The sequence below is a fragment of the Paramormyrops kingsleyae genome, chromosome 12, assembly GCF_048594095.1.
Source record: "Paramormyrops kingsleyae isolate MSU_618 chromosome 12, PKINGS_0.4, whole genome shotgun sequence".
Taxonomy (NCBI): domain Eukaryota; kingdom Metazoa; phylum Chordata; class Actinopteri; order Osteoglossiformes; family Mormyridae; genus Paramormyrops; species Paramormyrops kingsleyae.
The window spans coordinates 22,057,132-22,129,220 of record NC_132808.1 but is presented as its reverse complement, the minus strand read 5'-3'; the positions used below and the strand labels follow the sequence as shown (position 1 = coordinate 22,129,220).

Here is a 72,089-nt window from a genome sequence, read left to right as displayed (position 1 = left end):
ATTGTTAAGCTGTTAAGGTATGTTAGGATATTAAGGTATATTAAGGTAAGGCTTATATGCTGCTTATGAATGTTCTATGAATGCATTATAAAGGCATTATGAAGGTGCAGTTAATGTAAAGCATAACCCAGTCTTCTAACTCTATTCATTAGCTATTTATTTATTTTGTTAAACATTTGGGGGGGGGGGGGGGTGGCTCAGAAACAAACGGACTCCGCCTCCTGTCTATTATCCTGATGCTGTAAGGTTTCTATTCCGGTCCCGTCATCCATGTGACATTTTGCCAGTTCAGTAGCCAGACGCTCGCCGTTCCCCTGCGGTGTCGGCCCTTTGGTGTGGTCCGTCTCCTCCCTCGTCCACCCTGCGGTGCACGCGGTGGCACGGGACAGCGTGGGGCAGTGCGCGGCGTGAGCTGTCTCCGCTTCCTCCTGAGTGGGAGGGTTCAAGCTGACTATGACTTAGCTGGAAATCTGGACACTGCCTTGACTTTTTCTTTTCTCCAGTATCTGCAGGAGAAAAGAAAATTAAACTCTGCTTATTAATTTTTGCTTTTGTTTGGAAGCTCGTTACTCTTGGGAGACAGCTTGCAGCCTAAGTGCACCCATACCTGTGCACTCATATTTGGCCACGGAAGCCAGCAGCCTATTATAATCCGCCTTTCATTTCAAGAAAAATTCCACACAAAAATAACAGTCTTTTCGATTGGCCCACATGTATCCAATGGAAACTGTAATATATGCACCTCTTAGGAGTACAAGAAACGTGATGGGAAGGAAATGAATGACTATACTCTGTATACAAATCAGCCGCAAGACCCGAAATGATTAAATTGTTACTTTCTTCAGATTTTCCTGCTACATTGTGAATAGCAGATGTTACTTTAGAATTCCTCACCATTAATCATCATGCTTAAAGACTTACCATTAATCTTTAACAAAGAAAAACTCCTGGCTGACGTCCATATTCTGCTAAGATCATTTTCATTATTTACCTCGTGTACCATTAGTCCGCCCGCTAGCTTTCCCGGTCCTCCCGCGAAGACCCCGCCGGCCCACGCCTGTCATCAGGCCTGTCATCAGGCCTGCAGCTGCCGGGACGCGTCTTTGGCGGGCCGCGAGCTCAACTTGAGCCCCGTTGATGAGTCCGTGTGATTAAACCCAGAGCTCGCACAGAAGATGAGAAGATGTTCCCTCCGATGTGCTCATTAGCCCGTGAAAAGCTTGTCGTGCTTGCAGCTGTGCTGATGTGGCCCCTATTCAGCCTGATTTCTTTTATGCCACATGGCAGGTCTTTCAGGGCAACTCGCTGTCAATCCTACGTTAAAATTCCATCTTTAAATGGTTCTTTAATTACGTTTTTTTTTGAGGGGGACTGGCTGGTGGCATTTTGTCATTCCCGCAACAATTACCAATCCTAATTTTATTACCAAATGATGACTAGATGATTAAATATATATTTTTATATACTCCTGGCTTGTTCCCCACCTTGTGCCCGTAGCTTCCAGGACAGGCTCCGGACCCCCCGCGACCCAGAAGGATAACATTGTTTCAAAGTGCTTTATGTTATCCCTGTCCAAATCCCCACGCCCATCAGTCATGCATGACCTGAAATCTCTTATTCTTCAGAATTTTCTTCTAAAAGTCTTTTTAGATATATATGTGAAAGTGAAGCACTGCAGAATGACTGTGAGGGGGGAGAGACCACTGTCAATCAGCTGCATTGGGTCATACTTGGGTTAAGCCAGTGTTTCTCAACCCAGTCCACGGGGAACCCCAGTGTTTTTGCTCCCTCCCAGCTCCCTGCCATCCAGTCCAAGCAGCTGGAAGGAAGCAAAAATGTGGACTGTCTGGGGCTCCCTGTGGACCGGGTTGAGAAACCCTGGGTTAAGCCATGTAGATGTGCTGTCAATAAGGCTCGGCTAGCCAATACATCCTCAGGGAATTTTATCATGCATAAAACAGAAATACATCTACCGCTTGCTTTCAGCTGCCCACGATCCCTCCTTCACATAACCAAATGCAAATTTTGGCATTTAAGAAAAACACAGTCCATACAGCTAACCTGCCTAATTATACTTTTAAATCTCATTTCTTTGTAGTATATTCAGAATAAAATGATATCATTTTAAAATGGGTGAAAGCTAATTTTTTTTTACCATTTCTGACCTGTGCATCAACTGATCAGTCAAGTATTAAAACTAAATGCTTTCCGCTCATTGGAGGTGGCAGCTGGCTGTTTCCATAGTCACACAGCTGTGCCGTATGCAGGGACTCTGGGCTTCACCCTTTTCACTGCCGGAAAGTGACACAAATGGGAACTACGTCCTTCTGTCCTTCACGTTCCACTGGCTCCATCTCTGCCAAAATGTTCCCCGCAATGTAATATAAACCTGTTATTTTGACATTATGGGGACCATTTTTCATGTAACCACAAAGATCTGTGAATGCAATAAAAAAAAACTAAAGATGCCAAAAGTCTTGTATTTCGTTTAGTTACTTATGGTTAAGGTTAGGGCTGGGTAGGGGTTAAGGTCGTCATGTTGGAATTAGAGTTTTCCCTATAGAAATGAATGGAGAGTCCCCACAAAGATCCCGGAATCAGATGGGCCTCACACAGCAGATCATATCTTGCCCCTAAATGTGAGCTATAAAATTTCAGCAACTGCAGACCATTTGTGGAAGGCACAGCAGTGCTTTCATCAAAAAAGCCTGCAAATGAAACTTATTTTTTGTAACAAAATTGACTAATTAGAATCTAATAAAAAAGTGATTAGCTTTACTGTCGCTCACACGAATGGCAGCTGAGTTTTAAGGTATCTTTTAAATGAGGCAGCTTTGAAGTTGGGTAAGTAAAATTAATTGGTGCTCTGTTGCATCCAAAGGAAATGAGTCTTTGGATCAGTGGAGCACAAATAACTAGTTTCACGGTCGCTGATCACTCTGCTTAACTCAATTATTATTATTATTTTTAAATCTGCCTTGTGAAACAAACTTGTCTTGATTAAAAAAAAATATATATATATATGTACGTTTTTAGGTAACGCTCTGGATCACATAAATACCCTGAAACAGGTATACAGTTGTCCTGTCCAGGGAGGTCAGATTTGTGTGGATGGATTTTTATTTACATTGTGACACTAGATAAGTACAATTTGATGTTTTCTACTTGCCTGCCAGGACCTTTGGACTCAGGGGGTCTCGGCAGGGCGATGCCCCAATTCGCAACAAATAAAAACCTTGTGAAGGAGTTTCTAACCTTTCCCATCTCACCACGATTGACTTTGCCTGCAAGCTGCTGCGATGGCACGATTTCATCTCACTTGAGAACTCTCTGTAGGGTTAGAATAACGTAGACATGGAATAGTGGACAACAAATGGCAAACTTCAAAAGTTTTTATGATGGAATTTCGAGTAGGCACTATAGTAAAATAAAAAATACTACCTTCAGCCGCATTGCGTGGCTGAATAACATCCGCATGATATTTCAATGACATGGCAAACATGTTAAGTCAAATCAACCAAACTATACAAACTTTGCATCCATCTTCATGTGTTGGAGTCCATGAATACACTATGAAAACCAGGCCGCAGTATCACAAATATTAATGAGTCATTATTTTGGCAGAGGTGGATAGTTCAGGTTCAGAAAGTACAAATCCAGACCAAGATTTTGTTTCAACCAGCCAGCTGAGTATAAAGAGTCACATTCACATATAATATATAAATAGGAAAAAGAATGCATATGATCCTGGTTAAAGGAAAGATTCATAGCTGTTTGAACAGAAAACTGCTCAGTTCTTTTCTGTCTTTTCTATCACGTTTTTTTCTCCAGTGACTGTTATTAGTTTGAAGTGAAATTCAGTTTCAGGCCCTGAGGCCGTACACATTCTGCATAATTTTGAATGATCCTGCCTCCCCATTCATAAATCATTAATATAAAAGTCTTGCTTCTAACATTGCCAGAAAGCTGTCTAAGGAGGCCTTGTCCTCTTATGATCCAGTGGTTACTGTCCCGATACAGATTGCACCTGCCCTCCTTCTTACATTTCCAGTACAAGGCTCTGTCAGAAATCCACTGCATAGGACCTCAAAAGCTCAAGGAAAACACTCCAGTGAAAACGCAGCACCAATTCAGTGATTACCAGTCCCTTTTCTGTATTGTACTTATCTAACAGGGGATTTTATCCCAAGGGAAAGATACTCAGCAAGGGGGTCATATAGACCCTGAGGCAATTAGGTGTTAAGGACTTTGATTAGGGGCCCCAACAGTGAAATCACTCTGCCCACCTTGCGATTTGAACCAGCAACCTTCTGATCATACCGCCAGCATCCTAACCCACTGAGCTAAAACCACCCCACAATGATATTTTCCCTTCCAATTATATTCTCTTTAAAACCAAAATGCTTAAGAAATGTAACGCCAAGACATATCAAACAGCTTCAGCTACTAATTTGGAACTTTGGGCTGTTGTAAAGAACTAACTGATTTTGACTTCTCTCTGCTCATCCTGTTCCCTGTTCTGTAGCACAGTCTAGAAAGCCCTTTGATTCCAGCTGATTAGAGGAATCTGTAATTTTGAAAAAAGGGGACGTCTTCTCCTCTCATGCTGAGTTTCAGAGCCTTTTTCTGGCTATAAAATGTATGATTCTCGAAGAAACAAAGTTAGCCCATGATCAAACTTGTTTCCATGGAACCAAAGGAGACTGGAAATCAGAGATGCTCTAATCCACACTGCCCCATCAAATCTAATAACAGCCCTCCATTCTGTGAACAGAGGATGCAAGTTAATACAACGGTGTGTCCTGTTCTATTCAGGTCTGTAGCTTTACATAACCGACAAATGCTTTCTCTTATTATTTTCTCTCCATTTTCCGAGTCTATATTATTAAAGCAAAAAAAAAAATTTGCTCCAGCATTAAAACATTTGCCTCACCACCGCATCCAATTACAGATTCCCTGTTTATCATTGCCTTGGCAACCGACACAAAAAAAAAACGAAAAACTTGCTTTTGCCTGACAGCCAATTTTCTTTCCTTTTTTTGCAGTTTAGTGACATTAATATTTTTTACATTAACTGTATTTATGTAATTACAATGTGCGATACAGTTACCAAATTGCTTATTCGAAGTGTGTGAAATGATATACAGCATATTTTACAAAGTGCTGGGTCTAAGAAGGATATTTTAGGTATTTTCAGCCGCTGTTGAACCTCTCCTGTATATGCATACGCTCGTATGCGAGACCAGGGGCGGGAGAGTCACTTCTGAAATCTATTCTGGATCAATTACTAAATACCAGTCAAAAAATGTAATCAGTAACCTAATCCAACAGTCGCAATATTTAAGTATTGTAACCTGATTATTTTTTGTTACTTTTCGATTGTCTAAATGCCAAATGTTCACCAAAATACAAAAGAAAAGTAATATACTGTAATAGTATTGCGTAGTATTCTGTAGGACAATAGAACAATATTAATAGACTACTAGATCAGTGTTTCTCTCCCAGATGGTCTACAATTTTGCTCCCCCCCAACATTATATTATTATTATTATTATTATTATTATGTACTGTATTGTTATATTTAAGATGTTTTACTGTATTTGTATGTTTCCTAAGTGTTTTATATGCATAGAAACATAAAATATATACTATACACTAAGACATTTGACTAACTGGTGTTAAATAAGATCTGTAGGTACTTGTTCAACTTAAAGACAGACTTAGGAAACAGATCTCGTTCATAGCTTAGAGACTGCCTGTAGGGGTGAGATTTCCACGCAGTGAAAGCATTCTTTGCAGTGCCTGCTGTGATGAATAGTTCCTCTGAGAATGTCTTGTGACAGGTGTTGTGTGTACATGTACTGTCACTACAGTAAATCGTTCTTCATTTCCAAACTTATTATAAGTATAATCCCGGTAATGATCCCCCATTTTTAAAAAATGGATCATTAATCTGATTGCATCTTTTTCCAGTAACAAATAACAAAATACAGTTTTATTTTGTATTCTTAATACTTGACACGGTTCCATGTGTTCTGTTACACCCCAAGCCTGTGGGAGATTCCTGGTGCCTGGAGAAAAGTTTCTATAAGGAAGTCCGGAAATCTTAGTCGAACACCCTAGCAGTATGCTGCAGGGCAGGCAAGGCTGACATCTAAATCCATAGTCAAAACACAGGCAGTATACTGCACATGGAGAACATGACCAGTGCAATATGAATTATTTAGAATTAAGTGACCATTGTTGACACACCACAGCACACAATAATGAAATGTCTCCTTTGCATTTAACCCATATGTGACATCATGACATAGCAGGGGGCAGTTAATTCAGCGCCCTGGGAGCAGTGCTTTCCTCAGGGAACTTCAGGGGCACCATGCTGGTCAGGGATTCAAACCTGCAACCTTTCAATTCCAAGGGCACTTCCCTAACCATTATGCCATCAAAGGGGTGGCTGGAATCAGGGACCAAAAATACAGACAAAGGAGAGTTGTGGAGTTAGGGCAAAATGGGTGTAACTTAAGGGAGGCTTGGATGGGTGCATGTGTGAGTGAAGATACTGGAAGCATAAGAGAAAAGGTCTAGAAGCCTTAGTGACAGACGCCATGGGAGGATTCATGCAGATTTCTGGCCAAAAACTGGAACCACTATCAGCAGAGGCCTACATAGGAGTGGTGAGTCTGGTTCTGTGGGATTTCTATGCACGTTCAGTGTGTAAATATGAGTATAATAATGAGCTGCATGGTAGGTGGCACCGTTGCCTCACACTTCCAGCATTTGGGGTGTGAATCCTGTCCCTGCTCCGTGTGTGTGTGGGGGGTCTGCATGCTCGCACCAGCTACTCCAGTCTCTACCTGCAGTCTGCAAACAGGAGGTTGGGTGAACTGGCACCCTGAAATTGCACATTGTTTGTGTGCCCTGTGATGGACTGGCACCAGCCAGGGTGTTTCCCTACCTCAAGGTCCCCCCCCCGCGCGTATTGAAGACCTGGGTCAAGGTAATAACTGGGGCTTAATTCCTTACCCAAAAAATACTTTACTAGTGAGGTCGGGTAAAGTTAACATGTTGGTCAATACATAATTTAATGTGCCTGAATAATGTAATATAAGTTATTAGTAAGATGCTGAATTTGCCTTAACTATGAAGTCATGCAAAAACGAGGATCCCGGATAAGCACTAAACATCAAAGGAAACCCGCCGCAGGGAAAAAAATGAAGGTCAGACAACTGTTAGATAAATAAATTTCACATTTAATCCATCGCTGAAAGAGTCACAGACCCCAAACACTGCATACGTCTGTCTCATCATATGAAGAGGACTGACCTTTCTAAGCGCTCTTAAATTTGCATGTCATTTGCATACTATTTTGCATGCCTCAAATGTATATAATGGTATATGTATTAGGATTAAGCCTGACTTACTGCTGTGTGGCAGGCAGCAGGGCTATTAAGGCCAACGCAAAGAATGTCACCAATAATTAGGCAGAATATGGTATTTATCGTTGAGTAACCGCGAGTAAATGTAAACACGCATTTTCCATTCCCCAGTGTGATGGATTTACATGTGTTCTGCTCTCAATAAATACTGCAGTTGTTGCTAACAATACTTCATCATGCTATGCCATCCTGTCACACCTCACGACACAAACATTTCTACCACTTGCGCCTGTGAATGTAAAAATTCCTCCTGCAAGAGTACAAATTCTCTGTACAAATAACTGCATGATCACAGCGGAATCACGTAGAAACGCTCTTGGGTTTATGAAGACGAGAGTGTCTGATATGTGACACTTTTAAGCTGCTGGTCCACAGGGCTTCAGAGTCCTATTTTTATATGAGATGTATCGCGGAGAAGTGTCACTTTCCCCGTTCGGATCCTGCTTGAAAGACGGAGTTTTTCTCCGACTATAGCATTTTCTCTCTCTCTGTGACGTGCGAATCTTATCTGTCACGTATCGCTGTGTACGGGAGCGAGATCCGGTGGGACAAACGGGGTTGAAGCCTGGTACTGTATGTGAGACGGGAGCAGCCGGCGGCTTCGTGAAACCTGACCACCATGCCTGAGCGTGGAGAGAGGTCTTCCGTTCAATCGCTTCCCATTAAAGGACACAATTTAAATCTAATTATGCCGTATGGACAAAGGAATATAATCCTACAATCCATCTACGATCTTATTCAATTATAAAATTTTCTTCCTTTTTCGAACAAGTTCTAATTTTGTTTTCTATTTGCATTTTACATTTCACAGAATACATTACACACAGACCTGTACTCATATCTTTGCGTGTCTGTCCGTCCATTTCTATGGGGCGGAACAAGAATGACAACCTTAAGCCCTTCCCAGCCCTAACATTAACCATAAGTAACCAAACAAAATACAGTCACAGATTTTTATAAAATTGAGTTTCCCCTTGTGGGGACAGAAGAAATGGTCCCCACAAGGTAAAAATAACAGCTTTTCATCACATTGTGAACACATGCACACACACACACACACACACACACACACACGCACATGTAGGGTAAACATATCCTTATGGGGACCGCTCATTCATTTCAATGGGAAAAATGCTAATGCTAACTATGACAACCTTAACCCTTACCCAGCCCTAACCATAACCATAAGTAACCTAACAAAATACAAGAGTTTTTGCATTTTTAGTTTTTTCATAGCAGTTAACGATTTTTATGAAATAGAGTTTTCCCTTATGGGGACCAGGAAACCGGTCCCCATAAGGGAAAAAAAAATGGATATTTATCACGTTATGGGGACATTATGTCCCCATAAGGATAGGTAAACCTGCTCACACACACACACACGCGCGCACACACACACTCATTTCCCAGCAGTCCTGTCATGCCAGCTTCTCACACAGATTGTTCCTGACGCATTTCAAAAAACGTGCTGATATCCCCCCTCAGCACCCCCACCCCCCACTGCTCGCCACAAAAGGCTCAGCTTTCCCCCAACGCCCCCTGCATATCGTGACCACGGATGCGAAGCAGCTTCCGGCCTTGAGGGTCTCGAACACTCCTGTGGTCATGAGCTTCCCGGTCTCCTTTACTAGGGAAACAGGCGACCTTTCTAGCGTCGACCTGCAGGGGGCGCCCCCTCACTCGCGAGAGCAACTCGAGCTGGACACACAGAGCTGGGGCCACCTGGAGTCCTGTGCCTCTTGCTCTGTCGGCTGTGAGATTCACATTGTCACGTGTCACGCTGGGTGCCTCTCTTCATAAGAAGAGATGGTCACTTATGATTTATGATTTATGTTTATGACCAGCAGTGGGAGTCTCCTATACCGCACGACACACATGGCATGCATGCGTGCCAGGGACGCCCACGCGAGACGGAAGGCCGCAGCTCGTCCGCAGCTGCGCCTGTCGAAATCTCCGAAGTGAGCTGAAGTTACCGCGGTGACAGAACAGGACATCTGTGGCTTGTTACTGTGACTTGGAGATGAGCTGCAACGCGAATGTCTTACACTGTGTAAGGAATAGCTAGACATTACGATAAGCCATGTCACATACAAATATACAGTATAAAAGTAACATTCTTTCTGTCCGAAAATGGAGTCTTTCTTACACAGAACTACAGGTAAAAACAAACTGCAAAAACAATGAGAAGTTTGCATAACACAGTGGTAAGTAAATTATATTTAATATAAAAATATATCATCGTCATAATACTAAATTAACTTGTTGGGGAGGGAACAGATCCAAGGTGGCATTTTGTCAGGGAGCCCAAAATTCCTTGCCATGCCCCTAAATACGCAAGTGTTTTGTGTCTGACATATGAGCGGAGGGACAGATTCCCCCGCTGGCTTAAGGCGACAGATGATGGGCACCAGGAAAGTTTCCATTTACTGTAGATCCAGCTCAGAGTGGCTGCTGGTCAAACTTTTATCGTCCGCAGAGGTAGAGGCCTTGACTCACAGGCAAAGGAATGCGTGTACGTTACGTTTTTATAAAATAAGAAATGGTTCTAGTGCATTAACTATCTCACATTATGTAATATCTTATTTTTTTTATCTAAATATACCCACCCATGTTCTGTATCATGCATGTTTGCCCAATATGAGGTCACAGAGAGCCTGAAGTCGTTCCAGGAAGCACCAGGACAAGTCTCTTTGGCCAATCAGAATCAATTATTATTAACTACTTGGGAGAACTGAAAACAAGGCCTGGATTTGGAATGGAGGGCCATATTTGAAGAGTCCTGATATATGTACACATATACATTTATTTTGCAGATGCTTTTATACAAATCGATAGACATTTTTTGAGAGAGCAGTTTCAGCCAATCCCTGGAGCAGTTGGGCGTTAAGGGGTGTTGCCCCAGTGACATCACCATGCCAATCTTCCAATCACAGGAGCAGAGTCCTAACCTGCTGATCCACACACTGTCCCCCACATGGCAGTGGCTCACTGCACCACTGTTGCCTCACACTGGCAGTGCTGTCGATTAATAGCGTATAAACTGCACATTTACCATTGATTTTATATGTGTTTGTTCAGCATTTGTTGACCATATTCAGGCAGTTTTACCTGTAGGTTTTATTGGCTATTAGCTGACAGCAAATATCTGCAGTGTGAGATAGCAGGTATGCCAGTGACCACTGCACATCTCCTTCTCTACCATGGTCTTTCTTTGAGAGAGACCCATGAACATAGGTACAAACCAGCCTGATATGCTGAAGATTGTGATTCTGTTTATGATTCTGATTAAATGGGTGCCCAACACCAGCTGTATCATGAGATAATGGATATTAAGACTGAGAACCCCTGTAATGTTAATTAAATCTTGGTTTAATATTTAATTATAATCAAGATGATTATGCAAATGTTAGATGTTCCAAACTGAGCTACGGTTTATTATTGGTACTTTGAACTCACAAAATGGAAAATAAATGCAATTAAGTTCTAAAGTCAAGAGGCAGGTGTGCAGTGATTTCAAAGCTGACAAACTATAAACATTAATCTCTGGAGAACCATAAAGATTAATACCCAGAGATATATAGTATGAAGGACAAACTCTTTTGCAAGGATAATGTCCCAGTTCAATTGGTGTATTTTGGCTGTGATCAAAGCGGACCTGAAACCTTGCTTGAGTGCCAGGCTGCCGTTTGCAGTGTCATGTTTCAGTTCTGAAACATTCAGGAATCCTAAGTTGTTGTTGCTTTTGCTGAAACAGGTAGCAATGTGGTTACAGTCAAGGGTTAAGAGCTTGAAAGTTGCTGGTTCGATTCCCAAAGGAGCCCCTGCTGTAATGTATTGGCTGATCCAAAACAACAATTCTGCTCTATTATAAGGGGGGAAAAAATTACACTTTGGGTGCCACCATGTCAGCTAAAATGAGTCTTCTTAAAATTTTCTTTAATGTTATTGTTTGGACGCCATGATGTCATTCAAAGCAAACAACAGTCAATTATCAATTAAATCCAAACTACAAGAATTAATCATCCATCCATCCATCCATCTTCCAATCATTTATCCCAGTGACTGGGGACCTGGACCTCGATCCCAGGCAGACTGGTGCACAAGGCTGAGATAGAGTATGAATGGTGTTATAATAATATAACATAATAACCCCAGAGTAGGCAGAAGTAACTTGCTGAAGTGATCATTTTCTGTAGGTCTTCTATCTGGTTCCTCTGTCTGCCTGGAAGCGAATTCTTCAGGCTTACAAGACCGGAATCAATCAAAGCAGGCGGCAGCATGATGGACGGAGCCCCAAGTGCTTCACTCTGATCTCATCTGCGTCACCGAGAAGCAGACTGCAAACAGGCGTGCTGGTGCACAAGAGGCAAGATCCAGCCAGACCCCCAGCCCACCAAAAAAAGGGAGAATTCAATTAAAAAGCAGGAGATGAAGTAGCAAGCGACACTGGAGAGACAGCATGGGCCGTGCTCTCATTTTAGACCCAGTGGTCGTGTTTGTTAGCTCAATCACCCAGAGAAATGAAGTCGCTTGCCTGTTACCTTTCGTGCTGTTGTAACTAGTCTGCTAAGAGCAGGCTGGGAATTGTGTCTGTTTGGCTGAACAGCCACGTGTCGCTTTTCTTCAAGGACAGCCGTGTGATTATGGTCTTTGCTTATCTGTGCCCTAGAGTGTCCTTCTGAATTAAAGATTCCGATTCAGCAGACTCAGCGTTCCTCCATTAGCATCTCTATATCAGCACCGTGGTGTTGTGATATCGGCCGTAGCTCTGTGGTGAAGCCATGTAAATATACATCAGGCCCCCTCCTGTGTGTGCGTGGGTCTCCTCTCTGTGACTAAGATTCCTCTCAAATCCGGAGGCTTGTTGTTCAGGTGAATCTCTCACTCTAAATTGCTGCCGGTGAGCGGATATGTGTTTCTCTGAGTGACACGTGCTCTAGGCTGTAAGGTCTCTGTCTCGTGGGGCACTTCCTGGATCACCCTGGGCTGTCGCTGAGTAAGCCGTTCCCAGAAACGGGTGGAAAAAGGTTTGGTTCCACATGATGCCTCTTTAACTGGATGCCAGTGATGCGTGTCAGATGAGGCTCATGTTGTTTCCGAAATGGTTCATCTTCTCTCATCGCCACTGAACCGTAAATGCTGCCATTTTATGTGAAAACCTATGATTAGTAACAGAACTCGAAGACTTTCCACCTACAACTATATGAGATGTTTCTTGAAGATCACCGTAGGTTCCCAAAGCCCTATTGGGGTCAAACTGGGGCAATCCACCAGCTGGATGACAGATGGGGAACCAGCAAAGGCCATGAGGTTCCAGCTACCTGGAGTTCAAGGTCATGTGCCCATCAAACATAAGGCTGATTTCACGAACTTCCATTTTCACATGCAGCTGCGAACCACATCACCAGCTGAAAATCTTGTAGAATCACTGGGATCAGCAAAAAGGTGACTGTAACATGGAATGCAGTTCCTACCTTCCTGGAAGTAGCAGGGGAGCAGATTATGACACAGAGCACCACTAAGTCCATGAATTCATTAACCCTCCTTCACAGATGCTGCGAGGACAACCATCCTCTAGAGGGCAGCACCACTCATCTTTAATATTTTTTATGGGAACTGGCCCATAAAAAATATGCAGCCAGGGAATCATGTAGCATGTGTCAGATTTGGTCCAGAGCCCAGTCTACAATTTTTTCGCGTAGTCATTCCTTGTGGCCACGCCCACCGCCAAATGAGCTCCAGCACCTGCAGTCAATGCATTTAAACTCCTTCTAGTTAATGCCTAAATTCACAATCTTCTCAGTCTTTGAGATAATGTATTGTTGTGAAAACATACTTTACCACTGAAATTGAATTTAATTGCGGTCTAGTTCTACTGGTACAGTCTTGCTGGTCTGTTTTCTTTATTTGGCTCTACCCCCTCCCCCAATTCTGTGTCTGTTATCTTGGGTCTTGGGTTTGGTTTTGCGGTATGGATTTACTCTTTTGCTTTAGATTTCTGACTTCTTTGGTTTTGTGGTTTAGCTCTGTGCCTTGGATCCTGTTAGCCCGACTGCTGACCTTGTTTGTAGTCTTTCGACATTGTTGTTTGTGGTAAACTCTGCATTTGAGTCCTGCTTAACCGCCTCAGCTAAATGCCTCGCAGTCAGTGGCCCAACTCCTTTTGGCACTGTGCATACCTGTCAAGTTTTGGATTTGAAAATAAGGGAAATTTTCCGGCACCCACCGCGAGCCGCCCCACCACCCCAACCAAGCTCCAGTATCCCTTACATTTTAAGACAGGTGTACAAGAAATCTAAAATAACCACTTGTCATTTACATTTTATTTTCATTACACATTTTCCTTTAATTTCTCATGTTCACTCATGTGGCTCTCTGGCATTCACTAATGACTTATTATACAGATTTGTTGCAGACTTTGTATCCTTGTTGAAGTCGTCACAGAAGGTGAAAGTGACGTTGTTTTTCGCACACAGCATTGTCATTTTAACCTCCGCATTTATGACCTGGTTAATGTTGTAAATGACCTGCAGGCTACTGCAGGTGGCAGTTCTCGCGAGGCTACTGACAGTTCAGTTTGGAGAGGCAGAGGAATTTTTTAATGATATTATACTACGGGAGATTTACGGGAAAATACTAATACGGGAGGACGGCGGGAAGGAGGGGTAAAATACGGTAGTTTCCCGGCCAAAACGGGAGACTTGAGAGCTATGGCACTGTGTGTTCATGCCAGCTGAAGAAAAAAGGTCTGACAGGTAGTACTGTATACCTGGCAACGTGAGCATATGCGGTTTGGGCTGTGTCGTTTCATCAGCATTAATAAAGTTTGATATTTATGAGTTTGTGACGCCTAGCGTATAGCCTGACAGTTGTGCTTTCTCCGTCCTGCCATTATCTATCTTTGTTCTACACTCGGTTCCTGCTCTGCTGTTGGGTCTCCAAGTCCTTCAGTCAGCTTCCTACTGGTGGCTCGCTAGTCCTGAAGATAAGTTCATGCAGGGGTACCTACTTACTGTTATAACACTTCAGGAAACACTGATGAGGCTCCGAAGCACATTTTTACTCAACTTTAAACAGGAACTTCCCCTTTAAATAAACACTTTGCCTTTAAATGAACACTTCCCTTTTAAACAAACACTTCCCCTTTAAATGAATACATCCCTTTTAAACGAACACTCACCCTTTAAATGAACACTTCCCCTTTAAATAAACACATCCCCTTTAAATTTACACTTCCCCTTTAAATAAACACATATCTTTTAAACGAACGCTCACCCTTTAAACAAACACTTCCCCTTCCACTGGAAAAGCCTGGTGCACTTCATGAGGCAGCTGTGCAATTTGTCTGTTTTTAATTTTTTTCCCCCACTTGCTACAGGTCACAACTTCCTTTTAGTGTGTGTGGTAGAAATAGGGAGGATGCATTAAGGCCCAGATTGTGTGCAAGTTCAGTAGGAGGCCATTACTGCACCAGCACTCTGTGGTGCATTAAGACCCATTTCCTGTTATCTGCTCTGGGAATTGTGTTTAAATGATTCAGCTGGGCTTCTGCCACCTCTTCGATTCGGACTCTGGTTTCATGAGACTGTAAAGGCCTCCATGTTTTTGGTGTCTTTTATTCTCTTCGCCTGCCAATCACAGGGTACTTCTCGCCAATGTGACGCCACCGTGACAAAGCAGGCCCGTGCAGGCATGCCCCTTCCAACTCTGCACTCACAAATGCAATCAGGCTTAACTATATACATCTAGACCAGCCCATTGTCTCCCATAATGCTCAGTTTCCATTTGCATTTGCTTTCCACTTAGCGTCATCCGTGTGGTGGAGGCGGAGCTTGTTTTGACCATACCGGATCACCTCTGAATTAGCTACGCACTAATACTCTAAAATACTCTGGGGGTCTGCTGGTCACTACCGACTCAATGATTTAGACAGAGCAGCTGACTTTCCGTATCGTTCCTTCTTTGAGCAGTGAAAACACATTTTAATCTTGCGGCTTCTTTCTCTGCTGAACATTTCAGTGAGATAATTCTTGGTTACCGACAGTTTTCCTCACAGCTCGACTATTACCATGGCTAACAGTGGACAATGTGCCGCTAATTATTGAATTTTGTTAGGCCGTCTGACCTTAGTGGCACAAACAAAGCACATAAGAGTGTATTTGGCTAACCCTCAAATATGCAGATAATAGCTCACGGGAGGTTTACTTACACAAAAATGTTCTGAGGGCAGAAGGAAAAATGATTGGTTCAGAGAGATACCCAATCAGATTGTAAACAGGGTGGGTTAAAGCAATTAGAAGAGGCAGGACCAACCAATTAGATGTCTTGGTCCCACCTCCTCTACAATCTGATTGGTTGTCTCTCTGAACCAATCATTTTCCCTCCTGCCCTCAGAACATTTTTGTGCAAGTAAAACTCCCATGAACCAAATTATAGCTCCGTAAAATGTATTTTGCTGCCTTTTTTCCCTAAAAGATCCCAATCTTTCATTTTTCATGAAGGGAATTTTCCTTGCATTAAAAAAAATCTCCAGATACACCTTCGGTACAGATTATAAACTTTTTCTATAATAATTTTTTTCTATATTAACTATTGTTTTTCTAACGAAAAGCTAAGTTACGTCCTGTTTTATAAGGAAACTGTGATGTGAATCATATAATTTCTAGGGAAGGGTATATAATTCTTTCCTATGACAGCACATTAACATCTAAATATAGAAATGGCCACAGTTACTATATAGGTCAATGATGTCTCCTATTTCAAGCAGCAGGCACCGTAGTAATTCAGAACTTGTAACTGGCAGCTGTACAGTATATACGATTGAATATGGGAGTTATGTACAGTATAAGAATATAGGAGCTACGACATAGATCTTCTTTGACTGTAGATAAGAGACAAGAGGGTTGGCATGGTGGTACGGTGATTAGCACTATTGCCTCATACTTCTGGGATGTTGGATTGACACTCTGCCGTGGCTCTGTGTGTGGAGTTTGCATGTCCTCCCCATGTTGTCGTTGGGTTTTCTCCTGGTACTCCGGTTTCCCCCTCGTGGTCCAAAACCATGCTGAGATTAACTGGAGTTACCAAATGGCACAGGCATGGATGCTGTGTGCCCTGCGATGGGTCGGCAACCTCCTTTTTTTCAGCCTTGTGCCCGTAGCCACTAGAATCGGCACTGGGCCCCTGCCACCCTGAATAGGCCAAGTGGGTGTAGAAAATGGATTAATGGGACAAGATGCAGGTTAAATAAGGATTCAGCTCAGAAAACATAATGTGTCCGGTGCTCCTCTGTGAAGTAATAAAACATTCAAGTGTAATGGGCTCATTAGCTGCATGGTGCTGAGTTTGCGTCGTTTATGTTGCATGGGGTGCTTTACAATGGGAGGTCCCTTAGCTTACGGGGAGTCTAGCTGACAGACAATGCCGGCTTTTACAAGCAATACAAGAAGCTTTTGCCTCATTTCAGACCTCCCCAGGACAAATCCTAAAGCGGAGCCTCTTTCTGCTTGTTGCTGCGGTAGCCACCCCAGAATACTCCTATGTATTTCTCTCTGAGAGGCGTACCTGAACCTTGGCCTTTGCAGATGGGCTGAGCCTAAATAAAGAGGCCTGGCCGGGTTTCACCACGAACACTCACGTCGCTGTCACATCCACCTCTTCTGAGCTCTTCTGGTGTGTCCTCTTCGAGTCGCCCCGGAACCGTCATCACACGGCCACACCTCGCGTTGACGCCATCCGGGCCTACATCACATCCTCACAGCTTGATCTTCACAGTGCATATTTACAATTACTGTTGGGCATGGGGCGGGGGGGGGGGGACCTGAAGGCCGGAGTCTTTCATCAGCCACTAGGATTCTTCAATGGTAAAGGACTCCCAGGGGAAAGAGATGCTCCTCTCGATGCAGACAGATTAAAGCTTAATTTTTTTCATAAGCTCCAGGCCTAGTAGCCATAGAGTGGTGATTTACTTACCACGCCGTCGTCTTCAACTGCAAATTCAGCTGTCAGGTTCAGGGCATTTCCTTGAGTTATCAAATTTCTATACATCGCTGGCAGTCGAGCTGTGCAGCTCAGTGGAGTTTAATTCTAAGAATCACAGTTAGGAGAAATAACTGTTGGAAAATGTATATGTCGCCTTTCTCCGCTGTGCCTTGTTCGATGCTCATAAATATAATCATTTAAGACTTTAAATATGCATGTTGCTGTTACCAGTAGGTGCTTAAGGTGTTATGGCTGTGTTTACTTTTTAATTGCCCTGCTGTTACTGGTGTTGTGATTCGGAAAATGGGACCTTGTCACCCATTTGAGGTATATATTTTAGGCTCAGAGATTAAATCAGGTTTACTCAGTATTTTCAATAAATTGACGGTCCTCTCAGTGGGGGTGTTAGGCGAAGATGGCCGCGACCTTTGTGCCGACATCAGAGGGATCCTGTCATTGTGCGGTCCGCATGATCGGACCTGAGCCACTCAACGGGACTCACACTAATTGAGGTCATGTGACAATCTCTCCTAAGGGCTTTTAAAAACCCATCCATCTTTCTCTTTAATGTTCAGAAGTGGAGGAGCTCTCCCGGGGAGGTGACAGAAATGAGACAGCCTACCTTTTCTGGGTCATTAGTCCTCACTGGACATGCGGGGGACTCCACCCCCGGTCCAACTTAAACACTGTGCCCTGGACTTTTCCTCCACCCAGGGGCGATTCTAGGATTTCGAAAGGCAGGGGGGATAAAAGGGGCCAAAATTCATACAGAGGAGCCAACCTTACTAGTAACCAATGACACATTTTCATTTGGTGAGTGACAGGGGATGGGCCAATCAGTTTTCAGCTGGGACTGACACCCCTGTAGCTCCACCCATGACCCATGTGTATGGCCCTACCTCCACCAGCACCAGAACTGAGCAGCTTCTACCTTCTGGGTTTTGGTCAATGCGACCTTCAACCCAAACAAAACCAGTCTCAGAATTCCAGTGAATGCATCTTACAGTACGTCACATGACTGCTGTAAACTGGCATCTCACAGCATACGGATGCATTTTAGCTATAAATATAGAATATAAAACTTCTAATACAGCACCCGGATACAAAAACAAGAGCAGAGAAGATAATGAGAAAACAACTTAAGCAGTGCAGTAACTGCAAAGGGAGCAGGCAAATAAAAGGTTGATTGGTCGGGGGACTAGCCTGCATTGTTAAATTAAATAGTCACAATCCCAGTGCTTGACCTAGGAAAAGAAGGTTATAAAAAAGCACCCAATAAGCAGCTAGCTAATAACACCAGGGGAGTGTTTCCTCAGGAGCTGTGGTCGATCGACTTTTCCAGCAAATGCCTCATTTAGCGCCTGGCAAAGGACAGTTAATTGTCCTTGACTTTATTTGTCTGCAGGAGTCGAGCGCTCAAACTGCTGTCATGTGGTGCGACTGGTGTTTGGAGAGCCAGGAGACCGCCGGCTCTGAAAACACTGCCCGAGGACCGGCATGATAATGGCATCGATTTCAGCCCCTCCCCCTCAGAAAGAGCAGAGTCGATGTTTGCTTTGCGATGAGCAGGGAGTCTGGCTTGTGTGGCAAATAGCAGCACGTTGATCAAACAATATTTTGCAGACACTGGCAAAGCATTTGCATAGTATTTCAGGAGCAGCGAGTGATGTTCTGCGCTTGGGCCAGGAGTTGATAGTTCTAAACCCAGTAGGTTGTTGGTTTGAGCCCCACAAGGGCCCATTTCTGATAGCATACTACCTGTAAGACCTGTAAAACTCTTAAGCATAGTTGTTCAAAAGCACCAGCTGAGCAACTCAAATAAGACATTACTGACCAATGCCTTTGATTTATGGAAGATGAGTAACTAACAGCTATGGGCAACCCTACTGAGCCATTTCTGATGTGTACACTACAGTCATGGCCAAAAATTTTCTCCCAGAAAATTGTTGCAGTTACAAATGCTTCGGTATTCACGTTTATTTCATTTATTCATTTTGTTGGCACTGGAATAACGCAAAAAGCAGAAAGAAAAAAAAAACCAAATCTGAGACATTCCATACAAAACGTCAAAAACGGCCTGGACAAAATTATTGGCACCTTATCAGAATTGTAAGAAATTATTGTATTTCAAGCATCAGATGCTCCTTTCTACTCACCTGTAGCAATTACCAGGTGCTGGCAATATGGGAAATTACCACTTCCATCAGTTAAAATGGAGAAATATTGACTCAGTCTTGTTTTTGAGTGTCTGTGTGTACCACACTGAGCATGGAGAAGAGAAAGAAGAGCAAAGAATTTTCTGAGAATTTGAGAACCAAAATTATAGAAAAGCACGGACAACCCCAAGGCTACAAGTCCATCTCCAGAGATCTTAATGTTCCTGCGTCCACTGTGTGCAACACTGTAAACTTTACGGCACGTGGCACTGTAGCTAATCTCTCTGGACGAGGAAGAAAGAGAAAGATTGATGAAATGTTACAACGAAGAATTGTTCGAATGGTGGATAAAGAACCTCGATCAACTTCCAAACAAATACAAGCTGACCTGCAGGCACAGGGTACAACAGTACCAGCTGACACTATCCGTCGCCATCTGAATGAGAAGGGATGCTTTGGCAGGAGACCCAAGAGGACCCCACTGCTGAGACAGAAACATAAAAAAGCCAGATTGGAGTTTGCTAAAACCTACCTGTGGAAGCCACAATCCTTCTTGGAGAATGTCCTCTGGACAGATAAGACAAAAATCATTCTTCTGTTTACCGAAAACAAAAAGAAGCCTTCAAAGAAAAGAACACGGTCCCAATAGTCAAACATGGAGGAGGTCCACTGATGTTCTGGGGTTGCTTTGCTGCTTCAGGCACTGATAGTCTGGACTGTTTGCATGGTATTATGAAATCTGAAGACTACCAAAGAATTCTGGCGCACAATGTAGGGCCCAGTGTCAAAAAGCTGGGTCTCAGCCTGAGGTCATGGGTCTTACAGCAGGACAATGACCCAAAGCAAACCAGAAATGGTTTAAGACAAAGAGCTGGAGAGTTCTGAAGTGGCCAGCAATGAGTCCAGATCTAAATCCCATAGAGCACCTGTGGAGAGATCTAAGAACAGCAGTTGGGAGAAGGAACCCTTCACATCTGAGTGACCTGGAGCAGCTGTTACAGAAAGTGATTAAATCAGTTATTTCTTCCAAAGGGTCTGCTACCAAGTATTACAGTAAGTAGAAGGTGCCAATAATTTTGTCCAGGCCATTTTTGACATTTTGTGTGGAATGTCTCAGGATTTGTTTTTCTCTTGTGTGCTTCCAGTGCCAACACGAGAAATAAATATGACAACACCAAAGCATTTGTAATTGCAACGATTTTCTGGGAGAAGTGGTGCGTTTTCTGACATAAATGCAGGGGTGCCAATATTTTTGGCCATGACTGTATGTAGGTCTGTTGGGCAAAAGGGAGGTTCATAAAAGGCTTTCAAAAGCAGAGCTACAGAAGACAAAAATACATCTCTGTATAATGTCAAAATCAACCTTGCTTTCAATTGGCTGCTGACAGCCTGCGATTCAGTGGAATTAATTAGTATCCCTTAATTAAAAACATGAATCCAGGAAAAGAATATAAAGTGAAGCAGAGAAACAATTAAAATTTTAGATATGAAACACAGGGATGTGCTATTCAAACAAAGAGCTTTTTAATTAAGGTGACAGGTGATTTAAATAGGACGTTACAGCTGGCCTTATTCGTACACAATAGGGCTCGTTCTGCATATGAATAGGAAAAACTTGTGGGGGAATCTCTCACAGCTGTCTTATAAATGTTAGGAGGAAAATGAGGCTGGAACGAGGAGCAGGCGATTAATCTGCAGAGCGTGACCTCGTAGAAAGAGCACTCAAGCCCTGAACTCTGCATCGGCTGCAAGAGTGAGCTGTACAGACCCGGCTGCTTGTGGGTGATGAGTCGTCATAGCTGATGGGTTTAAATCTCCCATCTGAATCGGGCCCTGCGGTGTTTAAAAGCATAACGCTCCCTCCCTATTAGTAGCATATTTTTATACACGAGAATTTTTGTCTTGATGTGGGGAACTAGCTTTTTTCTATTTGCATTTACATGTCCTTACTCCACTCAGTGCAAACTATTAGAAGCTGTGTTTTGGAATAATAAGAAGACTTTTTAATAGCAAAGTGCATCCTGTTTACAGCCTGACCTACATTTTAGAATAGCATGAAATACTTGGAAATCTCATTGCGTTATGAAGTTAGCAATCCAAGTGCCGCTGTTATTTTTTATGCAATTCTGAGACCCAAATGACGGTCTGTGCCACTGTGAACTGCACCCAAACGAAGGATTATTTCATAAACCCCACAAACACACCCGCTGGTACAGAAACGCAAATGACAAACACATATATGAAATCACTTTATTTCTGTTGTGCTGTGATTCCATTTTGGAGGGAACGTTACACTCCAACGAAACACCCGATTTGGTAGCATGCAGCGAGAGCTATCAGGCAGAGTGGAAACACAGAATTCACACGCTAGTCTCATAGTAACCTTGCTACCACTGCAGACCGAATGCATGCACACTAGTGCCAACGTACAAGAGAAGAGGGGGAGAGGTCAACGGGCAGCACAATACGCAAAAAACGCACCGAATACAGCAACTCCCAAACACAGGCACTGAAGGACAGAAACAGGAACATCTACAGACAGGAAGTACCTCAGAGTCAACACCACCGTAACACAGAAAAAACGAACAATGCAGCAAAACACTTAACAGTCACATTCAGGTTACACCAAAAAGGAACATTTTTCAAAGTGTCAGGCAGTCGATCTACTGACAGTGTTGAAAGAGCCTAAAAATCAGGTAGACACTTCTGGCTTGCTGAAGCATTAGAATGACTAACAGTTGTATGTAATGCTGCTGCATGGACCATGTGACAAATATATGCAGTAACATTAGCCAAGTAGCAAATAAATTTTGTATCGTACAGTTTAATAACTATTACCATTAATAAAAATAATAGTAATATCAATAACATGGAATGCAAGGAATATTATTTACACAAAAATCCTTATTTAACTATATTTAATGGCAGCTCTATTGTACAAAAGGCAGTAATTATATTTGAATGTGTATATATATATAATTTTTTTTTAGTAAAAGTTTAGTCAAAGTTGTCAGGAGCTATGGATGTGGAAAAGGGTTATTGACAAGTGGCCATATGGTACAAGTTGGGCTGGAACGGGACCATGCTGCTGATCAGCAGGCCAGTGTTACTGAGCTGACACTGGCCATGTCCTGGGGCTATTAAATGATTCCCTAATCATTTCCATGTAACACATAATAACACCGCTCCCTTAAATAATAATAATGATGATGATGATGATGATGATGAAATATAGCAAAAACAACCCCTTTCTTTGGTTTAATTGAAACGTACATAGAAGCATCTAACTAAACACAAGAGATAAAAGACTACTTCAGTAAATCAGTGAGGCAAGTTCTGCAATGTATGCCCGCCCCTACACACCCCCACCCCGCCCCCCACGCAAACGCACATCTGCCTTGCTAATTTATGCACAGGACATACAGAAAAGCCACATAATCCAGGATGATCTTTTCCCAGTCCCAAATGGCTGAACTCAAACACAGATGAAGAGTAGACACACCAAGGACAGATTACTTGCTCCCTGTGACTGTACTGCTTACAGTGATCATTCCCTTTGCGATCATGTCTTTCTCTGTGTTCACATACATACAAAACGTCTATTATCCTGGACATGATTAGCGTGACATGTTTAGCCAAGGCTGCAGGTGATGTCTCGAATAGTTTTGGGTGCACTGTGAAGCATCTGTAATTTACGTCTAATGGATTTTGAACAAAGAAATGTCTGCAATTCTAAGCATATGCCCAAGATGAGATGTCAGTTTTAAACAATTTATAACACTTAATTAGTGTGTCGTCAGCCACCGGAAAGATATGTATGACTGATAACTTAATGTAGGACCATATAGACAGGAACAAGAAACATTGGTCGGCTAGGTAACACAATTGTTACTAGCTACTATTTTCTGTTTGTTTTTAGCATCTCAACAATCAAAGCATTTCTGAAATGATGTGTGTTTGGTGGAATGACACCATGAATGCAGCTCCAGTGCTTTAGTGCAGTTCTGAGGAGTCTTTCCCAACATGTTTGTGTCCATTAGAAAATCGGAGCCCTTCCGGGCTCCAGACAGAGAAGTCACACGTGATTGGCTGGAACAGACAACAAGCTGACTCAGAAGCTTCTCCGATTCACTGACATCAGTAGTTCTTAACCAGCGCAAACCAGCTGGAATGTTTCCGAATATCTGGAATGTTTTGGAATGCTCACTAAGGACAAGTCATCTTAACAGGCAGTTCACATGGTGGCAGTTTGGTGTCGGTGCAGGAACTGTACAAAACATTCAAGGAATTTACATTTCACATATTAGAAAAGCAGGTAGCAGTCAATTAAGGAGCAAAGTAACAAACAGGCAAAGCACACAGCACAAAAAAACAACAGCAGCTTCTCGAACGGCATGATTCTGCACATTTAGGTCAAATAATTAATTAGAGTTACTTATAGATGTTTAAAAGGCTATGTTAATGGTGACATCACGATTACACATGTTTTCTTCACATCGTACTACCTTGAAATATCTATATAGTCACATGGTTTCAAAGTGCAAAAATAGAAATATAAAGTCATTCAGTAATGAAAATGGAGGGGACTACATTCTCTGATGTCACATCATTCTCAGATTTTTTAATTTATAATGTCATGATGAATTTATACTGTAATGTTGTACCACTTTTTAAAAAAATCATTTATTAATTATTATTATCATTATTATTTAATTTTTTTCTTCCTTTTCCCATTTCTTTTGGTGACCCTGTGCACCACTTTCGTCAACAAATGTCGATTTTAAATTCGCTCTATAAATAAATTTGACTTTGGTGTTGACTTATCCATACGAGAAGAAAACTCCTTTCTGTTTCACAAAATAAAAGTATAGAACCATTCCTATAGAACCAGATTGGTTATGGTTTTTTTTCCACTGCTTTTGTAAATGTAACATCAGAGTCAGATCCATTATAAAAATGAATAAATAGAGCATTTCGAAAAAAACTGACTATTGTGAAAAGTAATCGCTAACTAAGCTTTTAAAGGTTCAGTTAACTGTATGCCACTGTAATTTAATTTCTACGTGTCCTCCGACACTCTAACCCAACTCTACAATAAAGACTATGCACGTGGAAGACAACACCATATCTGAGCACAGACTCTACTTATTAAGCAGCACGAACAGCAATGAAGATTGTCTGTTATTGCTGATGTGGGATCACATTCCCATTAATTAACCAACGGACACAGGACAACTTCATTAAGGACAATATTGCACCATGGTCATTGTCTGGTTTATAAAGTATACACACAGCATCCCTTTTAAACTAATACGCTACAGAACACTAAACAGCTCTGTATTTACATTTATGAAAAACAAAATATATATAGCCCTCTAGATCCAATTGTGTAGTAGCTTGATACTATTCTTTCGAGAATCCTGATAGCATCGCTTGCATTGAACGAATGGCACATATAGTCTTTTGACATTGAAACGAGCATTGAGACGAGCAGGCTTGTCCACACCAAGCCGTTTTGTCCTAGCTATTTAAACGACTCACTCCTCCGTGCACAGTGGATGAGCATTCAAACGAACGTTTATTATTACGCGCGACGACTGCGGCATGTGTCTGTGAGGGAGCAACTGAAAACCAGAATTATTGCCTTAATTCTTTACATGGCAAAGAAAAATGAAATTCAAATTATACAAATGTAATCACAACACCAACGGCATGCTTGAGAAACATAATGTTGATAGAGCTTTCTTCGATATTTTAAGCTGTCACATTTATGTTTATGGAATGGATGGACACATCTGTTTATGCACACAGGAGAGGTTCATAAACACACATATATTTATATATTCACACTGCATGTATATATGAATAATATAAACAACAAAACTAATGACTCGATTATATGATTTTGAGAATTTATTAAAGATAAAAGTATGGCTTATACTCTTAGTTAATTTTCTTTTAGCAACTTTATATATGTATTTATATTATTTTAATTATTATTTCAAACTAGAAGCTATTTACAAACTAAATATGGGAATATGGATACTGCTGTACTATATTCTGTCTGTAGGGGCAGTGTGGAGCAGTGGGGAAGTTATATAAATCAAAGATTGGCACTTTAACAGTGCTAACTGTGTTACTTTTTATTGAATATGTCCTGCAGGGGCCCAGGAAGGTATTTCATGACGGTATCCATGATGCCCTCCTCCTCCTCTTCGGTGTCGCCGCAGCCGGTAGGTACGGCTTTTTTCGGGCGGGTCAAACTGCCCTCAGCGGCCTGCTCCATGGCGGCCTGGGCCTCCGCCTCCTTCTCTTCCTTCTTCTTGAGTCCGTACTGGAGGGAAGGGAAGAGCGATAAGATCAGATGTTTATGGGCCAGACCTCAGATTTCCCAGAAGTCATCGGCATCTGCGTCACTGGATGGGAAGATGGTAGCGTCATGGTCAGGTGCAGCCGTCAAGTTCGATGGCCTCTTGACCAGATGGGTGCCAATTCAAGTGTCAGGAGGAGCTCTAGTGGGAAAGCCATGGGCAAGACACTTAACGTGAAGGCTTCCAATAAAAAAATTCAGTTTGTGTAAATGAATAAACACTTACAAAGACATGCACGTCTAAAGAGTAAAGCAGAGTCAACAAGCAGGACTGTGAACCAGAAGACGGATTATAGTCTAAAAGCTACTGGTTCAGAGCTGCTTAGCTGCTCTGCCTCTGAAATTGACCTGAATTCCTTAAGTAAAACATACTGCTTTAAAGATAAAGTATAAGCTAGTTTGCTAATTAGCTGAATGCATTTAACAAGTGACCTGTGGATATCTGTGCAATGCTAATAAACAGAGGTGGAAAGTTCAGGTCCAGAAATTACAAATCCAGACCAGGATTTCGTTTCAACCAACCAGTTGAGTACTCTTTGAATGTGACTCTTTATGTTCAACTGGTTGGTTGAAACTAAATCCTGGTCTGGATTTATACTTTCTGGACCTGAACTTTCCACCTCTGCTAATAAACCGGATGCAAGTCATAGACGTGCCCATTCTTTTGCCTGAGTTGAACCACTCAAAGTCTGCTCTATAAAGTGCCTGTATGCTCCATTTGCTTGTTCAGTGCACTTTCATTTAAATTAAAAAAAGATTTAAATGTTTTATGTTGTAATTAAAATCACTAGTGATTTTATCTGCACTACTGCATTATCTGCACCTTGACCACTGAGTGTTCACTAAATTGAATAGAACATTATAATTTCATCCAGGTGTTTTCACAGAACTACATCTGATATTTATGAGCATCAAGTAAACATTTCTATCAAAAACATAAACTGTAATCTGTTCCAGATTTAATTACAACATTAAAACATCTTTCGCTTCCAGAGTAAATACCCATTAATACAAATAGATGTTTTTACATGACCAGTTTGGGGTTACGCCCTACGTTCAGGGGTATAACAATGGTTTTCATCCTGGAACCAGATACTGGCTCAGAACATAGCATGGAATGTGAGCATAAACGTAAACACACTTTATATGATCAATCTACCCATTGTTTCAAAATTTTCTATTCAGAATGAAATATCAGGGGAAATACAATTAAAAAAAACCCTGTCTAACAGTTTAATATTGAAAACCCAGACTTACACAATCCCCCTTAATGTAATTAAAATTACAGCAGGTTCCCTTGCAAAGTTCACCAGCGTCAGATCAGGTTCAGGAGAAGAATCGAGTGCGACCTCGTTTGGGACCGAGCATTTTCTGTTTTAAACTTTCAGACTCCGAAGGTCACGGTCCTGAAATTCAGAACTGCTGGAAGTTAAAGTGTAATTAACTTGTTTCCCAAGGCCTGTGAAAATGTAGAGCTTGGTGCTGAGATCCTAAATGAAGGTAACCAGGCGACTCGCCTGCGTGCTCTGGCAAGGCCGTGCGGCTCGCCCGGCCCAAAGAGGCCAGCATGGGCTTTCTGGGTCAGGCTTGTTCTCCAGGGCCCAAGCCCACCTGCCCGCTGTGCGGAGCAATGTGTGCCAGGACACCATGGTAAGGCAGGTGGCCCTGGAAGAGCAGGGCCTCACGGGAACAGATAGTGAGCCATGTTGCGTCCAAGTGGAGGGAAGCCAGCTTCTTGTGAATAGATGCAATCTCCTTGCTTGTGCTTTGCTGTCACTGAGAGAGCAGCAGTGGTGGCCTTTTCCAGTAAACGCAGGAGGGGCACTAGGACCCAGGAGCCCAGCCAATTCATCCAGAAGAGGTGTTCCCTGCTCTCACAAGCTCTGAAGGTCAATGTCATGCTCCCCACACATTCTACAGAAATGTGAGTGTCTCATTAAGGGTGGGGGGTGGGTGTGCGGCTCATACTCCTGGCTTAAGCCGAGCATAAGCAGAAGCTCTGGATTACTTAAATAATGTCATAATGATTTTTGTTGGTGGTAGAGTGTATGCAAATCCAATCCCTTCTGGCTGCTTAAAGGAAAACGAGGAGCTCAGGACTTTTTGTTCTCGTTGTGGAGCAGGACGAGGAAACAGCTCTTATTCTGTGAGTGCAGAGGGCCTGCGGGTGTCAATCGTGACAAGAGAGCCCTGAGAGAGCCTCCAGCACGATCCTGGATTCTCTTCAGCTGGGCTTAGGCCTGTACAGTAGCAGTGTTTCATACTGTAACCCCTTCACAGTCGTGCATTGGACATTCCTGCTTTTGGTTATTGGCCAGTTGGCGAATGAAAGAAATGAACAATTAAACCGTAATATTTTTGGAGCTTGCTGAAAGATCACAATAACTCACAGACGAAACGTAAGCCAAAAACAATGCTGAAAACGATTTGGATCACATAAAATCATATAAGGCCTAATATATAAATATTAGTACAGAGAAATCCAGTTATAACGGACTTCAAAGGACCTGGCAAAACAGTCTGTTATATCCAGAGTTGCTGTATGCCCAGGACACAACTACAGGACATCATTTACTCATGCCACACCCCAGCAGACACACTTGTGGTATAGATTATTATATTGTACATGTAGTAATCCAGCTTTACCTGACCAGATGCGTGACTATTAATAATCCCGACTCCGTATCTGCGCTGGATATCACCGGCACGCCACGCGCCTTGTAGGCGGAGCCTGCATGTCCGTTATAGCCGAACAAAACTACAGCTAAAAGCGGCCTGGGGACCAAATTGTTTGTCTGTTATAAACGAAATTACGTTATATGCGAGTCCGCTATATCCGATGCTTTTTCTGCATGTTCTTAAAGGTGCACAGCCGGGACTAGCGGACCTCGTCAATTACAGACGATATTCCGTTTTAAGCGAGTTCACTATAACGGGATTTTACTGTAATGCACAATATTTCTTAGTGTAAGTGCATACAATATCTTGGCCTGAGTACGCTGCGCATCTTCTCAGCAACCAGCCTCACTCACGTGTTACCTGTCTTTGTTACCGTGGAATCTCGCATTTCTCACAGTGACTTTTAAACTTTTCAGTGCTGTTGATTTTGCATTTAAATTTCCAAAACAAAGTACTAATTTTGCCCATACAGGGGCAAAATTCAGATGGTTTGTATATTATATAAAAAGGACTTGATAGGAAATGACATAGTAATTTGACACGAAAAGTGTACAGTACCGTTTCTTTAGAAATTGGTAATTGGTATCATTCAGGCTAGCAGACTGTTATGGGCAGAGGTTAGGGGGACCCAAGTATTATTCACAAATTGTCACATTCGCTGCCCCCAACCCTCGTGACTGTGAAGGGGTTACTGTACTCTAACACAGGAACTGCTGTTGTGCCTTTGTGCATTCTAACCAGCCTGGATGACTTCCTCACTTTGGATAAAATATAAAGTAAATATTTTCATTTTAATTTCAACCATATCACATGAACTTTTTGGTTTGGGCAACATATCAATACGTTGTTTTAAGTCTTTATTACATATTTAAGAGATATTAGCACGAATAGAGATGGACTGTTGCCTCTCTATTATATATGAGCAATTCCACGTGAATGTGACGTATTATTATAAGGACATATAACTGTACAAATGAATTAGTGTCGACCAAAAGTCCCAAGAACAAGGGCTTTGTGTATCCTGACAGGGCTGATCAGACTGACTGCATGAGACCTGCTGGCTGCATTGTGGCAATGCTAGCTATGACCGCAGGCATCGTGCACTGTGATAAAAATGGGGCTACCACGTCCATCTAGCAGCCTTTAGATATTCTACGAGACAAATTTGGCACCAGGTTATCATTTAATACAGGCTAATGAAAGTGTTTATAACGGATGTGCAGCAACACAGAGGCTAACACATATACAGGTATGTTTAGTTTAATTATTAATTTGGAAACAGTAGCGTAAATGATCGGCAACTGCATATCGTCACACGGTACAAGAGGAAGGCAGGCATTTTGGTGAATGAATGGGCTTAGGGTTAGGGTTAGGGTTAGGGTTAGGACAAGGGCAGATAGGAGCGCCGTCGATGACCGGACTGGGGCTGATGAGACAATCGGGTACTTAAACGCAAAGACTAACGAGGGGCAACAAGCAACAGGTGTGGCACATCAGGAACAGGAAAGTCAGGCGGACATGACGGGAAAGACATTACACACATATAACTCAGACTTCTGCTAGGAAATTCGTAAAGAAGTAAACATTAAAACCTGACTCGGAATGTTTCACGCGAGCAGCTAAAACTCTAAAAATAGCCTGAGTTTTCCTCTGAGTCTTAAATGTCACTGTTTGGTTTTTTTTTATTATTTCTGAAGCATTTTACAGCGTTCGTGCTGGCTGGTGTCACCCAAGCTCAGAGCAGTGAGTGCCATCGCTCTTCACCTCACAACTCCCGCAATCAGACGCATGTCAAAGCGTTCTCTCTTCATGCCCCAAAAAGGTACCCACAGGACTTTTTCCCACTCCCTGTCAATCTCTGAGTACCTTCCTGTAGGTTCCCCTTCCCCAAGGTGAGCTTTAAAAAGATTAATTTTTCATAAACGTCAGTGAACTGCTTCCAGAACACACCGGCATTTGCTGCAGTGATGCTGATTCTGGTCACAGGTGGGTAGCTCCGATCCAGAGAGTAGAAGTCCAGACCAAGATTTTGTTTCTACCAATCAGTTGAGTACTCTGTGATTATGACTCTTTATACTCAAGTGGTTGGTTGAAACAAAATCTTGGTCTGGATTTTTTATTCTCTTGAACTGAATTACCCACCACTGCTTCTCTTAAATGAACCTCCAGAGGAACTTTAGAGAAACAGATACCGTCACTCACTCTGTTTAACAACTTTCACAAATGCCATCTTCTGGAATATATTTACTTCTCTTTGACCAACTTTAATAAGTTCAACGGAGAAAATAAAACTTCACTTAGAGTCTTGGCTCAGAAATTCTTTAAGCGAGTCTGGCTCCTCCTACGAGGGGCCAAAGAGAGAGAGGAGGTGTTGTAGGTGGGGGTGTATGTGCTCTGCCATGTAATACAAAACCGAAGGGGAAAAAACTGCACCATAAATCTTCCCTCCTACATGACCAGAAGGGTGATCGATTTAACACGCAGAGGCCCGGCTCCAGTCCTTTCTCCAAGTCAGTAAACTCAACACCAACATGGTGTGTGAATGTATAACACAGTATGGCGTAGGCGCGCTCTGGCTTGTAGATCGGGCTAATGCTGTGTGTTCTTCTCTCTGCGGAGTAGAAATCCCTTTAGCAGAATAGATGTTATTCTGTGCTATCAACCCACGTACAGACCCTCACAACATCTTCATCTTTTTTTTTTTTCCCCCTACAGCGCACTAATATTAAGTTGGACTTTCTTCTCACTGAATTACTCTTATCTTTAGAATTAGAATCCGAGTGACTCATGCATTAATTCAAATGTGTGAGTTTCCTGTTTGGCCGTCGTCAAATCCATGAACTGCTCCGTGGCACAAATGCGGCGCTGCCATTAGGGGTCAGCCCCAAGAAACTGGATGCAAAACAAGATTTCAAAAGAAACCGGCGCATAACTAATCGCTTCAGACACCGCCCGCCCTCGGAATCAGCCAGAGTAATTGCATTCATTATGGCTTATTTGAAACATGCTATGTATGTTCAATAATATGCTGTCAAGCAAAGCTCGACTGAATAGAATTTGGGGTCTATTAGACAGGTACCGTTGAAAAAGGGGTAACGTTTTTTAATGACAGAAATGGGGGATTGTCTTTGCAATCTATGTCAGAGCTCTCTACCACCAGTCAGTGCATTATTGTGATGTGTTCATCGGTGAGTACATCACCCCCCCCCCCCCCCCCCCTTACCTTATCTCTGATTCCCTGTCGGATCGACTCCCTCTCTGCCTCCATCCTCGCATACTTGGCCTTCCTCTCCTCCTCCTGCTGCCTCAGGGCCTCCTGTCGCTCCTCCTCCTTCTTCTCGGCATCTGGGTCCTTCTCCTCCTCACCGCCCAGCATCTTGCCCATGTCCTTGGTGGCCCCTTAGGGAGACGAGCAGAGCAAAGTAGCTGTTAGTGAGAGACCCCCCCCGGGGGAGAGGTGGCGCTCACCACGGCAGGGCGATGTTTTTATGGAGGCAGACCCTAGGGAGGGGGCTCCTTCATGGAACTGGCTCCAAAGGTTAAGGACGAGGAAAGCTGGCCATTATCTATCTATTTTCTGTACTCGCTTGTCCTGTTCAGGGTTGCTGGGGGTCTAAAGACTATCCCAGAGAATAAGCCAGGATGGGGCACCGACCCATGACAGGCCACGCTTACACATCATTCACTCATACATCATTCACACCGATGGGAAATTTGGTAACTTCAGTTAGCCTCAGCATGTTTTTTGGATTGTGGTTGGGGACAGAGCACCCGGAGAAAACCCCACGGTGAAGCTCCCCAAACACAGATCCAGGGCAGAGACTCGAACCCTGGTCCCATAGGCGAGAAGTCACAGCGCTGAACATGAAGGAAGCAAATATCCTTGTGTGCCATAAGAATACAAATATAAAAGGCTGGTCTGATCAGAAACAAGAGGAGAGCTACAGCTACTTAATCTGCAAAATGTGTGAAGTAAAAAACGGCTCTTCTCGGTCCTGGGTGAAATAGCCATGCTAAAATGGCTAACAAGGTGAGATTAAGCATAATTATAAATGACATGGTACTGAAATCGCATCCAGGGTGTCACCTCTGCTTCCTGAGATAGATTCCAGGTTCTCCACCACCCCCTACTAGGTAAGTGGATGGAAGATGGGCAGCTGTGTGGATGGTATACTTGTATACTGAGGTAGTAAAGCATTGCTTATTGCCCAGAGAGTAACATTTTCCTGAATGATTATACTCATCGTCAGGTGAGGCAAATCAACATAAGTGCCTGTCTGTGGTTCAGTCCCTGCATCCTCAGCCCCTGACAGCCAGCTGCTCTCTGGGGGGGGGTCTCGCCAAATGCTGAGAGATTCATCCGAGAGCACAGGGCCGCCTAACGAGCAGAAACAACCCCCGCCCCTCAGAAACGTCAACCCAGCCGGCAAACAGCCCGCAGTCTACAGTGGAGACGAACATGGCTACCCTGTGTCATTATGTTCTGGCATTTTGCCTCATTTCATACCCCATAAAAGTGCTGCTTGAGGGCAGCTTGAAAAGCCGCCACCAAAAATTGGCTCATGGATGTTAGTAACCAAACCCTGCTTTTGACGACAAAGATAGATCAGTCTTTATAAATGCCCAGCTTCTGTGCCAAGCTTTTTCAAAATAATTAACTTGATTTTCTTAAGCTTTTGCTGTAGCTCATTAATAAACGTATGATTACCTTTCAGCCCCCCAAAAAAAAAGATAATTGTTTTAAAATATCGTTAAAAAAGGAGTTCGGTGATTAATTGGATTAGTGGCTTTATTGTTTCTATGTGAAATTCTACTATTGGCTGAAGCATTATCTTAGACTGAAACAAATAGAAGTCAGTTGCAGCTTGAGAAAAATAAATGGGATTTATTGCCCTTAGCAGAAGATGGGCTCCACCGTCTCCTGCCCTTTGTGGCCCTGACCTCCTCCAGCCTGCTAAGTCCCTCTGGAGATCAGCCTGAATTGTGATCATTTGGACCACACGATATTCCAGCACTATGTCATGTCAACAAACCCCCGTGTCTTCACAGAAATTTGCCTGCGGCCTACGGGGATCCCTGGAATGAAGATGCGTCTTCAACTAAATCGGATACAGAGCAATAAAGAAAGGCAAAGATTGTCACGCAATATCCTATAATAAGGATTTAAACTTAAATTTGGCTCTCTAGCTTATTATTTAGTCCATGAAGCAGAGGATAAACCATTACATCTGAAGGACCTTGTGTGGCCTAACAGCACAGAGAAGTTATACAACTACAAGCATCCAACAGCAAGACTCACAAACCCAATGGGACTGAAATAAAGCCAAAGGCCTTGACTATATTAGTTAAATCATTAAAGGAACATCTAAATCCCAGCGAAGAAATTTCATTGGGAGTAGAAATGCACTTTAAGCTATTTAAATAATGTGTGTAGCTGTTCTTGCTATCATTGGGCGTCAATGACAGAATAACAAATGGCCGATGACAATGATGTGGCAGACAGTCAGGAAGAGCACGCCGCATTGCACACGTGAAGGCCATCGGGGTAATTAAACTAAGGCGTGTCCAATTACTAATTACGAAGGAGCTCCGTGGTAGAAAATGGGGTAGATGTTTGGAATGTCAATGAAAACCAAAAACGGTGTACCCGGGCCAGAAATGGAGTGTTTGTGATTTCGAGATCTGCGGCACAAAGCCACGGGACGGAGTCGGGCATTTGCTGGAGTGTGCAAACACAACAGGCGACGACAGGAAATGGATGAAGAACAAAAATATGGTAGTGTCTTCGTCACCGGTGCTGTCTCCGCTTTCCTGTTTGCACCTGAGTGCTCCGTCATACCCAAGGGCGTCGCTCTAATAAACAGAAGCAAGTGCTGGATCCGTTCCATATGTGAGTAATGCAATATCAGAATACTGCTTGGCACTTACACTTCCTACAGACCGTCGAGGGAGGGTGATGCTGGAATCGGAATGTAAATATCGAGCGTCGGCAACATTAAGATGGATCGCCGCATCCACCTCGGTCCCCTCTCATCGCCAGACGCGGCGGCTCCTAGCAGAAATGACTGGAGCAGCTGTGAATGTCACAGCAATTTGCCGCGGTGATTTATACGTGCCGCGAGGCAGTCCAAGGTGTGCGGCGCCGTCGCGGGCCCCGGGCCGGCTACCTCTTCGGTTTAACGCTTGGGACTTTCATCTCGCCATCACCTCCTGCTCCCCTGAGGTCTGTGTGGTATTCCGTGAATTGGAAACACGTCACCGGGAAGGACCTGTGATGTCTGTTATTAAGACTCTCCAGCCACAAGTGGCTACGAGGTCTGGAGACGGAGAAGATGAGAGATGGGATTCATAAGCCTCAGATGAAAGTCACACGTGAGTTCAATCACGCAGCGGTGATCAGGCTGCTTCTTCGTACATCCTGATCCCGTTCTCAGGCACGTTTGTTCTGTTTGTGTGCTGTTCTTTCCGATTGGGTGCCCACTACCATTTTAAACTGAGCCATTGTGTCTGTGAACCCTCTTTCCGTGATTCTGACTTCTAACTGAACGAGTGTCAGTCACGTACCATCAGGTCTTGGCATTTCCTTGCCAAGGTTTATTTTTGGGGAGGCATCAGCCTCTTACTATGTACGTAAAAAATATGAAACGAACGAAAGAGAAAAGAAAAGAATCTGGCATAGGTCAGAAGAGAAGTCATACTTGTTTAAGCACTCATTTACCATGCAGAAAATCCCTAGAAGTTTTAAGAGCTATTCCCTGCTTGAGGTCCTGGGGCATGCAACCTTAAACAGTACGCCATCTGCTGGTTTCCCCAAAGAACTGACATTTACAGATTCACACCCTAATGCCCCCCTGTCCACAAGAGGTGTCATTTACTGAGGTTTCTGTAAATAACTGACCAGTAACAAATATTTTCTCTGCAAACGGCCTGGTCCTTCCTAGCATTGTATCCCATGGGCTGGATCACGCAGAGAATACAGTGAAAGGATCTGTGGCACACATAGCTAAGATATCCTTTATGAATTATCCTTTTTTCCCAATTAAGTGATTTTTATACTGCTGCAGCTCTGCTGTAGTTATACCCACGGGTAATTAACTCATCTGTTACAACAAAGTCACTTTGTCAGCTTCGGTTGGGCTTTGGGATGGATTTTATTGCGAGTCAAAAAAGTACTATTACCATTCCGCATAACGCCATTCATTCTCCCAGCAGACTGTTTGACGACTCGCATTTATACCACACTATACTGATTTACAGAATGTTCTGAATATAGGAAAGCCATGTCTAGATTTGACCTTGAGCTGCTCTGGATAGATGACCGACTGTCGTTTTCAGTGCCGTGGTCCGTGGTTGTGTGCTCCTGTGCGGGGAAATGTCGTCTCAAGAGCAATTTTGATGAATGAAATTCCTCATCGGGTCACGAGTGCAGAAACCGTGCTGATCACACTCTGCGCCCCTCCCTGTGTCAAATCTGACTGCCGTGTGATGGATATTGAAGGACAGCTGAGTCACCGCTGAGCTGATGCGCCGTCATCGCTAACTGGATAGGATCCTGGAGTACAGGAGACCCCCCCCCCCCCCCCAGCGGTGTATCGAGTGCTAAAACCATATAATTTTGTGCTGCATGTTTTTTTATTTTTTTAGTTTTGCACAAAGACCCTGGCAGTTCGGTATGTGAAGATCATGTATTAAGGATCTGAAAATGGTGTTCAGGTTTAGAGTAGATTGAGTGAGAGGGAGACACTTTTTCCTGGGCCATGAATGCAGTGTGTGTGTGTGTGTGTCTGACCAAATGTAGAGGTTAATGTTGTCATTGTTGGGATTAGGGTTCTGCCCATTGACAAGTATGCATGCTTCGGATGTTCATAAACATGCCCTTTAGTGTGAGGTTGGGACCCCCCCCCCCCGGCCTCGGCTCCCCCTCCCCCCACCATCCGTTGGCTCGTCATGGTGGTCAGCTGGACGCATCGTTATTCGACGGCCGGCTGGGCAGCCGGGGTCCCCTGGCACCGCGTCCCTGCACCGCTCGAGGGGGCACCAGCGTGGGCTTTTATCCCTCAGCAAGCCCGGGCAGTGACCGCCCAGCTGTTCCCCTCTATCATGCTCTCAAGGTCGGTAATTAAATTTGATTCAGCTTAGCCAGGTAGAAAAAAAAGAAGTTTTCCCAACCTTCAACTCCCCCCCCCCCCTCCACGTTACAAACCACTGGGCCAGAGTTAAGTCATAAATGGGGTAGCTGTGCGTCTCATTTAGGGATTTCTGAGAGAGCCCCCACCCTCACCTCTTATACCACCCAGATAAACCAAATCATCACCTACCCCCCGCCCCCGACAGCGTTTGGTTCAGACACAGAATTAGAGAACAGCGAGATGCGCAGGACAGAAAGGCTTGGCCCGCTTTTAGAGATCTGGTGAGACAGACCAGGGCGTGTGTGTTAAGGGGCGTAGCGCTTGCGTCAGTCGTCAAGCCGAGGAGAGCCGTCCGCAGGGACTCTGCCGGCTCTTTTGAGTGATCCATTCTGTGCTACTATCTCTGCGCTCCAGGCTGGGACTGTGACGGCGTGGAGATGAGATAACGGGCAGGCTCCAGCCCCCTTCCAGGTGCACCAGCCCTCGCCATTCATGGTGAAACCCCTGGAAATATCATGTCGGGAGGTGGCTCTACAGAATGTGCTGGAAGGCTACGGCGTGAATGGCTGAAGCGGCGCCCTCCAGGAACGGGCGAGGCCATCTGCTCTGCCGTAGTTCCCCCTGAGGTCCTATGAGCCTCTGTCCTCTCCACCAGAGCGCCAACTGGGTGGAGGCGGGCCAGCGTGGGTCACCGGGCGGGCTGCCAGGGCTTGTGGCGGGTCGTCACGGGCGTCGGAAAGCGATCTCCCGCCTCATCGGGCTCGTCGACATCACGGCGTGCCGCGGCCTGCTAATTAGCCTAAGGGAGGGCAGGTTGTCATCCTCGGTGAAAAACGTTGATGCGAGGACCCTGTCAAACTGCCTCTGATCAGACTGCACTCCGACTTGAAAAAGCCTCACAAATGCTCACAAAGGGGAAATCAGCTTTAACGATTCGACAGACAGTGGAAGTTCGCTTCTCTAAATTGCCCTCGGTGTGTTATGCTGCGTATGAGTGCGTGCCATTCAATGGACTGGCATTCCAACCAGGGTATTCCCTTACCTGTGATTTCTGCTGCCTGGGATGGATTCCAGGCCCACCAAGACCCTGTACTGGACAAGCTGTTGAGATACATGGGTGGACGAACAGAAATGTCCTTGCTGTCACGGGTTATTGAGCCTTGCAAATATGACTGCATGTCTGTTTATCTTGATGCTATTTTTCGCCATACTTCCATCTGCAAGTTCAAGCTGCCTTGTTGACAAAACTGCTTACTGGTCCCACTTTCTGAGTGTGTTTCCACGCATTAAGGCTGAAGCCCAGAGAAGTGTCATACAGCTTAAGAAGATGGAGCTGCATAGCTTCAACTTCTGCCCTTGGTTTGTCCCACAAAGAAAATCCACAACACAGACACGGGCCTGCTCTGTGATTTTGGCACATGCCCATAAAAGTTACGGGTGTCGGTAATATTTGGCACATCCTTTTAAAACATGGGTCTTCAAATCTGGATCTTGATCCTAAATCCAGGCCTTGTTCTCAGTTCTCCCAGGTAGTTTAATAATTATTGATTCCGATTGGGCACAGAGGCTTCACACACGGCTCACAGGTACAGGAATGCTGATCAGCAGGACTCGGGCCTTGTAGGACGTGATTTGAATAGCCCTGCTTTAAAAGTTAATGGTGTTGCCGATATTCTGATGGCTACAGTACAATTTGTGACATTTTGTTTATGACTATGCATTTGCATAAATATTATGGCAGCGTACCAGGATACAATAGCGATGCAGATGTACTAATCATTCCTGGGGGAAAATGGTGGCACAAAATCACATACAATGTCTAAAAAGTGTTGCTTTCTGAGCCAAGGTTATGTTCGGGTATTGAGCTTAGGCCCTAACTGTGTCAGGACTGCATTTAGAACCCAGGTCTAAAAATACTGCGCCATTGTGCCAGGCTTGTGATGGGATTCATTAAAAGCAGCTTCGAAGGGCAGAAGTTTGCATTAAAAAACCAACTGATTTGAATGAAAAATCTACATTTTGCATTAAGGAATCCGACAAAACAGTGGTTAGGGTCATGTTACTACAGGTGCTCAACCTCAACCCTGTTCTTTGGTATCTCACCCCTCGAACAACTGTGAAGCGCCACAGCTCGTGGCAGTTTAACTAGAGGAGGCGGGACCAAGACATCTGATTGGTTAGTCCCGCCTCCTCTAGTTACTTAGACCCATCTCCTCTACAATCCGATTGGTTATCTCGCTGAACCAATCATTTTTCATTCTGCCCTCAGAACATTTTTGTGTAAGTAAAATTCCCTTGAGCAGCACTACAGGGAATTAAAGAATTAAAGGGCAAATGCCCATTATTCTTCTTATTATTATTATTATTTTGCCACTTATGCATTTTTCTAGGTGGGAAAAGAATGAGTTATGCTTCTGTTAGTGTTGCAGTCTACGGCGTGAAGTTTGGACCGGTCCGAGCCCCGGAGAGTGACTTTCTGTGAGATGCCCCATTCGGGCAGAGCCTATGCTAAGGAAATTTGAGCCTCTGCATTTTCAACCCCCGCTCAAGTCTTTTTTATTGGCTTATATTATGCCTAAGTACTCCATATAACACACTTAAATGGGGATTCCTGTTTGTTTATCTGTTTTAAAATTAGAAAAACACCAGAAGCTGTCTCTTCACTACCCAACATCTGCCTGCTTTAAATAGAATTAATTCAAAGGCAATTCAACGCGGAATTTGAATAAGGCCCCTATAACCAAACTATCGGCATGCATTCAGCGTCCATCACGAACGAATCAGCGACACCACGACTGGCAGCACAGTCCTGTATCCTATCCCCCATTGTTTGTGGAGTATTATTAGGTCTGTGACTCGTCTTTGGAAGTTAGCTGTGTGTACAGACACTGGAAATGTTGAAAGGCACCGTGCACATAGACGAGGAGAGAGCTTCAAAGAGACGGACAGAAAAAATGGGGATAAGCATTAAAGAATCTTTCGCATGAGAACTCATATCCAGTCTGGGCAACTACCCCCCCCCCCACTCCCCACCCCCCTGCCCCAGAGCATGCTGGGAAAAAGCTGTGCGTCACATGCACCCGATGGGGTGGTAATTCAAAGCGCTTGAAACGGCAGCGCTGCTTCACCTGCAGAGAGCCCCGCGTTCGGGTTCTGAGTACCACAGTCAATTAGTGAGCTTGTTCTGCCTGGGTCTTTGTGATGCGGGTACCTATTAACACGAACTCCAAGCTATTTATTCTGTGAATGTAACTTACAAGCTCCCCTAACCAACCGACAAATTACCCAGAGCCTGATGCATCTGTCTCTGTATGAGCCTTTTATGCTCTTACTCTCTTAAGAAGAAAACTTCTTGTACATCATTTTGTGGCTTTCAGGAAGAGAAGTTCATTTCTGGTCAGGTTGATGTCTCTGAACTGGAAGTATGTTTATGGTACTGGTGAATATGGATCACTGATGATCACATTCTGAATTTCAGATGATTAGTAATGGATTACCAGGTGTTACAGTCAGGTGTATCCCTGTAAGGCTTCATGACTTATGAAAGCGCTTCTCTAAATTTAATCCAATCAGTAAGTCAGTGAGTCTCAGTCAAATGTTAACATCAAAGTTTAAAGGGACTTCTAGTCCGTACTGGGATGATGATGTCAACGTAAAGTGAAAGCGTAACTATTAAATGTCCTTAATTACACCTTTATTTACAGCTATTAAAATTTTACATAAGAACAAAACATTTAAGTTTAATTAACTTAAGGAATAAAAACTAGGGGACACGATATTTTTTTCATTCAAACGTTGATTAAACATGAGCGACTGGCTGACAATACGAGTCTACGCTTGCAGCCTTGCCTTCAGGCTCCATTTTGCTTTGAATTGAATTTCCAGGCTAAAATAATCGATCAAACTCTCATATCACTTTCAAACAGCCTTGGTTGCTACTTCACAACAGTAAACCTGCTTTCCAAACAATGCCAGCGATGCCGAAAATTTCATGCCTTTTGGGCCCAGTGGCACACTCATTAATCAATGGATCGACCCAGTTTAAGAGTAAGCACCGCTGGTGTTTAAAATAACATTATTTTATCCTTATTTGAATATTTTTATATCCTCAAACCTATCTGTTCCATTTAGGGTCTAACTGATTTAATAGTATGTAGTACACGGATGTTATTAAGGCATAACTACGCTTCCATGCAGTCAGTGACGTCCCTGAACGTAGACCATCCTCTGACCAACCTTATGTCAAGCTTGCCATGCAATCATGTTAATACCGACCGGGTAGAGCATCATATGTCACCGCTAGCAGCTTGATGGCCCATTACTGCGTAGATCCCTTACGTAGCCTGCGGTGATATTGTCAAGCTTCAGTCCCACGGCCGAGTGGCATCTCTGATGTCCTGGTGCTGTGGGACCTCTGGACGCAATCAGCATGCAACAACGTGGGACTTCAGTCTACAGTCGGCGGGTGATTTAACTCAGACTTGAGTTCTGAGCTCAGAGACCCTGGCAGGAGTTTTCTTTAAGGTTCGACGGCACACTCTGAGCTGGGCCTGCTCTCCTGGCATATAGTACACCACATTAAGACCTTAGAAGGCTCTTCAGAACATCAGTAGGGAGCGTGTCTCAGACACCGCAGGAGACTCTGCACGATTCATCAGCGTGCCGGAGTAAGGGGTCATCAGAAGGAGGTGGACCCCAACCCCAGGACCTGATCTGCAGCTCCGCAATCATTTCACCAAATTTCACACCTTCTGAAGTATCGACTGCAGCTCTCCATTGTGAGACGAAACTCATAATAATGACAGAAGCACAAGTACCGGTGCAATGAAAGACAGCTTTTCCATGAATAAAGGCTGCCTCTTGATTACTTTCATTCCAGCTGATGTTGTGGGGGTCCTTGCACAATCATTAACCCACAGCAGTGAAACATTACTATTTAATTAAAAATCCTATTTCTGAATATTAGTTTGGCTGATGTGACATGTACACGAACAAATATTGACTGCCTATTTAAAAACTGGAAAATATATTCATTCCGTTTTGTTTTCTTATGATTTATTCCTTTTTACAGAAGATTCCTAACATTCTATGCAAGGTTCATCCAAAAGTGCATCAAAACATAAAGAATTTTTTTTTCCAGATTTGCGTGAAAGGATGAAAGAGAGAGATCAGATGAGCACAGAGCAGGCATATGGTATCGGAGTGGAGATGCTGTGTTACCCTGTGCAATGCTCTACTGGAACAAAACAGATATAAATACAGACCAGGAAGCCTTTCGCTGACTCATTACAGCCCTGTCTAGGTCACAACCAGCAGTATTGTTACTGAACGCTAAGCATTCTTGTGCTGCACGCTCAGAAAAGGTGACAAGAACGTAGGTCCTGTTGAGCCTGACGTCTCGGTCACGGTTATGAATCTGTGCTGTTTGGAAATCCTGGTATCGCCTACGTAGTGAGAGTTTAACCCTAAAGCTATCCTCGGGGCAAGAATTGCGTCAGGTTCGTTAGCTGAGCTTGAAATTCATTAATACGAATAATACCAAAGAGCGACCTTGGCCGAAGTCACATTTGTCTTGCTGTGACACACACAACTGACCCAAACTCTCCGTCTGTGAATAATCAGGGTGCTTTCATCTCTTTAGCGACACGTTTTAAAGATGCTGGTTCAAGCTGCTGTCAGAATGGAAAATGTATAAACTGGCAGAATAAAAGGGTACTTCCTGAATCTTACATCTGTCATCCAAGTCACTCCCGGCTCAGAATAATCGGGCACAAAAACCCCCCCTTTGTTCGGTGATGGGTCCTTTAATCAAGTCTTGGGTGTCTGTCGCCAGACAAGCACACTTCTTTGAAGTCTCCCCCTTTTTCTTCCCCAGCGAAGCGACAATCTGAGGTTATGCCGCGATTTGATAAGAGTCGCTGCTTTTGCTTGGAGGCGTCTCTGTTCTAAATGCCGAGAAATCTCTGGGGGGGAGCCGAGGGGCCTCGGGAGGGGATGAGGAGATGACAGAAACGTATTCGGGATAGGACGAGAGCGGGGCCCCGGAGATGAGGCCCTTGCTGCTGACTCACAGCTGGCCACGCCCCTCCAGGCGCCACAGAGCCACGCCCTTTATCCCGCCGCGCCCCGCCCCCATGAAGCCGCTGCTCTGTTTCGCCGCCCCGCCATTTTGACAGCTTGTGGGTTCCACGTTTTTTTTTTTTTTTTTGAAGCTTTGCTTTTCACACGCATGACTATTAAGACACCGGCAATCTTATTTCAAGAACTTTTAGCCAACTTCTCTTATTGAATTATTTAATTCAATGGTTAAATGACTCTGTAATTGAAGACACAAAGGGCCTTTCTTGAGGAAATTGGCAAAAAAAAAAGTGATTTATAAAAGATTACAGATGACGAATGCAGGGAGATTTTAGCATTGAATGTACAGTAGAAGGACTGCAGTCAAACTGGTGATGCCGGTGAGCACTACAGGTTCATCCCAATTTACCAGAGTCTCAAGACATGTGTGCATCATCCCTTGCACTTGAAAGAAGCCTTCACTGACTGTGAGTGTTTGTGGTTGGGGCATCGCCATGACAACAGTCCATTCCATCTCTGTTTGCTTGGAATATCTAGTTCCTATTATGTCCGTTATTTATTATGTTAATAAATGTGGCTATACAGATGTTACTAGAAGGAAAGATGGAGTACTCAGAGTAGTACTCAATAACCTGATTCTATTGCAAACATGATAGCAGTGATGGGTAATGCAGGCACGAGTGGTCAAAAAATGTTTTGTATAAACTCTGAGAAAAGATCAAAAATAGTATGTAGGAAGCAGCAACACAGCAGCAGATATGGATCCCTGCGAGGCTATTAGCCGGGCCCCCGCTGTCCCCTGGGGGCCCACACACTCCCAGGAAGCCCCCGCGGGTCCTCCAGAAATGCACGTCACTCAGGGCCAGAGCTCAAGCTCGGGTGCGAGCCCAGCCGTGTCGGCAAGCAGCGACCACCCCTGTCTCTCTGGCTTAATGGATTTGGTGGTGGGGTTTACGTCCCCCCCCTCGAACATAAATCGGTCAATGCTTCAGCTCCGCTGACAGGAGTCACTCGCTCAGAAAATGAGCCTTTGAGCCGTCTTCGGATCTTGTTTCTGCTGCCCCGTGGAGAAGACTCCACCCTCGACTTCATCGAAAGGGGCCGGGTTTGGATGTTTTTCCGAAGCACTGTGCTTCACAGTGAAGGGGGCAGATACTCGGCGCCCTGCCTCCGAAAGCGGGGCTCCCTCTACCCCCAGACCGATACGCGTCACCCTCTCTCTGTCATTTACGCCCGACGGAAGCCGCTCCCCGTTAACAGCTTAGAGCGCAGATGACACAGCATTTCCAATGAGTACATTCACACCCTAAACGGCCGTGCTATCATTTCTACCTCTCCCTCATTAGCAGATCGCAGCGAGATGCCAACACATGAGGATCTGGACTCAGCTTGACTGCTTCTCATGTGAGCAGGCCAGCTGTCACATGACCCCCCCCCCCCCCCCCAAAAAAAAAAAGTAGAACCAGCCATTAAAATAGTAATACACCAGTGGCAAAAACTGTGGAAACACTTCCAAGTTTTAGAGATTGCAGAACTTTATTCAACTGTTGCTCCAGTTGCTTATTTAATCATCCCAGGTATGATATTTGTAACATTCTTTGTTAATGAACATTACCACCAATATTCATGTAGTAATACTTGAAACATGATGCCAAAAGTTCTAGGTGTTTCCACAATTTTCGTCACTAGTGTATGTCGTAATTTTCACATGCCCCTTGCATTGTCTTTACCATGAACAATTTCTGCATGCACTTTTGAAGTCACAAGCCTGTGGACAAACATGCTTTTAAAATAATTACTCGTGTCTTGGGGAAAATCAGAAGCAGTGCTTTTGTACCATGTCCTTTAAATACTGACCATGTGGACAGTACAGCCTGTTGCTTTCACTTTCGCTTGTTTTATGGACAACGGAGGGAGTTTCATTTCTATAAAGGATTTTTTACTGACAGAGAATGAAATATGACATCTAATAAAAGGGTATATTTTTTAACTCTTTAGTTTAACATTCTCATTACTTTTGTCTTTCCTAATTTATATTGTTATATTTGAGATTCAAGACATTCCATTATTAATATTTCTCCAGGTATTATTCAAAGAGAGTCCTGAATATTGAATGTTGCTTCATTCTGCTGGCCAGATGAACCTTCTGTGTTATGGTGACAGATCCAGTATCAGGATTCTGTCAGCATTCTGTAAAGCGTTTGAGCTCAGTAAATGCAATGTGGTAAAATGCAACAAACGAATCTTTATCTATTAAGGTAAATAAAATCCAGTTTACAGTATCATCTTAAAATGGATTCAAAATCTCTATTAGCACGGTCAAAGAACTCTTTTACTCCACGCTTCTGAAACCGTTCCTCCATCCCACTTACTTCTTCGAATGAAATTACACGTGACTATGTGACGTGACGTGTCTTTGTTATGCACAAATGGGTCATACCAAAATTATCAACATGGGGGTCTTGATTTGCAAATCATGCTAACTGAAATAGATACTATTATAACTTCAATTAAAAATTTGATATTAAGTATACAAAAATAAGACAAATACCAACATTTTTTATATTTTGAAATGGCTCTAACATTCTACATTATAGACTGTGACTGGATTGGGTACATCTTATCTGATTGGTGCCGATGAATGGACTAGTTTAGTTGACTCCCTTATCTGAGACGTTAAACTGTGTTCCTGTCATTCAGCCTTAATCACGTGAAGCTTTCATTTAATGTCTGCTCACACATCCACTGTGAAATGTTTCTAAGCTGCAATGTGACATTCTAGCGTGTGGGATACAAAGATCTTTTCTGGCCTACAGTACCAGCCAAAGGTGTATACAGTACCATAGAAAGGTGTATTTCTACTATTCGCTATATTTTAGAATAATTATAGACATCAAAATAAACAAATAACATATATGGAATTACGCACTGATCAAAATCATATAAAACAACAAATTATTTGCTGCTGTGTTGGGGTGGGGGGTATATGGATTGGGACTCAGTAGGTTGCTGGTTCTAATCCTGTGATAATCAGAGTGATGCCACCATTGGGCTCTAGAGCAAGGCCCTTAACCCCAACTCCTCCAGGTCCTGACTGACCCTACTGTCTCCTCCACACCAGCTCCATGAGGTGGCCTCCTGGGATGCTTTTCCAGCTGTCCTGAAGGAGGTCCCACATATGCTAAGCATTCATTGGATTTGGGTCAGGTGACCAGGTCATGTGACATGACACTCTATCGCTCGTTGTAGGCGGCTTGGCATGTCCAAACTTTTGACTGGTCACAGCATGCTGAACCAAAGCCCCATGTGGTACAGATCAGTATCTTTGGCGGTGTGGTTCACATCAAAGCACCCAAACTGCAAGCCTGTCTGTCAATGAAGCTGCAATACTCCATCGAACAGCTGATGTGGGCAAATGATGCTTTAGGAAGAAGTGATTCTTTGAAGGTTAACCCACTATGGCATAGCCTCAGTTGGCAGTGAGGGGCATTCCATCATAAGGCTTCAGTCTGCATAAGACAAGCTATCCCATGTTTGGACACAAAAGGATGATCCTCTTTGTTTGGGACATCTCTCACCTACACCAATATTGACCTTCCTGCAATCCTGCAGCAAAAAAAAAAAGTCTTCTATTGTGAAAAATGTTCTTCAGGGATTCCATCTGTTTTCTCTTTGCAGTCGGTTCAGCCCACTGGTCTTTTATGCTCTTCAGCTCCTATCAACTCCTGCCAATTGCTGTTGTATTGATCCTTTGTTCACTCAATCATTGTTTCCCATTTGACTGCCATCAGAAAAGGGCCAGTGAATTCATACTGCCCACACTGACCCCGATGCATCTGACCGCGTGCCACCAGCCGTGGCAAAAGACCAACGAAACGCGCCTGGCGTAAAAATGGGCTAATTTAATTTGCCTTGAGTGCTGAAACTTCAATTGCACCAGATTGCACCTCAGCCAATAAAAAAAACATCTAATGAGATTCTTTCATGTAATACAATGTTTACCTGACAGCTATGACAGGGAATCCAAGCTAGATTATCATCCTGCCCAGAAGACTGATTCATTCTGCTGCTTTAATCTGAAATAAATACCCTTTTCGTAAAAACATCAAAGAATGTATTCCAATGTATTCCAAGGACCTGAAAATGTACTCTGGCACTTTTGGAACGGCGTCTCTTCCGTGACTTTTTATCGTGTTGAGCTAAAAGGCAACCAAGGCAGCAGCTCTGAATTCAAATCGCTTATTTCGTGCCTTGATCTTTTAGAGCTAGCTAGCTAGAATGCCCGCCATGTGTCTGATGATGAGAGCTAGGGAAAGACGCGGCAGTGATCATGTGACTCTGATTAAATGCAGACTGAGTGCCAAGTGCATATGAAAGGGACAACATGTAAATCCATCATGGCCAACCCTTGCCTTGTCTCCTTTCAGGTCTGGCATTCTGGTGAGGTGTGGATTCCTGAGATACTCAAGTGTTGTTGTTCACCATAACACTCCCCGTCGATAGCATTTGACCTTCCAAACCTTGGATCATTGTTGGGACCCAAATAACACAGAGCTTTCTCTGCTGGGGTTTTATGTGCTACACAATAGACGGGGAATCTCCATAATTGCTTAAAGCGGGATGCATATCCATCACACACATACCAAGAGAGTAGCATTGACACTGACATGTTTGTTAATATCAAGTGCAGAACAGACCTCATCAAGTGGAATAGATAAGGACTTGAGACATAAAAAAAATTCCCAAGAGAACCTACAAGATGTCCAAGTCTTCTACGCTTTGAAAACACCAATGTGCAGTCCAACATTGTAACCAGCAGAGCAACAAGGACGCTTCACAAAGATCTGTGATGAATTGCGGAAGGCATCGCCCTTTGATTCGATTTCTGAAAGGCATTTCTTGTTCTTGTGAAAGCTTCCTTTTGCAGAAGTGTTTGCACATTTCTATTTTATCCCCTTTATTACTCTGAAGCATGAGTAGGTTCACTTGCATGTGTAACAATTACGTGGACGCACTAGTACCAATTCAAATTTGCTATTAATAAGTTGATTTGTTCAGTTTTAGGGATTCCTTTGGTTATATGCATCAATAGCTAAGCCAAGTTTCAAGTTTTATTGCCACGTGTTCCAAAGAATGAAAATCTTACGCTACAGGTGCAGAGTCAAGGCATTGGGCAATAGGACAAACACAGCAGTGCAATACAGGACAAGAGAGTGTAAGACAAAGAAAGAGTAAATAGGAACCACAGCCAAATGCACCATAGTATAGAAAAATAAATAAAGATAAAATGCAGAATTCAAATCGGGAATGAAAAGATTTGCTACAACATTTTCCCTAATGTTCAGCAGAGTATGGTGGTCATACGCAATACAACAGCAAGTTGCACATGTAAAGACATTAAAATCAACGAAAATGCGTAAAGCAGGGAGAGAGAGCAGCTTATTGCCTTTCGCCATGAGAGGGCGCCATCTGGGAATCAGTCACTTATTCCTTATTGTTAGTCACATATTTAACATAATTATCATTATAGCTGAAATAGGCATTTTAATAAGCTGCTCGTGTCGGAAACACCATTGTTCTTCACTCAGAAGAACTGTAAAAAAAAATGCCTTTTTGAAAATAAATTGAGGTTAAAATCCATTTGTTCTTCACAATGTAAGTTCATAGCTTTGTTTCTGCGCTGAGATTAAAAAGGATTATTTCTCAGAGTGGTGAAACAACACTCAGCACCTCCACACTCCAAGATATCCATCTTAGTGCACGTACTGCAAAGACTCTCCTGCTCACCAAACCTCCAGGGTGAGAAAATAAAGAACGAGCAAGGCAGGAAGAATTTTTGTCAACATCAAAAGCGTGAGCTGCAGAATGGACCGGTGTGAGTTTTGACCCTCTTAGCCCACTGTAGCATCCCATCTCATGTGACCACAGCTGGAGGTACACAATTGTAGGCAGACATGTATCGAGGAATCCATTATTCTTGAATGGATAATTAGGGCACCCCTCTGCAAGTAAGCCCAACCCCCTCTCTGAATGCCTCAATCAAATTGTAAAAAAAGTCAAAGATCTTAAACTTGCTTCAGAGTCTTGATCATCAATTTTCGAGTTAAGCGGTTTCTTAAATAATGGAGTCCAAGGCTGAATGCTAATCCACACCTGTACGGCGCATTTATCTTGGGGATTAGATGTTCTGTGCCAACTCAACACATACGCTCATTAACTCAGAACACCTCCTTATGCTCAACACAGAATATTCATTCATTTTGAAACATTGTAGCATAGCATTGAAACAAGACCTAAGGAGGACTTTCTCTTTTAAAGTCACTTTAAAATACTAATTTTCTGTTTCACTTTTTAAAAACTTATAAAGGTGAACCTTAGAAGCACAGTGACTTTGTGGGATGTACTGTAACCTCATGTCTCTAACATTACAGCTTCAATTCCCCCAGCTCTGAGTGTGAAGTTTTGTTCCTGTGTTCCTATGTCTTTCCTCAAGGATTCCTCCTCTGATTACTTCCCACATCCCAAAAAAAAAAACGTGGTCAGATGAATTGGTGCATGCCCTGTGATGAACTGACATCCCATGCAGTGTGTCTTGTAACCTGTGTATCTTGCAGTACTGGTCCTAGTCCAAGTCCCACCATAGGTGAGCATCACCACTGGCGCCCCCTGTCTGAAGCAAAGTGAAATAGGCTGGCAAGTTGGCACCACCTCAGATGTTGGTGCCCTAGGTAGCTCCCTATGTGGCCTGGAGGATTGACTGGGCCTGGTTGTAGGCTCACTACCACACTGTGTACAGATGGCTATGCAAACCTCTAAAGGCAGGTTCATAACTCTATATATCTGGGGAAGGTATCACACTTTTAATAAGTGAACCTGTCAGGAGTACCATATGAACAGGAGCAGGTAAATTGACGGTTGCTGGTTCAAGTCCCAGGAATGCGGTACAGGAGAAAGGCTCTTAACCTAAATATATCTAAATATATAAAGTATCCATCTGTGTAAATGGGTGAAATCGTAAGCTGCTCTGAGTAAAAGTGTCATTTGCATGACTAATTTATGATTTTATCATAAATAACTGGCTTTGTTTTGGACGTCTCTGAGCACTTCCCAGGTTAGAATGCTGTCCAGCATAATTGATCCGTTTTTTTTTAACCCCATCAGAAACATACAGCCTTGTCTCTCAGATGAACAGCAGCAGGAGTTTCAAATTTTCCTGTTAAATGGCTAAGCTCCAACATCTTTCGTGGTGTCGTTCATGTAATTTCCACAGAAGCAATAATGTAGCATTTTTCAACAGTTATTAATATCAGAACTGCTGCTGCCCAATGAGTCAAAAGTACCTTTAAAGACATAAGACCTCATTTCTCTGGTGTCCTTGTATCACATACGGCCATTTATAGAAGCTGCGAGATGAGGTACCCTTCCCCCTGCTGTGAGAGATGGTCTCTATTAGACCTTTGTCATCTCACCTAGAGGTGAGTTTTCTACACCAGAGTGTACAGTAATAGCCCTATTCCACCTGTCCGAAATGTGAACCGTATTATGAAAAGGATAATATATCTGTCCACGGTACTGAGGGTAAAGAAGTGACCACTCACTTTTTAAAGTGATGGCTGATGGGAAAGGTACAGCAGGAGACCTGTAGATATCTCCTCAGCCATAAAAACAAAAGCCATACATCGAGATTCTCCAAAGACCACCTGCCAAACTAAGGGGTGCATGTGTCTGGATTTATAGTGGAAGTGGGGTGACCAAAGGGCAGGAGCGTATGAACCGAAATCCAAGGTAGTTATCCATCCATCCAGAAGCAGTTGTTGTTTTTCTGTCTGCGAATTAATATCATTTGGTGCACCACTCCAATCTATAAGTTATTGGACTGACTTTCCATTTTCTAATTGCCTGTGTCCAAAGTTAGATTATCACACTACCTGCTGGAGGTCGGAGGTTTCTGTCTCCATGCTGTTCTGGCCCAACACTGTCTATTTTTGCTCCAGTTGCTTGTCACTAAACTCTACACCTGCCGGCTGCGATGGAGTTCCACGCTCCACCACTCTGCCTCCTTCTGCGAGCCCGTTTTGGGGTGAGTGATGAGTATCGGTTGTCTTTGAGTTTATGCCCCCGTTTGGATCCTTATGGACTGGGCAAGGCACTTGGAATTGTCTGGTGGCACCTCCTTGCACTGTTCCCACTCTCTCGCCTGCCAGGTCAGTTATACACAAGCCTTTATCATCACCGTCTGACTTAAGCTCCCTGAGATATCTGATCGAAGACACAGGCTACAGTAACTGAGAATCATGCAGTATTACTCTGCAATCCTGATTTATGCTATTGCTCAATAATGGATGAAGCTACTTGGCTCAATGTCTTAATCATCCTCAAAAGACTCAACATGCGTCTGCTTACTAAAACATGACAAATACCCAATGACACAGCGGGTGACCTGGCTACTGTTTGCCATGATAAACCTAAAAACTATTGTCACTGACTTGCATGATGTTACCTTCTAAATCCTTGGCCTTTGCGGGACCAACCAATCAGACATCTTGGTCCCGCCTCTTCTAGTTGCTTGGACCCACCTCCCCTACAATCTGACTGGATCTCTCTGAACCAATTATTTTTCGTTCTGCCCTCAGAAAATTTTTGTGTAAGTAAAACTCCCACCAGCCTGGCATTTGCCAGTCATTGGCCAGTTTTCACTGCTTGTTTTATTAATCTACTGGCCTCCAAGGCTTAATTATTTTTAATCTGAGCTTAATGAATTAGTCACTCTTACCTGTGCCATGTCATCTGCTGTTATATTGCTTGGTGATTTTAATTTGCATGTTGATACTCACTATGCTACCCCTGATGAATCTGTGTCTATACCTGCATGTCTTCATTTTGAACGGCATGTTCAGCCCACTCTGATGGTCATACTTGATCTTATTTGCTGTACTGCTATTCCAAATCAGGTGGGTATTTCTGACTACAAGCTCCTTGGATTTAGTTTTAGTTGTATGCTCCCCAAATCTAAAAAAAACTAAACTGAAATGTTAAATCGATTGATCTTTTTCTGCTTCCATTCATCCCCCCTGGTTCTATGGTCTTGTAAAACTTCCCTGTCCTGTTATATACTTATATAAGTATATATTACCCAATAAACGTATGTTATTTCTCAAGCCCTAGATGACCACACACTTCAATTGTACCTTCCTCTCATTCCTCACCATGTGAGGCTTCTTATCTTCAAACCAGGAACATAACTGGGTGATACCTTGAGCGACTATAAGAATACTGTCTTAATGTTGACACTTTCTATACATAGCACTACCCTTAATGCTGGCCACTCACCCCATAATTCCTCCCCAGTCCGCTATAAATGAGCTATGTGATTCATTTATCCATTTCCTTCAAAACAAAGTACACACAGTACTTTGCCATTCTCCCAATCATTATTTCTGCACCTCCAGTTTACACTTTCTCTTGATTTACTTCTATAACTCTTCCTCTATTGTGAAATCTTACTCATCTTCTTGCCAATTAGACCCAGCCTTCACAACACTTCTTGAAACATTTTTTTATCTGATTTTTCAGTCCGCTGTTTCGCACCTAGTTAACCAAAGCCTCGTTCCATCAGATTGAAAAATCGCTTCAGTCACCCTCATTCTCAATAAACTTGATCTGAATCTTATTTGGTTACAGACTAATTCAGAATCCCCGTTTTTTAGCTAAAATTTTAGAAAAGGTTGTTTCCCTTCAACTTCACGCCCATTTAGTTTCATGTAACCGTCATCAGACTTTCAAATTCCCTCTCTTCGTAGCTTGAGACAGCTCTCCTTAGGTTTGCTAATGATCTTCTCTTTGCTGCTGATCTTGAAGCCCTCCTTGATCTTAGCCCTGCGTTTGATACCACACCACCTTTCAGCTATGAGTATTACTGGCACGGCTCTCTTTCTCCTGGCTTACCTCTTACCTTACTATCAGACTGTATTTTATCTCGCTTCAGAAAATCTTTTTCTCATATAAGGTGTCCCCCATGGTCCAGTTTTGGACCGTCTCATTATATAATTTACAGGATTATAATTTGAAGTACTAAAACACCCTGTTTATTCATCATCTTTTGAATTGACTTGAGAACACTGACTTGGGAAATCGGCAGAAGGAGGGGGAGACACTGACAGTGAAGATTGCCTGGGATGGCACAGGGGATTTGACTGGCACTGACTACAGTATGTTCAAAACTCTGCAGGTCGGGTTCACACACAAAATAAATGCTCTGCTCATATCTTTCATTATCTGCACTAGTTTCCGGCTTCGTTCCACCTTCAATCGAATTGCTCCTCACAATCTTCAAAGCTCTTCATGGTCAATCCCCTCCATTGGCCATGTGTGTGAGGGCCACCGAAAAGCAGCACCATTTTACATTTCGTTCAAAGCTTTTATCCAAAGCAATTTGCAGAGGGAAAGGTTACAATGTTTTATGTGGCCTCCCAGGAATTTCCAATCTTTTCATTGTTAGCACACCGCTCTGATTGTCGAGCTACAGAAGCCCAATACTGGCCCTTCCCCACCTGACACACCCGGTTCACTGGCAGCTACTTTCCGGCAGATTCCTAAACCAGTGACCAGTATCTTTTACCTCCCTCCCCATTGCATTATATTTGTCACTTTTAATACCCCACTGCTGCTTTTTGTATTTTATTTTTATATGTATTTTCTATACTATTGCCATTTTGTATTGGGGTCCCCTTACAAATATTTATTTGTTTACTCATTTTTATACAGACACTTCTCACTTAAGGACCTACCTGTTTAATGGCCGCCTGGACTCAGGACAAGCTCTCAGACCAGTTTGTATTGTGTATTGCAGCTGATTTCCTCTATTCTGTTCATTACAGTATACAGTACACTACTGTATAAACATTTATAAACATAACAAAAAAATGTTATAAATGGTGCAAAGGTGACATTAAAACAATATTTAAAGATGGTTGACACAAACTCACTACCAATACAGTATGCTTGAAAAATCAGTAAGGGCCGGCTCCTTGCTTATCGACCATTCCGCTTAACGACCTAGTCGTGGGAACGGAACTCAGTCGCTAAGTGAGGAGAGTCTGTATTACACTGTCTTGTCTTGCACTCTCTTGTCTTGTATTGCATTGGTGTTTGTTGCATCCCGTAAGTGTAGCTTTAGAATTTCATTGTGCTTCTTGAAACACGTGACAATAGAATTTGAAACTCGAGCCCTTTCACTCCAGCCTGTAGACTCAGGTAATCTGGGTCTATATGTCTCATGGCCTCCACATTTATACCTCCTCCATGGACAGTGTGATGACACCAAAGATTTGGAGTACCTGGGACACCTTTCAAGGTGAAAAATAAAGTCGGAACTTTTCTCTGTGTTACATTTCTCTGTCTCTCGCTGGTCATTTCACATCATGCTGATGCTTCCCATTCCCCAATAAATATCTGCGTGTTTTTGAGCTGCAGGTGGAAATCAGAGACCTGCAAGAATCCCATGCAACGTGTAGAGAGCATGCAAACTCTGCCCACAAGGTGCAGCGTGAGATTCTAAAACCACTATCCTGGAGGTGTAACATGAAAGTACCACCCTCTAATCCTCAGGGACCCACAGTTAGTCCCTGCTAGACAGCCCACATTTTTGCTCCTTCCCAGCTCCACGGAGGGAGCAAAAACATGGACTGTCTGTAGGTCCTCGAGGACCGGATTGGAAATCACTGCTTTAAGCCGCCAAGCCACCCCTATATGTGAACCATAAAAATATGAAGTCGTAAGAAAAGGATCTCCCAGGTCTGAGGCTGATTTCCATTTTTGAGTAACTGACCAAGTCCCCTGGCTCCTTGGGCAAATGTCAACGTTTGTGTAAATGTCCGTTGTAATAACAAAAAAAGTGTTCCGTGTCTGTGACAGTATCATGAGAAAGAAAAAAGTGTGACTCTTAACGTTTGGCCTTGATGGAGAAGGAGACAGTTGGGGGGGGGGGGGGGGTCAGCTTAAATTGGCACCGACTGAGAGTGCAAGAAGCCGGTCCAGCGGATGACACATGTCCCCTCCTGGACGACGCCTCGGCTTCGACCCAGCGGAGGGGGTCACCTAATGAAGCTTGTCGCCATGCCGACCTTGCTTGGCTTTGACTCCTCACACCTGCCGCCTGCCGCACCACAAAAACTACACAATCATGTGCAGTTTTTCCTTTTTGTGGCTGATTCTGGTGCCCAAACGCAATTACAGGCGCACGTCTCTGTGCCTTTGCGATAGCAGAGTCATGTAGTGGTTAATTAGTTATGTGCAATTAGTGCAACTAACCATAATACAAGGCTGCAGCTGATCAGTCGAAACCATGCATTGCTCCTCTTCGTATTCTCATAAAGAATGCAGTACTGACCTATAAGCTAGGAGTGGCTACCGTATAGAATGATATATATGATATTATACTCTGCCTGGTCAAAAAAAAGTCACTGTTTGAATTTAAATCAGCATGTACTTACAAGTCAATGATTGGATCATTATTACAGCTCAGCAATGTTATGCAGCAATAAAGTGAAATCAGCTAAGTACCTGAATCTACTGAATGACCAGGTTGTCCCATCAATGGATTTTTTTCTCTTCTAACGGCATGGGCATATTCCAGGACGATAATGCCAAGATTCATCAGGCTCACATTGTGAAAGAGTGGTTTAGGGAGCACGAGGAATCACTTTCACACATGAAGTGGCCACCACAGAGTCTTGACCTTAACCCCATTGAAAGTCTTTGAGACGTGCTGAAGAGGACTTTATGGAGTGGTTCAACTCACCTATCATCAATACAAGATCTGGACAAGAAATGAATGCTAATCTAGATGGAAAAAAATGCTGAGATGTTTCATGAGCACATGGAAGCAATGCATTGACGAATCTGTACCATAATCAAAGTTAAGGGTGGTCCAACGAAATATTAAAGTGTTTTGCTATTTTTTGGCCAGGCAGTGTATGAATAATATAATACATCAGTATGTCATGATCAGCATGCCCTTGAATTACACACCAGTCAAAGATTTTCCTGCAAATTTTGCAAACACATTCAGTGCTTCAATTTGTTGTTTATTTGTAAACAGCAGTCATTGTTTGATTTTGGAGAAATATGAACAATGTTGCAAAATATACTCTCAGATCAGGAAATGTGCACAATACATTCCTATTTCTCCATTATTTGCATATTTTTAATTGAGTACTTTTCATTTCCCCTTACAGCTTCCAATTCATGGCATCTAGATTCTATTCTGAACCCGACACACATGCTGTAGTTTGTCTCCAGGACAGTACCCAACTGAATGCGCTAGGAGAACATCATATGACTCATATAGGTGTTTTCCGTTTACCAGAATGTTTTATTTTTTTATTTTTTTAAATCACCCCAGTCAATGTGCACGACAGAGAAAGCTTAGCAGAAAAAGGTGTTACTCTCCAAAGGCAAACCCAGCAAGTAACAATTTTATCTTTCTGAACTGTGTTTGTTACAGGGAAAAAAAAAAACGATTTGCTTTCCATGAGGTGCGTAGGAGGATTTATTCTCAAACGACGGCTGAACGGAGGAGGATGTACACACAGGAGAAGAAGCGTGTTCCCTCCTATTGATGTATGGCTAACCTTTAGCCTAGCTGGTCCCGCTGCAGACTTATAATCATAATTAAAGCCCAGCTCTGACATCCCCATCGCCAATTCGCCAATATCCCCCCCATCCATCACTTCCTCTCTATTCCGACTCATTTCCTGAAGTGCTACTTGCAGTTGGGTTTTAGTGGTAACGCGACGCGGCCGTAGATGATAATCATGCTAATCTAATGAAATGTCAAGCACATTAAAATTAGCGAAAAATTGTCCAAAGACAAGCACGACAGACTCTCAAGCCCAGACAGGGTACCATCTGGTTACTGTTAGGTGTCGAGTGCTCTGTGATTCGGATGGGCTTTTAAACTGCTGTGAAATCGGAGAGCCTGGTGGGTGAACGTTCCCTTTAAGCCAACCAGCCTGGCTGCAAAGATCTTCACCTGGACCTGAAAGTTCACCGACCGTCATTCTAGTTGTAGCTGCTTCATGACCAACGCCAACCCGGCCTCAGGGCCATGAGATTATCAGCTGCTGCTCCTGCCTTTCAAACCTGAGTCTGCAGAACCATGCTTGGCATTTGTACTGAAGGTCAGTTACTGGTACAAAACTGCTCAGAGTGTCACATGGGTGGACCACTGCCTTCTGGGATACAAGACGACTGTCAGGCAGCTGCTTCTGTGGGCCTTGTGATGTTCTCTTCTGCTATTGGCTCATGGGGAGTAAGGATAAAACGAAGCTGGCATTCCTGCCCAGAGACAACGAGTAGAAAACCAGCAGCCAGCACCCGCCAAGTCAGCCCAGTGACCTCAATATAGCCTCCCAGTGATGTCAATACCATTGCACAGAGACCTTGGCCCACGCTCAAGGGTGTAACTTTGGTTTGAACATTGGGAAGGATTGAGAATCTCCTTCCACCTCTCATTCTTCCAACCTCGTTCCAACCTTTGACCCCTTGAAAACTGAATTAGTGACAGAGGAGAGGAGTGTGATTGACTCTCACTCTCGACTTCTGCTCAGACTACTATTAAAACTAAGGAAGGGGGAGTGTTTTCTGAGCCTTAAATGAGAAGTCGCTCATATCATACAGCGTAGCCTTTTCTGGCGTGTGTGGCGTGGACTGGCCTAATGTACAAAAATGTCCCAGAGAAAGAATTAATCCTCTTGAAAAACCTTGAAGTCCACAATCCACTGGAAACTGACACTATGCCAAAAACCTTGTTGGTGACGTTCATTTGGGATGGAATTAAAAGTCATAATTTTATGATTTTGATGCATATTTCAAAACCGAGGCCGCCCGTGCGTTTTCGCACAACATGCGGCTGATTGATAAGCGCCGGCCTGTACGCGTGGTGCAGATTCAGGACGAGCGTGAAGGTTTCGCCGCAGAGAGCCAGCGCGGTTTGCTTTCCTCTCATGCTTTGTGGGTGTCTGATGTCAGACTGCAGTTTTGAAGGAAACGGCTAGCATGACGCCCCTGTGGCTGCAGAAAAAAAATCCCCGTTCGCTCTCTCTCGAGCAGCGAGAACGCCGCGCTGTGCACTAGCCTAGCGGAGAGCGTGGGTATGAACACCCAGGCTCTGCCAGTGACTCACTGCTTCACAGCACCAATCTGGGGCTGAAGTTCTACACAATTACCTAATGTGCGATAAGAGCCCGTGTGTGAGAGTGTGTGTGAGAGTGTGTGTGCGCCCTGGAAGCTTTTGCATGGGCATTAGCATTTTCCAATATGGGAGGAAACCCTATGATGCCGTGCGCGGCTCACCCTTACATAGGAACAGGACTCAAAGACTCAATCAGCCAGGTGGATACTCGACCTCTACCTGGGCAGGCTACAGCTTCTGCTTGCAGCTTCCTGGTGTCTGCTCTTCATGCTGTGCATGGAGCACGGAGGTCTCATCACATGTCTTTGTGTGTGTGTGTGTGTGTGTGTGTGTGTGAGAGAGAGAGAGAGAGAGATACTGCTTACCCAAAACAAGTCTGCTACTGTACCTCTGCATTAACGCTTAATCACCCACTGCTCACCACCCCCCCCCCCCCCACTCTGTCCTTAGCCTCTGCTCGCTGCCTGTGCTAATCTAGCCCTGCAGCGACGAACTTTGGACCGGGGTACATGTCCACCAGAGAAAACATTTAAAATAGTGATTAAAAGGTTACCGACTTCACTGTGTCTCCTGAGGAACTGTGTACTTCATCGCCCCCCCCCCCCCAGTCCTGCTCTCAGCTCCTCAGCCTCATCTCAGCACCCTCCCCCCCACCCCATCCCACACACATGCACCATCTTATGGCATCATATTGATTTCTGCACTCTAATTCTCATGCTCTCCCCGTTCCTCGCACATCGTGCCGCCTCAGCAGAAGCTTTTTAGCCGTTTCTAGGTCAGCGCTCAAATCGATAAGCATGAGTCCAGAGCTGCCGGAGTCACAGGTAGAACCCGGGTCCTTGCTGTTAGCATGGCATGCAGGGAAAATCATCACACGGCGCTGCATCATCTCGGCGAGATGGTGGAAGGGCAAATCGGGCAGTCAGTGGGTGAGCGAAGAGTCCTTCTGCCCTGGTGAGACTTCCACACCGGAGGGAATGTTTCTCTGGATCAAGGAATCGAAGCAGGTTGGACGTGGAGTGCTTTGGGTGCAGAAATAAACCTGACAGAACTGTGGTAACACCTTTAGCTGAGTGAATGATGAGTGCCCTTTTGTTCAGAGCGCCTGGCATCAACCTAGCTAGGGACGTTTATGCTGGCAGGGGGGGTTTGCTAGACTGTTTGTAGATGGAGGGTGAGGGAGAAGCTTTTGAAGCTCGACATCGAGCAGGAGGCCCAAAGACGAAAACGGGTCACCACCGTGGGGGAGATTTTTTTGTCATCTATCTGTATCCCGTACGCCGTCTTTGATCAGTTGTCATTTAGGCTGTTTGGGGTTCGGTAATCTGAAAAAAGTCCCCAGGGTGGCGCAGTGACTCTGAGACTGAATAATTGCAGGCTAAAATCCAGGAAGGAGAATCAGAAGTGTTTAACTTGAAAGCCCAGCAGTACACAGGGATGAAAGAAGGATGCTGTGTTCATGTATCTTTAATGATGTTTTGATACGCCTGTTACGCTGTGAGGTAACGTGGCAGCCCTTTTGCTCAGTGAGACCACCTCCTGGGCTGTCGCTTACGTGATTGGCTACTGACAAGGCATGCAGGACCCTGCAAAAACGTAGTGGAGACCCCATTGACTTCACAGCCTGCTCACCAGCACACAATTCTCCCAGATGACCCTTTCAGTGTAAGAAAGAAAAAACGGCCAGGTCAGCCATGAATGAAGAGTTCAGGGTCACTCAGTTCCCGTGACGGTGAAATCCCTCCTGCGCAGACTTTGGTGGACTTTAATCATTTTCTTTATCCATGGCATCACACAGCAGAACAGAGAACCCAACCAGCTTCTTCATTTAACCAAACACCACCGGTTCTTTGCTGGGTATTTTTTTTATTTTTTTGCAATACCCAGCTTGGGTATCCATCTTGTCACAAGGCTCGGCTGTCAGCTTCAATTAAGATGGAGCGGCAGATTCTGAGTGCTGACGCTGATGGGCCGGTCATTACAGAGCCGAGGCAGAGCAAGGTTGTGCGTCTACAGCGGGGACAGCAGCCTCTACGCAGAGCCGGCGCGTGATTTCCCAGTGCGTGCCGCTGACCTTTCAAACGCACTCTTTTGTGCGTCCTTCAGGTGGAAATAATGTCATTGTGGTGCGATAGTATGACAGGCAAATAGCTGAGGGTGAGCTCAGTTTGTGAGAAAAGCATCGATTCACTCTTCTCAAGTGCTTGTGGATAAAAATGCCACGGTATAACCCAGCTATTGGCAGGCAGACACCCACTGACCTCAATAATCTAAGTTATAAGATAAAAGGTAAACACCATGTTTAGTTAACTAGGGGGTGGACTGGAGGGTTTGCATACATAAATAACAGTGATGTATACTTTTAAGCAAGCAACCAAATTCCAGGCGCATGAATTGAACACCTTATTTCTTAAACTGCTCCACCAAGAACTTCTTGTTCTGCGAGGTGCGCAGTCACTCTGCAAGCTCCACGCCTTGCTGAACTGAATACGGTACGTAGACCGAACTTGGGTTACACATCTACAGACATCGTTGTACTTAAGCAAATTGTTTTGCCGATTAATACGTGTTTAAAAGCTGGTGTTTATATTTAATATATCCAGCTGTCTATTTCCAGAAATCCACCCTAACTAACAAATAACCAGAACGCAAACCTAGACACAGAACAAGTTTATAAAATCCCGCTAAACCTTGAAATTCCAGCAACAGTCATATCTGATTAAATTCAATTCGGAGGGTAATCGCCCGGTAAGAAAATGTTAGTTACTGAATGCGTATTTCAATGGCGAAAATAGTATTGTGCTTTTATTTCGCACAACATGAATGTTCATGCGAAACGACTGGAGGTATCAAGGACGGACAAGTGCCGCAAGTGGAGAACAGGTAAAATCCTATTTACGTACATGATTCAGGGTGGCTTATGCAAGGAAAACGTTTTATGTTGAGCTAAACTATGCAGGGGAAATCCGTTTAGCATAAGGTTTATCCACTTTCAGACGTCCATATTATTCATCTTCGATCCTGACGTTTCCGATTATACAAGGACGGTTCGGTGACTTACCTCCCAACGCTTGCTTCATAACAAATTCCATGGCGATGGCTTTGAATTCCTGCCTTCACTTGCTTTTCTATCTTACATTCAGGTGGAACAGAAGAAACAGCCCGTGGATGCCAGACCTAAAAAAAAACACATTAAATATAAACAGGCATCGAACACAGCGAACCAATTCCAGTCTGATATAAACTTGTAATCATACCCCTACTCCTCATTGACATTCGTCGATGGATGGAGCAATGGCCATTATTAAATCGTAAAATAAATTTCGGCATCTTAGAATAATTTTGACACCAATAATCTGCCATGTCATAATGTGATTTTGGCGTCAGTGTTATCCCAAGGTCAGCGTCTCAGATATTTAAAAAAGTCGAATAAAATGTACTGTACAATACCTTAGGACTTATTTTGCGATGTATTAGTTGACGGTTTGCGCGGTTGCATTTCAATTAGTTTATATTTTCAGCGTTCACTGTCGATCCATTTGGACAGGACAGTGGTGTTAAAAAGTCAGGTGTTAGTGGAAGTAGATTTTGTCTATCGTGATATCGGTTCTTGAGAGCACTTAAAACTGACGCTTAAAACGTCCCACCTCGTCACTTATAATATAACTGCGTTTAAATCCAATTTGTAATTGATTACACCTGATCGGAGGTGTCTTCTTGCTTGCCAAAAGAGCTCAAGTTTTCCTAGAGTTTAACACTAGGGGGGAAAACGCAGTAATCGACTTCCGGAGCTTTATAATTCTCTTCCAATGTGAAACATTTCCACTATCCAATTAAAAGAAACGTGATTTCCCATGCTTACTGAGGTTTCAGGTGCATATTTGTAAGACGTGGATTATTTTAACAGTGCAACAGTGCGTCAGTATTAAAACTATTATTCCTCATTACTTTCCCGGTACCTCTCCCTTTAGCGGAAACCCGTCTGTAATGTACATGCACCGTAAGTGCGGAATCAGCCCCTATCCGTACGCTGTCACATTTCAGCACCATCTAATGGACAGCTCCCCCATTTCGTCCCACAATCAAAAGCAAAGACAAAACGCGATTCCCCACACAGCAGAGGAAATGGTTACCTGTCGTGGCGTCCTGTGTATGTACTGAGACGTTTTGCCCTCCAAAATGAAGTTCAGTGGCTATTTCAGCACCTCACTCGGCGCATCCCTGTTTTTTTTCCCCCAGCCTAAAGGTCGTCCGCCTCCTTCCCCTCGCAGTGGCCGTGTGAGTGTTTGGGAAAGAAGCTGTAGCTGCCGACAAACGAACTCACTGAATCACATGGAGTTATACCTTCCGAAACGTCCCACGTCCTGACACAAAACAGAGCAATCTATTATTCATGCCCTAACTCCCTCCCATTCCCTACAACGGAATTTCCCTTTCAAACACACCCAAGCAAACAATAACGACGTGTTCGTAATTAATCTGTGTTCAAGATGGTCTTTGTTTATGCATTTTTTCCTGTTCTGCTCTGAACCTTTTCTTTCCGGAAGAAATCGCTGCTGAGTTGTGCTTGGGTAGGGGCGAAAGCTTCTTTGTAGGTTATGCAGTAATATGGAGTCATTACGCTTTTTTTTATAGGAGCGGATCACTTGTATGTTGCAACTCTTTCGGGGCAACGTATATGTGCGGCTGTCGGTGAGTTGGGTTTAAATAGCAGCCGTTCATGAAGCATGAGATCCGCTCCGGCAGCACACGCTCACCTCGCTTCGTCCTTGGGCATTTAAAGCGACGCTGCCCCTCCGTACGTTGACCTGCCTCCCTGATCACTTGTACGCGGACGGGAACATACCGATGCGCAAAAACCTCAACAACTCGCGGATCGCTGCTGTTCATTGACTGTCGACTAAACATGTGTGACATATTCGTTCGGACCTACTCGAAACGAACATGGGCACCCCCTGCTTCATACATCGAGAAGGTATATGGAGATGACACCAGTACAGTAGCGCAATATATAGGATATTCAATGAGGGAGCTGCGTACTATATGGTGGAGACCAAACGCAGAAGATCCGCCCTATTGGTTAGTTGTATGTGTACGTAGAAAATACCGTTCAGAACTAAAACGATCGTGCTCGGTGTCTCCGCTTCGTTTGTAGGCTATTTCGGTGACTTAGCCTAAATAATGACATTCATTGTGAGTGCAGTTATTGTTGTTTTCATCCTAGGCGTTCATTACGGTCCAAACGCTTAAATATTTGGAATATTACTGATAGGAATAATGAACAATGAAGGTTACATTTTGCAAACGTCATATGCATAAACCCCACAAGTAAGCTATAGAGGTGCATTATAAAATCATAGTGAATATTCAACATCGGCACCGATTAAAGTTTCATGGTTTTATTATTGTTGTCATGTGGACATGTTGAAATTCATACCTATGTGTTTCCTGCAGCCTGTAGCGCCAAGCCGGCAAAGAATCACCTATTTTTTGATGATTGTATGCTTAATGAGGTTCCACACGGGACCTGTAACCTCTCGCTCCAGGGTAATAAAAACACACAATCTGCTTAACATAAAAGATAATCAAATGTAAAGGACCTGTGCAGATAAATAAAAGTCTTTTATTACTATTAAATAATATCGCCATATACAGGCAAAATGGCTCTTTATTACGCATTAGATCCTACATTATTTAACGCCATTAAATAGTAATGCTCTGTTTTCCCAAACTGTCGGTCCTAGATTAAAGTTCTCCACCACTCTACGCAATAACTGCTGCCTTACACACAGGTGGAAAACACGCCTTCAGACCACCAGGTAATTGTTAAATCAATGAACATGATTAAAATACATTCTTTTAAATTTTTTATATATCCTGCAGTCTAAGAAAAATAAATGCAATCTGAAAAAAGATGCTCGCCTGTTTTATTAGGCCAATTTTATGTCTCGAGGTGTTTCTTTACACTGCTTGTCTCTGGTTCTTTACACCGCGTGCAAGTCGCCCTAAAATCTTTACAGAGCTCAGCCCACTGGGGACAGAGCGTCGAGAGAAAGGCGTCGGCGATTCAAGCATAAAAATCACGCCGAAACAGAACGGAATACACAGTGACTCCAGTCACTACCTCATAGTGGGTGGCCAAGCTCCAGAATATCATTTACCATGACGATTTCTGATTAATGAACATTTTTATGATTTTTTAAAAATAGCAACACAATAGAATGCTTTGTTTCATAACCATAAATATAATCAAGCATAGCCACCAGTTGATAACGCTTAAAATGATTTTTGTCTTATACTTGCATGGATGTGTTACTTAATTTTATAGTATGAAGGACTGGAGTCTCTGTTCCTACGATCGAGTTTAATAAGGTTTCAGCATTAACATAAACAGGGTCGTGCTCTTTTTGATGAATCTATTACGGAATCCATTTTAATTTTTACAATTTCTATGTCTGAGCCCCCCTCCCCTGTGCAGGTCCTTGATACCCACCCTCGTTCTCTTGCTATAAAAAGCATGTTTGAAGTCCTGGCCCAGCAGCACCTAGAGAATAAGGAAGCACAAAATGTCAAAACTTCTGTGTAAAAAGCCCATGTGATTGGCAGAAAGGGGGTGGGAGGAGCACAAACTCTCCACAGTGTCAGAAGACAGCTTGGGAAGGCTTTGATTACCTGTTTCGGGCCAATGATCATCAGTGTCTGGCTAGTGTCACTAAAAACAAAGTTTACTGAAAATAGATTAAAGCAGGGGGGATGTATAGCAAATGATCAGTAGCTGTAATTATACGGTCTTGTGAATAATGTCATCCTTTTTGTTTCCTAAAGCCAGATCTCTTCTGTTTCAAGAAATGTATATATATATATATATATATATATATATATATATATATATATATATATATATATATATATATATATATTTATATATATATATATATACCCGCTCACACATACACACACACAGAAAATGTATATTTATTATATATTTATTTGTATCACCATCCACATATACATTATGTGTGTGTGCGTGTGTGTGTGTGTGAGCGGGTATACCTATCCTTATGGGGACGCAAAAATCCCCATTACGTGATAAATATCTGTTTTTTTCCCCTTATGGGGACCAGTTTCCTATAAAACTATTGCATAAAAATCGGTGACTGCTATGAAAAAAACTAAAAATGCAAAAACTTCTGTATTTTGCTTGGTTACTTATGGTTATGTTTAGGGCTGGGTGGGGGTTAAGGTTGTCACAGTTAGCGTTAGCATTTTTCCCATAGAAGTGAATGAGCAATCCATCGGGTATACCTGTCCATACCCTGATGTGTCTGTGTGTGTGTCTGTGTATGGAGGCTTATCCAGGTAATAACACAGATTATTCATATATTTGGCATTTTAGGATACTTGCCCACCCCAAGCTCCCCAAACAGCAACCCAGATGAGTTTCTTCTCCTTCTCTTTATTTGAATAGTCACAAAAGATTTGGAACACAACATAAAACATTAAACCATACAGCTCTTGTGCAAACAAACTCCATCATTGTTCTCTGCTGGCTAATAGATGTATTGTGTTACGCATGCGACTTACCCCCCCACCCACGTACACCCACACGCAAAAACATAGCAACTCAGATCTCAGAGATTTAGTGTATTAGGGCAATGAGGGTGTGTTTAGCTAAGACCTGGGAATCCTCTACATTTGCATAAAATAAAAATGAAATCCCTTTTAAAACTCTAAAAAAAAACTGTATTTTGTTGGACAAATTCTTTCCATTTGTGACCCACAGCCTGGCATGAACAGGAGTGTGCCTGTCAAAGACAAATTCCTCTTTTCATCCCAATCCCTCTTTCTTTTTGGTAAATAAAGAGAGTGTTGAAATAGCCTCGGCTCACGGGAAACATCTCTGCCGACGTGCTCGCCTCTGCAGACAATAAACGAACCGTCTGCCGTTTGAAGCTGGCCGCTTTGGTCCAGCCGAGGCTGCAGACACATTTAGCGCGCGATCACAGCGCGCGCGCCAGAGCGAGCGAGACAAGGGCACTAATGGAGTTCAGGTGTTACACTACCGCGGCCGCCGCTTATTTATTTTAACTCGACAGGCTCTGTTCGCGCTATCGGAACATTATTCACCCAAATGAATCCCAGTAAAGAGATTTCAAACGTTTTAAATGTCGCCTATGTCCACCCTCTATACATTGTTAGTCCCGCTTACTGAATTTGAATGTGCTTCTGTCGGAAACCCTGGCTGTTTCTCGAGAGCCGAGGAAGCCTCGTCTGTTAGCGTACAGCATTCGCCATTTCTCTAAGAAGAGTAATTAATCAGAAATTCATCAGGTAGGGAGGATTTTTCCTAGCGAAATTAAAACGCAGTCTGCGTACAACGAAAAGATCCCGCCAAGGTCCTCAGATGAGGTCCGCTCACTGTAATATGGAATCACTCAAAATTACTGCCAAGCACTAAACCAGAGTTGACACGATGTCTCCTCCTGTCACAGAGGAAAACCTTTGAATAGGACCAGAAGAATAGCTGAACAAACATGCCTACAACTGAGCTTATAATTATTCAAAAAATTAGAATGGTAAATAGTATGCAGCCATTTATAGAAAGGCTCACATTGTCTGCCTTTCTGTGTACCCGTTTTTAGTAACTACGGGGAAAACTATGAAATTATTATGATATATGTTTATTAATCGTGCCATTCGGCCCAGATACAGACTGCAGTCCACTAGTTGGGGAACGCTGTTCATGTGGAATCTATTGAATTTTATTGGGAGCAGAACTGATTTAAGAACAGTTAAGAAAACACTTTATACATCATAATATAGTGTGACAATGGCAGTTAAATCATGAGATGATTGGTATAATGTCTAAGTAGGGCTGTTGTGATCTGGAACCAGTCTTAGGAAAGCACAGGCTGTAAAATTAGGTCAAACCAAGATGAGCCATAAACTTAGAACACAAAACACTTGTGCTTGCAGTATTACTGAACTGTTTACTTCAGTAAATATACACCAGTAAATGTATTAAGATATTAATGCCAAGCTATGGATTACATACATGTACTAGGTAGTGCACATGTATACTTTATATGCACGTGTGTTGAGAGTATTTTACATTTATTGATGAAAATGTCTCTAGGTGTGTTTCCAACCTACCCTTTTATTGACGCGAGCAGTCTGACAGGCCCCATGTTCTGCTTCACTTCAAGGATCCTGGATGGGAAGCTGTATCTGCAGTTGCACCAAATGCCCAAATTAGTCGGGCCCTCTCCTTGTAGATAAGTGGTACTGGCTGCTTGCTTCCCCTCGCCTCCCCCCTCAGCTTTCATCCTACGAGGCAGCCATGACAGTGAACCAGGGTGTCGCTGTAACCAGGGGAGTGGGGGTGTGTTGCACGTAGGCTAATGCTAGACTGCAACCAAAGCATGACTGTCAGCTCCAGATGCCTGACAAGCATGGCCACTCCCTTGACCTAAAATAGCCTGTCCTGGGGGAGGGGGTTTACCTTTATACTGGTTAAAGAAACACCTTTCCTGACAGGAAACAGCAACAAAGCTCGACAGTCAAAGCTGTCAATGAGCTCATGGGAGTTTTACTTACACAAAAATGTTCTGGGAACAGAACGAAAAATGATTGGTTCAAAGAGATAACCAATCAGATTGTAGAGGAGGTGGGTCCTAGTGACTAGACGTGAATGTTTTCTTTTCACAAGGGCTTTAAATAAGTAACAATTTCACCAGTTAGTATTTATTATATTACGTTGCAGTAATACATAACTGCAAAATAAATTCCTAACCGAATGGCTTCTTTTGCTATAATACCATAATTAAGCTACAAATATAAACAACTAGAAAATGGCTAGAACAGGGAGCAGAATTAGCTCAGCAGGGATTTGTGCCCATGTCTAGAAGCTTATGGGTTCAATCCCTTTGGCTAGCTGTCAGGCTTAAGCACAATTCATTTTAACCCTTAGGGTTGGGATACACTTGACATGACGAGAAACATTTGTGATGCGTATGCTACACAATCAGTGTACTAACTATACTTCCACGGGTGATTTATGTCTGTCTGGAGGATTAAAGGACATGTCAACCAGGAGGCAGTGCGAGAAAACCATGTTGGTCAGTTCCTTCGTTTCCAGTCTTGCTTGTTTGTATAAGGTTGTGACATGATCAAGTTGCTAATTCTGGAATACTGCTGCAGCATTCTTTATATTCTAACCACTGCTGCACATGGTATTGGTACTTCACTCTACCACATACTGTATGACATATTACTGCTCTGGGGTGCTAGACGCTGGCTGACCCTGCTCTCTGACCCAAAAGTTTCCTCACTTATGTATTGCTTTGGACAATAAATGTAAGATGCATTTATGTTGAAAGTAGCTATGGTATCGCCTTTAAAACCTCCCATCCTGGATGTTTTCTGGCCTTGTACCCTATGCTGCATGGGATGGGGTCCAGGTTCCCAGAAACCCTATACTGGATAAAAATATGTATTAACAGATGGATGGATGGATGGATGGATGGATGGGTGATGGATCAAAAAAGAGCTGTGTGCTGTTTTTGAATCTCTGCCATAACTACAATTTTTTTCTTTTAGAAGAGTTATCCCAGTTGCTTTTCCTTCCTTATACATCCCAAATTCAGAGAGCTCTAAACACAGCTAAAATTGAAAAAAAAAATACACACTTTACATTAAGGATATGTCTGGGGCAGGATCGACACAATGCATAAAAAGTGGAAGAACTTGCTTTGGCAGGTTAGAATAAAGAAGAAAAACCAAACCTGGCCATATGGATCAGGGACAGGAAGAAGCCAAGATGGGCGCTTTGATGCCGCAGATCTAAGGACTGGCATGAAGACATCGGTCTGAGTAGAGGATCCAAAACAAAGCAGAACATGCCAAGTTATAATAACCCTGGGAATGAGGGCTGATGGATTGAGCTGAGGCCTGTTTCCAAGGTGAATGATGCATCTACATGGAGAACCATCCAGAAGCATTTGGTCACAGCTGTGTCTTCTAACTTTGTACAAAGATTCAGCTCATTCTCTTTGTGTTTGGCTGAATTATCCTCCGCCTTGCTGACCCCGCACATTGTCATTTCAAAGCTAGGTTAATATGACAGCGCCGCATTCCTGTCAAGCAGGCCTGGCTCTGGGTTTGACCTTTGACAGCAGTGACAGTCACAGACGGCATGATTATTTCCCGGAGCATGCTGGATTCGGTCCACGGTGTTCCGCCTTCCTGCACAGTGGCACAGTGTCATTGGGTCAGCCATCTACTGGACACTGTTTGGTCTCTCTACTATGTTTTTTATTTTTTCATTGAGTAATAAAGCATTAAAGCAGTAACTTCAGCAGAGGCAGCTGTAAGGAGGCCAAGGTTTCCCATTTTTTGTGTACTCTCTAGGGTTGCAAAGGGATAGTACATTTCTGGAAACTTTCCAGGAACTTTCCATTCATGGGAAGTTAAGCTGTGGAATTTTAAACTTTCCATAGGAATTACTGGGAATATATGAGAAATAACGGAAAGTTCCCAGAATTAGTGGTCTCGTGGTTCAACCCCAGGTCCCCTGTTAGCTGAAATGTAAAGAAAATGGCATCCTCAGAGAGAAATCCCCCTCTATATCAGGGCTGTTTACTTTGCCTACTGCTGTCCTCTGATTAACCAAGTATGTCCATTTTACACATATGTAAAGAAAGCTTGCACTGTGATTTTTTACTGTCTGTGTTTTTGTTTTTACTGGCAGCAGTTTCCTGCTGCATTTTGACTCTGAACAGGATAGGTGGTTGGAAGTTAGATGGATACTGGCCTGATGCCATTTTTAAGATAAAATTCCCAAGAAAAGAAACATGACCAGATCATCAGGCAGCTACCTTATGGTTGCACTGTTAAGGTTAGGGTTATGATGTTATCTTTTATGGTTAGAGTTAGGATATGGTATCCTTTAGGGTTTCTCTAATATAGCCAATTGGGTCATGGGTAGGATATGTTAACTTTAAGGTTAGGGTTATGCCATCTGCTGTTGATGTCTGATGTCCAGCTCACACTCCATCCCCTCCACTGACCAGGCCCCAAAACCCACCTTACCAAGCCGTCCTTTCTCTTCCCCACCTCCATTCCCCTGTCACGCCACTCCTGCAGCTGAAGAAGGATTTCCAGACCCAGTAACTTCTGTGTGCAGTGGGTGCATGATGAGGAGTAAGATGACACACTTTCCTGCCTCCTGTCCATTATATCTCGCTGCGCACCTTTACCAGATCCAGCAGATTATTGTAGATTATTAAGACAGCGGAGACGAGTGCCCTCAGTGACACGCCTGGTATTTGGAGCAGCTAATGAAGTGACGTCTAGGACTCTAGGTAGAACCACTCCACGGTCACTGGCAGGAAGCCCATTTTCATTTTTAACATTCTTTGAAGTCTTGTGTTTTTTGCCCTTGCAACGTGCACATCTATGCTAATGACAAATCAGCCTCTCTGCAATGTCTTTCATATCACAGGGGGAATGCTTTTTTATTCTTTGAAAGCTTTTATATGGTTGTGCTTTGATCTATGAATCTGAGGGCAAAGATCAATGGAGATCCTGTGTTTGACGGCGAAAATGTTCACCTGTTTCCAGGTCGACTTGTTTTCCAGTGCTATACTAATAAAGGCCTTAATTATTGACTATTTTAAACAACCAGTACAATGTTATTAACCATTATCATTGTGGACTACACCACTATGGCAAAACCTGGCAGCTTTGGTAATAATGCATTTTTGATATGTATATTGGTGTTTCCCAACCCAGTCCTTGGGGACCCCCAGATAGTCCACATTTTTGCTCCCTCCCACCTCTTAGCCTATCAAGTACACTGAGTACTGGATATGGATGCATTGGGAGCTGGGAGAGAACAAAAATATGGACTGTGGGGGTCCCCAAGGACTGGATTGAGAAACACTAATGCATAGGACTTGGGTACTTTAGGTATATGCACATGTTCATCTGTTACAGGCAGCCTTAACTGCAGAAGAATGTCTTGGAATGATTTGCAGATATGCACACTCCTGCAGGGAGACACTATATCGATACTGCAGTGGGGCTGGCTTGTATGCATATTGTCATGCACCATTGCTCTTCAGCCATTACCACCACCATCTTTAGCCCCCCCTCCCAGCTCAGAGAGCAGCCTCACCTATTTTTAGACTCACCCTGCACCAAAAAAAGACAGCCCTCCAACTGGGGTGTAGACCTCAGCCTCAGTCTACCAAGCATGCTGCCCCAGTCCAAGACCGTCTCCAAAAACCAGCATCTTATTTCGGCCTGCTGTCGGGAGGGATAGTTATTCAACAGGATTATCACTCAGAGGGAAACACTGTCACGTGCCAGGATCTGTTGACTCATCATGCCTCGTTTAAGCTGTTTTGTTAATGCGATGATTCATGGGAATCGCGGGAACATCTTGAGCACCGTGAAATTGCATGGGGCTGCGGCAGACCCCTTGGCTGACATGGACAGGCCAAGGAGAAGCGACAGTGAAGCGACTACAAGGGCGCGGGGTCGGGTGTGTGGCAGGGGCGAAACGGGAGCGTACAGTGGGCGGATGCCAAGTCTTTCCGAGGCAAGGATCTCAGCAAGTCAAAATGAGGCTGGGCCATAGGACCATAAACAGAGAAACACTTTTTTAAGGGATACAGTATAAGCGTCACACCTCATGCCCTTTGAAACTCTGCACTGAAAACTGTCAGTTTTCTCTAACGAGATACATAACCATCTAAATCCAATCATAGATCAACTCCTTTCTTTTTTATGCTTCTTGTGAATGGCTAAGAGAGCAGAGAACAGCTTTAATTACCATGGTAGTATCTGTGGTTTACTTGATCACTTTCCTTAGCCTCCGGCTATGGAAGCAGCAGTGTCACTAACCATGGCCACTTGCAGTAACGGAGGCGGAGCTCATCTCCCGTCTCTCGTGACGAGAATGAACAGTCTGCACCAGGTGCCATTGCACCAAAGTTCATCCCCAGTGCAGATATCAGTCACCAGCCCTGCACATCCTCTCACTCGTTGCAGTAGCTGATTAAT

General features: G+C 43.5%; 1 protein-coding gene across 2 annotated transcripts; it reads right to left on the bottom strand.

Annotated features, from left to right (window-relative positions):
• Nucleotides 1–21,809: 21,809 nt before the first annotated feature.
• cplx2a (complexin 2a) lies at nucleotides 21,810–62,686 on the bottom strand. 2 transcript variants are annotated; one of them, XM_023795985.2, is made up of 4 exons: nucleotides 62,156–62,686; nucleotides 61,084–61,199; nucleotides 31,846–32,021; nucleotides 21,810–25,907 (listed from the first exon to the last, which is right to left on the bottom strand). In XM_023795985.2, the coding sequence occupies exons 2-4, from the start codon at nucleotides 61,112–61,114 to the stop codon at nucleotides 25,710–25,712; spliced, it is 405 nt and encodes a 134-aa protein (XP_023651753.1). In that variant the 5' UTR covers nucleotides 61,115–61,199; nucleotides 62,156–62,686; the 3' UTR covers nucleotides 21,810–25,709. The 2 variants fall into 2 exon arrangements, with proteins under 2 accessions (XP_023651753.1, XP_023651754.1); XM_023795986.2 differs by lacking the exon at nucleotides 62,156–62,686 and adding an exon at nucleotides 61,473–61,803.
• Between the last annotated feature and the right edge of the window lie 9,403 nt (nucleotides 62,687–72,089).

Excerpts from the sequence above, each read along its gene's own strand:
- cplx2a (XM_023795985.2), bottom strand. The coding sequence starts at position 61,114 with ATGGAATTTGTTATGAAGCAAGCGTTGGGAG. Across the intron at positions 32,022-61,083 it reads TATGAAGCAAGCGTTGGGAG|GGGCCACCAAGGACATGGGC; the intron begins GTAAGTCACCGA and ends CGTCTCCCTAAG. Across the intron at positions 25,908-31,845 it reads GACAGGGAATCAGAGATAAG|TACGGACTCAAGAAGAAGGA; the intron begins GTAAGGGGGGGG and ends CCTTCCCTCCAG.